We start from the raw sequence: 72,089 nt of genomic DNA, 5'->3' as shown, positions 1-72,089 counted from the left end.
GCTTATGGGCTTAGGCGGTTTCGGGCGGAGGGGCAGCGAACACCGTGGGTGGTTGACACGCGTCCATGGTACGGGCGCAATACCACCATTTCCCCGGGCGGTAAAGTTCAGCGGTGGAGGGGGTCGCGAAATGGATATCGACCATTGGATATGGGGTCGTTGATCTGATGGTTGGCGCTTTGCAGAGATGGAAGATGGTTAAGGCGCGGGACCGACACACAATAAATTAAAGTTTTATAATGCATCGGGGTTATTACAATTGGTTCGCGGGGTTGCGGGTTTGGTTATTTAATTAACCAAAGGTTAATAAATCCCAATGTTGCGTGCGGTGAAGACTATGGTTTATAGTTAAACCGAGGGGTGGGATATTAAATAATGTGAGGTTTTATATATATGTACATATTACGGGAAAGGGGCAAAATTATAGGGATTTATATAATAAAAGTTAATTTGTAAATTGTTAATATGAAATTTTGAAATACAAGCACTAAGTATAATGTTAAGAAACTTAGGCCGAAAGGAAAAGGAGTCTATAAAAGGAATATGACTGTTTTTCCTAAGTAAAGTAGGAATTCACTTAGGCAATGACGAAATGGAATGAGATGGAGTGAGTTTAAGGATATTAGGCAGATCTTAACACCATTGGGGAAGTTAGTAAATGATTTCATGGAAAAACATGAGGGGAGTTAGTCATGCCTCGCTTGAGTTGCTCCAAAATATAGAACTGCTATGGTACCTGTGATAGAGGTAAGATTAACATTATGAGAGACAAAATCAATCACAAGTCTCATTCTGCAACACCAAAACTGCCTACCCAGCCTACTGTACCTAACATTTTTTCTTCTTTTTCTTTGGGTGCACTTGGACTGGCAAACCCTCATCAACTTTATTTTCTTTTCATGATAAGCCTATCTAAGTCTGCCCTTATTTCTTCCAAGGGCTCAGATTAAATTGTTGAGCTCCTTTGCTTCTCTACCTATCTACTTATCTGCCAAGATTAAACAGTTTGGTCAGATTTTATTCTCTATCTCTAAAACAGGAAATTTAAACATGAACTAGCCAAGATTACGCTGTTTGGCTATTCATCAGTGGTGGCATAAGTCAACAAGCTGTACACAATTGCTTATTATAGAAAATGAAATAGTAGTGGCATTTGGACTTGCACACTTTCCTGGTCTATTTTGTTTGGGGTTCATTTCTTTCACTTTTGACCATCTTTTTTTTTTCGCCCTTTGATTTTTCTTTTAGGGTATACCCTCTTTACATTTTTTAAATTTTTTGATTTTTTGAAAAATATGGAAAACCTTTGCAACAAGAAAAGGTATGAACATATTACAGAGCTAATCAAGTCAATCATGAAATATGACACCTATTGGTATAGGAGCATAACACATCCTTCATTGGCAGATGAAGAAAATCTTGGGCAAGGTCCTAAAAAAGAAACATGAAGATCAGAATGATATAATCTCTTCTTCGAATGAAATCAAGTGTGTGCAACATTATCAACACTCTCTTCTTGCTAGTTTGGATGCTCAATTTGCTCACCTAAAAATCCATCTACAATGTGATTTGAAACCTCCGGCACTAGTTGGAACTAGTGCTCAAGATCTAACCCTAGTTACTTCATCTGACTCTTAATGTTATGTTAACCACTTGGAGTTTTATTTATTTATTTTTGTAGTCTAATCTATGCTAGCTATCTTAAATTTCATAGTGATAGTTGTTATTATTTTACATTATCTAAACTATTTCTCATGGTCAATAGATCGGGTTCCCCTTAAGGAAGATTATGACCTTACATAACATGAACATTGATATCTTTTATTGTTGTATGATGACATTTTAAGGAAATACAATTTAAATTACAAAAAATTAATAATAAATTGGAATTTTTTTTATAAAAATACAATATACATATGTTTAGTAACTAGAAGTCTAAATACTTAGTAGATAATATGCTGTAAATAAACATAAAGTACTTTAGATATCACTAGTAACTTTCATTTTAGGAAAGGCATAGATATAACACTAACAAATCAACTTAAAGATGATGAATCCTAGGGATATATACTTGGTTATAAAAGGAACCTAAGTTAGTCTAAGATAATGGTTATATGGAAAGATGCAACAAAATAAGATTAACTAGTTATTCAACTAGAAATGCATGTGTATTGTAGAGCCTAGTTTAGAGATGAACATTTTATTTGGTAAATCAGTTGGTTTCAATGGGTTTAGTCCCCATTAGGTCTTAGGTTCAAACCCCATGGGAAGGGATTGATGATGGAGGCCACTTTTCAGGGAATTAAACTATTCCAAGGGACAGCCAAGCTCGAATGACCTGATGATAAAATCTCATTGTGAATACATTGTCTTTCCATCCAATAAACAAGCTAGCACTAACTTAAACTCAACCTAATTACCCAAAAAATATTAATTAAATACACTCACATACTTTTTAAAAACAATGTATTGTACTACATAATCTATATTAATAATATAAATTAATAATTATAATATATCATTTAAATAATATATTTTAAAATTAAATTAATCCAAATTATAAACCAATCCTTAAATTTTATATTTTATAATTTTAAATTATATTTATAATATTTATAATAAAAAAAATAAAAAATCATGTATTTGACTTTAAAAATTGAAATGCCATCACAATCTTCAAATCCAATTACAAACACCCAACTTTCAGCAAACACACTTACTATAAACATCATATTCTACTTATTACCTTTCCACATTTTTCATCTACGAACAAATAATATATCTATCCATTAGTCACTTTGGAGCTTCATGGATGTAATGTATTTCCATAAAATGGAATACTTCATCAGTTCATTATCAAAGAGGCATCCTTATTAGTCCCTGCCATCTGGCAATGGCCAGGGACTATAGGAATCGAAAAGATGGTATTTAACATTAATTTCACCTGCTTACCATTACAAATGACAAGCGACTATTATGAATAACCAAACTTTTATTGAAAAATTAATTTGATAGTCTTATTTAGCCTCTTCCCGAGGTGGGAGGGGCTAAAACATAGGTTATATTCTTTTTTCCGTTGGCATTTGGAATTTTTGCGTAGCAGAGTAAACTAATGCTACGCATTAGTTTAAAACATTAAGTGTTATACTGAAACTGAATTGAATTAATTCTAAGCTCATAAGCTTCACGGCAAGGTCGGCAAGGTCAGAGACTTGGCATGTCCATCTTTGAAGGCTTTTGTCTAGTGTGCCTGCCGCCTGCCACGTACCATCGCTTCAATCTAGGTGACATTCCATAAACTGGAACAGTTGTCCCTTTTGCCAGATTGCATAGGAGAGTTTTCCATAAGCCAAAGTCCTTGAGTCTTCGGAGTCCCTGAGTCTTCTACATAATAATGGAGTCCAGTCCCTTGCTAATACTCTGATGAAGCACTCCACCGTTTGGCTGTACTCCTGTGGGCTGTTGGAGCAATTGAGGCCACCAGCGTGTCTACTGACCTGCATTATGAAAGCATACATGTCAAAAGTTAAACAGGTAAACCACCTATCACTTAACTTATTGATATAGAGACTTGAAGATTGATATAGAGACTTGAAGATGAAAGCATTTTGAAACAACAAATTGCTGCCGCAATTCTTCTATTGTTGTGCAAAGAGCCCTGTCACAGAGATCAATATCAAGAATTAATGGATTTTGAATATTTATTCCCATCCAACAGGCTCAAGTAATTGATTAATTTGGTATAAACCTAAAAAATGCTACATAGAATTCAATTTTCAGAAAAATCTTATTATGCAGTCTTATGTATGGTGCAGTCTTCTATTTGATCAATATGATGTGATCCTATGATTGATGCAGTCCTATCTTTTGAGTCATCGTATAAACATATCCTTTTTTTAAGTAGAGCAGGTAACAAAATGAAACAATATAAAGCAGAAAATCAACTCAAAAAGGAACGTAGTCGCTTGTCCGCATCGGGAAAGGATAACGCAGCCAAGATCAAGAAAAAGTGCAGACGGCAATATGTATGCTGTGATGACTGTATGACTATATGTACTCCAGCCGGCAATCCGTTTGTATCAGGTTCTTACACATTTTCAAACTCTTTGAATATCAAATATTTGAATTTCTGTTGGGAAAAATATATTTGTATCAAAGGACACAGCTTAATTAAAGAGAAACACATATTTTCATGGAACAATGAGCTTCAAAGATTGAAGCATTTATCTGGGAAAGGGTTAATAAAAGCATAGATATATCTATTTCATGTTTTTCAGCTTAAAAAAGCTTGTCACGGATTTTAAAGGCTTGCCTACTTAACAAATTTCACTCAATAAATTTCTTGTTCCAAATTTTCGAAAAGAAAAAAAATCAGTCTTTCATCTGTAACACACAAATAGAAGTTGATTAATATTCTTACCTTCAAGCAAAATTATCCGGCCAACTCATCTGATACTTCACAAAAATCGAGGCTTTAAATTTCACCGCAAATGCAAATTATGCTGCGATAACTTCAGGATTTCTGAGAGCATCATATGTAAAGAAATAAGTCATTGTCATTTCCATGACGGGTCCAGACAACTTCCTTGAAGAAGTTTTTGTGCTGAAAATCATCTACTTCCGCATCCTCGAAAGCGACGTCAATGGTTGCTTCAACGAACTCCACTCCGTCATCGTTGCACTCAATATGGGGCCAACCCGATTCTCCACCCTTCATATCCAACCGACCTGCAAATGGATAGAACAGGAAAATCCTTCTCAGCTATAACGTCTGGTGTTTTATGGAAAAAAGTACTGGTAGGTAACTCCCGGCTCTAAAAAGATATCGAGGGCGGACAGGAACATGCTATGCTTGGCAGCAGTGATGGCGGGTGCAACTGTGGAAACCCTGGACACCTTTACTTTCATTTGGTCATCTGCCATGGCCGCAGGATAGAAACGGCTCCCTGTGGTGGTGAATATGCGAAGTGCAGTGTGGTGGTGAAACCTTACTTGTCGCCATGATCATTAGTTTACCATTCCACTTGTTGCGGGCCCCATTTTACTTGTCGCCATGATCACCATGCATAGTGCCATTTGTGTGACCCACCTGCATGTATGACACATGTCCCATCCTCTTATTCTGCAGTGTATACAGAAATGTTTGCTTGACGTGGAAGAAGAAATGAATGAGCACCGCTAATAACCAACTAAATGCCTTGGGTTTTTTCTCGCAGCGTATTCTGGAAATTTAAATGTTTGTCGTAAGATATTAGATATTCGGGGCTTTATAAATGAATTCGAAGGTCTATTCAAGAAACATAAATAAGTTTTACATCCGACTCTAAACTTACAAGATTTTCATGTTTAAACTCGCTTCTATTTATGTTGCATCTGGAATATTATCAAAGCAAAGGCATTAAATTAAACTCAAAATATCTTTCAAGAAATTTTCTTCTCGAACAAAATCTTAAATTATCGCTTGTTGCATCTGGAGTATAGCACAAAGGCATTAAATTATAATGAAATGCTCTGTAAATGCAAATATCTTTCCAGAAATTCTGTAAATTATAACGGCATGATGTCATAAGAAATGTCCTTCCAGACAAGATCTTCTTGAACAAAATCACAAGTTGTAAGGAAATGCATTGTAAATTCAAAATGTCTTTCCGAAACGCTCTTTTTGAACAAAATATCCCTTAGTTATCACAATTTGTGAGTTCGAACAACATAAAAGTTACCATTAAATTAATGTAACCTGATAAATCAAAGTATCAGAACATAAATTCTAGACACATTAAAATGTTTTTAGTGTGCAACATCATGCAAGCGCAAAACACATTTAAAAAACCGATAATTTTTATTGCCAAAAAGAGAAAAATCGCAGTCTGGGGAAAACCGTACCAGGAGCTGTAATTGTTGCGGCCAAACAAGCACATGAATCACCAGGGCGTGATTGAGGCTGTAACGAATGACTATCCAATTGCTGAGCGAAAATTCTGTGTTGTTTACTTGAACTCTTCTTCGTCGAAATCTTAGTGGCCGGCACTGAAATTGAATTTAGCCGAGCCGCACAGCTTGTCACAGATTGTAAAGGCTTGCCTACTTAACAAATTTCACTAAATAAATTTCTTGTTCCAAATTTTTGAAAAGAAAAAAATCAGTCTTTCATCTGTAACGCACAAACAGAAGTTGATTACAATTCTTACCTTCAAGCAAAATTATCTGGCCAACTCGTCCGATACTTCACAAAATTCGAGGCTTTAAATTTCACCGCAAATGCAAATAATGTTGCGATAACTTCAGGATTTCTGAGAGCATCAGAGCTTCATATGTAAAGAAATATTAATGTACTTTTTGTTTTCTGCAATTTTACAACAGGATTAAAATTGCACAGAAACCTGCCAGAATGTTAAAGAAGCTTCGGAGAGCTGAAACTCTGGGAAGTTACTAAAATATATAGAACCAAATGTGTTCACTTGTAAATCCCTCTCAACAGATGGCCTCGAAGCAGTGTCGGCACACTGGCAAACCCGTAGATGAATTTTCTCTGTTGTCCTCCATAGCCTTCTTCATGCAGGTGCAGGTGCATTCTCAGGCTGAACTTAATGCAGGGACTTGCTGCCTCGCAGCTTCCCTTTAAATTGCTTGTTAATTTAAAGATTTAATATAAAAATATAATGAGAACTTCGTATATTGTATTTCCTTAAAATAGGATACTTCGTTAACAATGAGTAGATCGTTGTTATTTCCTTAAAATAGAATACTTCATTATCAATGAGTACATCGTTGTTAGTTTAAAGGTAAGATAAAGGTTTAATATTAAAATATAATGAGATTTCATATACTTGTGAGTTAGTTTATAATTAAAAGTTCTGGTGTAAAAAATAGAAGGGAAACCTCATGAATGTAGTGTATTTCCTTAAAATGGAAAGTTTCATTATCAATGCGTGTTAGTTTAAAGGTATGATAAAGGTTTAATATAAAAGTATAAAAAATAGAATTCAAACTTCATTGGTGCAGCGTATTTTTTTAAAATGGAATATTTCATTAAGTGCATTTTTGTTAATTGAAAGGTGGGATAAAGGTTTCATATAAAAATATTATGAAAAATTTATATATGTGAGTAAGTTTTTAATTTGTTTAGATTTATCTTAATTCTGAATTTATCAAGTTTTGAGAGGGATCAGATTTCTTTTTAATTTAAAAGAGGTTTGCATCTCAAGAAATCTGATCTCTCTTGGTGAGCTTAGATGGATCTAGGTTGATTTAATTATTAATTACAAATATAATTATTAATTTTATGTTTTTATTTTATTATTTTTATTTTTATTTTATTTTGACCAAGTCAAAATGTTAAACATTACAATATCTCTATCATACTATGATCAAATCTTTACACTGCACATGGGAGTTTACTTATGAACCTCAAATATAAAGAAATTTAAAAAAAAATAGATTGGGTGAGAGAAAATTTTGGATAAAATATAATGTTATAGTATTATATTTTACCCAATATTTATTACTACTCCCACCTAGTAAAAAGTGGCTAGGGTGGGCAATTAGTAATTAAAATATAATATTATTATTTTTTACCTAATATTTCCCATCATCCCCAACCTAAATATTACACTTTATTCAATATTTCTCCTCATTCCTACTAATTTTACAGTTGAGTTTGTTTACTTTTAAGCTTCAAATATGGATAAAAAGTACAATAAAAAGTGGACCAATTGAGGGGAAATATTGAGTAAAATATAATACTATAGTATTATATTTTACCCAATATTTTTGGCAAACTAGTAAAAAGTGGATGAAATTAGGCATAAATATTAGATAAAATGTAATAATTACATTTTACCTAATATTTCTCCCAACTCCTCCCCTCACCCCACCCCACCGCATTTTCATAGTTAAGTTTATTCATTTCTAAACTTATCATCCTAAATCTACGAGTGTTCTATTTTTATAGCACATTATTACACATAAGTTAAGAGAATATATTATATTAAAGTGATTATAAAAGAAGCCATATTATGTATTCACCAAGTCAACAATAGAAACAAAACATACAAAAAGACATAGGACCACCTAACATATCCATATAAATGGCAAGTGCGAACATATCCATAAAAAGAAATTACCTTTACAAGCTACATGGATTCACACCATCATTTTCTACACTTAATTATGTATCTAAATATAACATCAAACTAAGATAGATCTAAGCTAGTTTAATTTCCCCCTTAAATAAGTTATATTCCACATGAATACCATGGGTCAATATCTTGGATTCTTAATATGATGGGTCAATACCTAGGGTTCTTAATACCATAGGTCAATGCCATGGGTCATTTTTAATTTTTTTATTATTAATTTTTATAGGGTTACTTTTATTTTACTTTCACTGAATTAAAATGATTACATTATATTAGGTTAATTAAGTTACACATCTCTACCATATTTTTTTCTTACTCAAAATGTATACATTAACATTACACATCTTTAGCATCCTGGGTTGAATATCACCTCCCATCCCAATTAAAAATTAATAATTTTATTTAAAAAATAAAAAATATTATATTCAAAATCTAAAGTCCACCAATGTTAAATTAACTATTTTACTTTAATTATTTCACTTTTTTCTCACAAATAGAATTCTACTTCATTAGCTTTTTGTAAAACCAATGTTGAATTATATTTTCTTTATACATGACACTAGAGTAAATTTATTAAATTATAAATGTTAGCTATTTACACTTGACATCTACCCCAGACTGGATTGTAGAGCACCTCTCAACCCAATAAAAAATTTTGATAATGAAAACTTCATACTTCATTATGAATGAGATAAATTCATTTTGATTTTAGAAATTTGATTATTAATTTATCATATAAATAATTTATAATATAAATTTTCATATAAAATTGTTAAATATAATACAAAATATTATAATAATTAATAGAAAAAATAGATATATATATATAGTAACACCCTAAACCAAAAAGAAAATAACTAAGAATGTAAGATATTTATTTTTAATTGAATCGTCCATAATGACTACATGATTTAACTCTATGCTAGAGCTCCAAGCGCATATCAAATGGTTCATCTAAGGTTTATTACACATTTTTCTTGCACATTATGTTAATGTTGACATTGGATAATGCTACAATTACACTTCGACTCCTACTTGTACCTCAACATAACCCACATTAACACCACCCAAGCTGGCTTACCTCAGAATAGCGCCCCTCCATTAAGGCAGGAGAGCCATGAGACTCTTTCTGTCACCGTAGTCCTTCTCTACACTGGCCACACAATCCTGCATTAATGTCATTGAGTCTGACTGTTCGGAAGGGTCTCGAACCCTTACATTTGGCAATAACTCCACCGTTGGGTCTGAGCAAATCTGCGATCTCAGTGATTTGGGGTTGTAGATGGTACGTTAATGCCTTTCTCGGCGAAGTGAGGTTCATTTGGTTATGCTAAGGCGGGTGAGAAATGGCTCTGCAATTTCAGATGCCCGGATGGCGGAATGGCAGAAAAGCCCTCCATGAACACATAGGTAACATGTAAACGAGCCTACACTTTCAATCTCGCTCCGCCTGTTATCTATTCTTTCATTGGATACTTACATTTGTTCCCTAAAACCTTTTATTTGACTCCTGTACAAGTATATTGGTTGATAGCGGGTTCTTGGTGCCAGAGGATGTGTCATCGGTTCACTCTACAAACCCAAGGTAATGTAGGCAAACCCACGTGGTTTTCATACAAGTTTCTTTTTGGTTTCATGAGGGTTTGATATAGTGACCTGTCAATTTTAGGTGCGGCCTACCACTTACTGTTTGGCAACTTCAACTTCATCTCCAGGTAAGCTCATCTTTCAGAATTCATATTTCTTTCTTAGTGCCCTTCGATTACGCTCAGGCTTATTCAAACACAATAATCGTCTGCATGTATGCTCTATGGTGAGGTTCATGTGTATAAACTTAGAGAACATTCCTTGGAGCGAAGTTGCGCCCTGACCATGGTTTCTTGCTTCGTGTATAGGTTGGTTCCTCTCTGGTTGTTGGGCAAGTTCCCGAAGGCAATCTCAGATTTAGATGGAAGATTGATAGGTTGTTATGTTTTTCTTTATATTAATGTGTTGGTGGTTCACCGGCCGAAGTATCATGGTTTCCCAGAAGATACATAGATCTTAGGGTTATTGTAGATTAGAACGATGGGGAACGGATGTGCCCCATCTTAAGCCCGATAATTACAATGTTGTTTTGACTTTATGAAATTTATGCATATAACTTGACAAAGGGTTTGAATACTTCGCTGTAATTTATATTTTTTCAATATAATTGCTCTGTTCTTCTCTTTTTTGAACGGCTTCGCCGTCAAGGTTTTCCCAATATGGGTCTGACCACCAAGCGTTCATAAATGCATAGTTGTTCAGTTTGGATAATTCTTAAAAGATTTGGCTCTTATTTCTATTTCCACGGCCATAATTCTGGGTTATTGATCTTTACTATAATGGGTTATTTCTTTAACTTAGGCATTGAACAGTTCCTGTTCGAAATCAATAAGTACTTCAAAATGGACACTATTATATATTTCCTGATGAATGTGAACCCCACAACTCGCCATTTTCATATGTTTATTTTGATTAAAGATGGTTGAAGGAATGCATATTATAGTTCATGGATTGATTGAATTATGGTTACAGGTCAAAACAATTCTATAGGCTAATAAAATATTCAATGTAATAAATAGTAGTTAGGACATAATATGAGCTACTATTCTTCTACAGAAATTGTCCTTTTTCTTTTTCTTAAGGCTTGAAACAATTGTTATCTTTCATTTCAGTAGATGGGAATAAATTTCATTACCTTATTTTCTTGATGCAATGATATGTATAACTAACTGACTTTATTGAGATTGTAAAAGAATGACAGTCTAAAATTTATTACTGATAGAGTCATATTGTTCATTCGTTAGAAGGTCAACTTGTGCATTTCATAAAATAAAGCGACAAACCTCTTTCCACTGATATTTAATAAACACATAATTTATACTTATCTGTTTCCTGACTCTACTTGTAAGCATGCATGTATTTTCTCTGCCTGGAAAGTCTCACCACCCAACCATGGATCCAGCGATTACGTCCAGAATCCCCCCCGAGCTCTTCGAGCTCCTGATAGTGGCTAAAACAACTTGGTACTGTGGGCGTCCGGACGATGTCCATCCTCAAGTCTCGTACCTTTCAGTTGTTATCCAAGGTCTTGTTCCCACTGGCTAATTTGTCTAGCTCCAGGAAGAAACAATTCACAACAGCATCCTCTCTCTAAAAGTTTTGTTTTTCCAGCCCCCCGAGGGTTCTGTCATTCCTCTTTTTCAAGGGAAAGATGGGAAAACTGTTGGTAACTGCTTCAGGAGTTATTTTAATTGATTCTTCAGTTCTTTTAAAATTGATCGGATTGTTTAAATTAATAATTAACAACATATGTTCTGGCTTTGCAGCCTAATAGTTTTAACACTTCAGGTTAATATGAAAGTAAAAATTGACAGTAATAAGTAAAACTTTGTAAAAATAAATGTTGGTGCATCATTGGGTGTTACAGCTCCCTCCCCTTGAGAGGAACACCGTCCCTGGTGTTCTTTTAAAGCAAACAGTGTCGGGTATGCTTCCTGCATAGCTTCCTCCTCTTCCCAAGTAGCCTCATCCGGGCCAAAGTGCTTCCATTACACTTTAACCTGGGTGATGGCTCATTTCCGCAAGATGGTTTCTCTCCGATCGAGGATATGAAGAGGCTCTGCCAGAAACTCTCCCTCAGGTTCGACCTGCACAAATGTAATCTGTTGTTAGAAGTTTTTCTAAAACAACAATTCATAAATTATTGACTTTATTCTTTTAATACCTGTATATTTTCCCAGTTAATAATATGTCGAGGGTCATACACATATTTTTTTAACAAAGACACATGAAAAACATTATGGACTTGGATATGGCCTGGGAGTGCTAGCTTGTATGCCACGGGCCCAATCCATTCCAATATTTGAAAGGGTCCATAGTACCGAGGTGCCAATTTAGCACAACCCTTCCATTGTAAAGTACTTTTCCGGGGTTTAACTTTCAAATACACATGATCCCCCAACTGGAATTATTTATGAGTTCTTTTCTTATCTGCATACACCTTTTGCCTATCATGAGCGGCTTTCAAGTTCTGGAGAACTTTTTTAACGATGACCTCCATTTCAGCTAACATATCGGGACTCAATGCTAGCTTATTAACTGGACTATTCCAATCAGTGGGAACTCGGCACTTTCTTTCATACAACACCTCAAAAGGGCTCATCCCTAATGATTCGTGATTTCCATTATTGTAGGCGAACTCTACCAAGTGGAGATAGTCCTCCCACTTGTGTGGTTGTTGCATTACGAACATCCTCAACATGTCTTCCAGGACTTGATTCACTCACTCTGTCTGGCCATCTGTCTGTGGATGGTAGGCAATATTGAACTGAATCTGAGTACCTAACCCAACAAAGAGATTTTCCAAAATGTGGATGTGAATTTGACATCCCTATCAGAAAGTACTACTCGGGGTATTCCGTGTAGTCGAAAGATTTCCCTCATAAATATGTCTATGATCTCTACAGTCTTGTAGGTGGACTTTACGGGTATGAAATGAGAAGTCTTTCTTAGCTTATCCACCACAACCATGATTGAGTCACGCTGCTTCTTAGTACGAGGTAACCCGATAATAAAGTCTAGGGTGATCGTCTCCAAGTTCCACTCAGGAATGGGTAATGGTTTGTTGGGTCCCTATAATACTAGTGATTACCCCATTACTATTGTATTTGTACCCCTTATTTATATTGTTGTGCCCCTATTACCCCCATATTGTTATTTTTGTGCCCCTTAGAATCCCTCTATTGTTAATTTTGTGGCTTTATATTATTATTGTTAGGTCGGCTGGATTATATTGTGACTCCTTAGACTCCTATATATAGAAAGGAGGTTTTGTCATTTGTATCATCCAAGAATTGTTCATTTATGTAATATAAAGGAGTTTGCCCCCTCGAAGAGGCTGGATTCTAAGGCGTGGATTTATCTTTTCTATCTTTTCTTGAGCTGGTTTCATAACATTTGGTATCAGAGCTTTGGATTCTAGGGTTTCGCTGCTCCAAACAGGTCATCGTGACATTTTCACTATAAAGTTTTTTCTGTGACGTTTCAGAAGTCGCAAAAAAAAACCCATTTGAGAAGAATTGGCGCTGAACCTTGGGTCCGAATTTCAGAGCTTTTTGCGCGATATTTTCGGAGATATGATCTGAGGAAGTTGGCCTTTTTGCAGACTCCTGAATTACATTCAAAACAGGTGACCTGGGGAAAATTGTCATAACTCTCTCTCTGAGCATCGGATTGAAATTTCGTAAAAAGGTACAGAAAGAGGACGGACTGTAGTTTCTTGTATGTGTGTTTCAGATTCAAAGGTTGAAACAGTGACTCGTGGCACGTCGTACAAGTTCGCTCTATTGAAACAGTCTAAAAGCAAATCACTGTGGGAGATTTCACATAACTCTTCATTGGAGAATCCAATTTGGCTCAGACTTGTGGCATTGTAAATAGGACGCAGAAGGCTACTGCAAGTAGCAATTTCAGAACTGGATGATTCGAAATTACAGAGATACATCAGATTCAATATCAGGCTTCTATAAAGTAAAAAAAAGGTGTGTAGTTTTTTTTTAAATTTTTGTGTAAGCTTGGTTTAACGGAATTCAAAGGGAATAGTAAAGCAATATTATCGATAACTGATGCCCCGAGGAAAGAAAATGCAAACACCTAGTAAGGAACCTGAAAGCTCTAGCATGACTCATGAAGAAGAAGAAGAAATGCTACATGATATATCAAAATTACAAGAACAAGTGCAACAAATGTCACGCTCACAAAAGCTAACAGAAGCTAAGATAAGTGGCATGGAATCTAAGATAAAGGGCATGGAAGCTAAGATGGATGATTCAAAGACAGATTTGAAGAGAGACATGGCAGATTTGAAGATAGATTTGAAGACAGATATGGAAGAATTGAAGAAGTTGCTACAAGAAAGTGTCACTAATGGTGAAAAGGTAGTAAAGGAAACTCATGATGAGAACAAAAGAAATGTTAATCATGATACCATAGATGCTAATATTGGATTTAAGACTCACCATGTTCCAAAAATCGATATGAGGAAGTTTGATGGCAAGGATCCTGCCACATGGTTATTACAGATGGAGCAATTCTTCGATCTCAATAATGTGCAAAACACACAAAAGGTATGTATGGAAACTTTATATTTGGAACCAAATCAGCTTGTATGGTATCAATGGCTTTGTTCTCGTAAACAATTTATCACTTGGGAAATTTTTACGGAAGAATTGATAGCACATTATGAGGATACAAAAAGCAACACTCTTTTTAGCCAATTGATAAGTCTCAAACAAAAGAGTTCAATAATGGAGCACATTGAGGAGTTCCAAAAATTGAACATAAGGGTAAAAGATATTCCAGAGGAGCATAGGATTTATGTGTTCATAGGGTCTTTAAAGGATAATATCCAACATGATGTGCGCCTTTGGGAACCTGAGTCATTAGAGAAGGCATTCAGGTTAGCAAGAAAAATGGAAAGCAAAATTATGGCAACTAGGAAGTATACCATTCACAACTATAAAGACGGAAGTGTTGTTGCCCATAGTCTTCCACAACCTACAAGGTTGACACCGCAACAATTGGAAGAAAAAAGAACAAAAGGGCTTTGTTACAATTGTGATAGCAAATACACAAAAGGTCATAAGTGTGCTGAGAAGAAATTATTCTACATATATTGTGAAGAGGAAGAAGAAAAGGAGCAAGAAAGGTCAAAAGAAGAGGATATATTCCAGGAACAAAGCCTATATGAAGAACAAATAAATCCGACCATATCTTGTAATGCATTGGCGGGAATTACCACTCCTCAAACCATCAAGATAGAAGGACAAATCAAGAAGAAAAAGGTAATAGTGTTGATTGATTCATGAAGCACCCACAATTTATTCATTGTAGGGTAGCAAAAGAATTGAATTGCTTCCTATATCCAGCACCAGAGTGTCAAGTGATGATTGCAAATGGAGGAACAATAAATTGTTCTGGAAAGTGCCATAATATCAAGCTATCCATGGGAGAATATGTATTGACTAGCCCAATGCTTTCCATTCCAATGGGAGGTGTTGATGTTGTACTAGGAGTCCAATGGCTACAATCCTTGGGTACAATAGCTTTTAATTTTCAAGAACTTTTCATGAAATTTTCTGTGGAAGGAAAGGAAGTTGAATTAAGGGGTATTGCAGGGAAACCAGGAAAGATAATCAGCTCTAATGGCACGACAAAGCTTCTAAAAAAGGAGCAAAGAGGTGTCATTGCACAATTATGTTTGCTAGATGTTTCCACATTGGAATCATCTATTTCTCCAGATCTCCAAAAAGTCCTGGACAATCATTCCAAGGTATTTGAGACTCCCAAAGGTCTCCCACCTATGCGTGATCATGATCATGCTATTCATCTGATTCCAGGAAGTGTTCCTCCAAACATCAGGCCGTACAGATATCCATATGTCCAAAAAAGTGAAATTGAACGTATGGTTGCAGAAATGCTAGAGGCTGGTATAATTCAATCGAGTCAAAGTTCTTTCTCAGCTCCAGTAGTATTGGTGCACAAGAAGGATGGATCATGGCACATGTGTCCAGATTATAGGGAGCTCAACAAGCTCACTATTAAAGATAAGTTCCTCATTCCTGTCATTGATGAATTACTGGATGAATTGCATGGATCAATTTACTTCACCAAGTTGGATCTTCGTTCGGGATATCATCAAATCAGAATGAAGATTGAAGACATTCCGAAAACGGCATTTAGAACTCATGAGGGTCATTATGAATTTTTGGTCATGCCTTTTGGCCTTACCAATGCACCTTCAACATTTCAAGATTTGATGAATTCAATTTTCAAACCATTCCTTAGAAAATTTGTGTTAGTATTTTTTGATGATATACTAATCTACAGCAAGTCTTGGAAGGATCATGTTGAACATGTTGACAAGGTGCTACAACTATTGGAGGAGAAACAATTATATGCAAAAAGATCCAAATGTTTCTTTGGAGTCCAGGAGGTGGAATATTTGGGTCATATTGTATCTCATGAAGGAGTTAAGGTAGACCCTAGCAAAATTAAAGCCATTAAGGAATGGAAATTCCCACATCCATAAAGCATCTGCGAGGATTTCTTGGGTTGATAGGGTATTATCGCAAGTTCGTTAAGAATTATGGGAGAATAGCAACACCTCTAACAACATTATTGAAGAAAGATTCATTTTCATGGACTCCGGAAGCAACAAAGGCCTTTAAACATCTTAAAGAGGCAATGTGCCAAGCACCGGTCTTAGCTACACCGGACTTCACAAAAACATTTATTGTGGAATGTGATGCTTCAGGAAATGGAATTGGTGTTGTTTTAATGCAAGATGAAAGACCCATTGCTTTTGAAATTCGTCCAATCAAGGGAAAGTTTTTAAGCAAAGCTATTTATGAGAAGGAAATGTTGGCAATACTCCATGCACTTAAGAAATGGCGACCCTACCTAATGGGAAGACACTTCAAGGTAAAAACGGATCATGATAGCCTTAAATACTTTTTAGAACAAAGATTATCCTCTGAAGAGCAACAAAAGTGGGTCACAAAAATGTTGGGTTATGACTTTGAAATCATCTACAAAAAAGGGAAGCAAAATGTGGTGGCAATGCACTCTCAAGAAAGGATGAGGATATGGAAGCATTGTTGTGTGCCATCTCTATTATCCAACCAGATTGGATAAACGAAGAAAAGGAGGAATGAAAGAATGACGAAGAAGTGTGGGCACTTATTCGAAAGCTACAACAAGATTCCAGTACTTCTGATACATTTAGCTGGCAAAATGATTCGTTATGGTACAAAGATCGCTTATACCTCTGTAAGAATTCCCAGCTAAAACAAAAAATTCTTATGGAATTGCACACTTCTCCCTTAGGAGGGCACTCGAGATTTTTAAAAACTTACCACAGGGTTAAGAAGGAATTTTTTTGGGATGGCCTTAAATCAGATATTCAAAAGTTTGTGGCGGAATGTTTGGTTTGCCAACAAAATAAAGTTGAAACAATTAAGACACCGGGTCTATTACAACCTTTATCCATTCCAAGCCAACGTTGGGAGGAGGTTTCAATGGATTTTATCACAGTTTTACCCAAGTCTGAGGGAAAGAGTGTCATCATGGTGGTAGTTGACAGACTTACCAAGTATGCACACTTTTGTGCATTATCACATCCATTTAAAGCCAGTACAGTTTCTACTGCATTTATGGAAACAGTTCAAAAGCTACATGGAAACCCAAAGATTATTGTAAGTGACAGAGATCCCATTTTCACTGGAAATTTTTGGACAGAATTATTTTCTTGTCTTGGTACTCAGTTAGCTCATAGCTCATCTTATCATCCTCAATCTGATGGGAAAACTGAGATAGTAAACAAATGTTTGGAAGGATATCTTCGTTGCTTTGTATCTGATAAACAGACACAATGGGTCAAATGGTTGCCTCTGGCTGAATGGTGGTATAACACTTCCTTCCATACAGCAACAAAAATGACCCCATTTATGGCACTTTATGGGTACCAACCACCATCAATCACATCATATTTAAGAGAAAATTCTAAGGTTCAGGCAGTGGAACATCACATCGAACATCAACAACAAGTCCTCCAACTCTTAAAGGATTACCTCGTGTTGGCACAAAATAGAATGAAACAACAGGCAGATCAACATCGCAGTGAAAGAAGTTTTGATGTAGGTGATTGGGTATTCCTACGACTACAACCATATAAGAAAATGTCCCTAAAGCAAGCTAAGAAGGATAATAAATTATCACCAAAGTATTATGGTCCGTACAAGGTGTTGGAAAAGATTGGTACTATGGCATACAAATTGGAGCTTCCTGCAGCTTCTCGATTGCACCCAGTTTTCCATGTTTCATGTTTAAAGAAGGTTATAGGCGACAAGCTCCCAATTCAAACAATATTGCCAAAACTTGACGAGGAAGGAAAAATTATATTGGAACCGGAAGCAGTCACAGAAACAAGAACTCGACAGCTACGAAATCGATCAATTTCAGAGTATCTTATCAAGTGGAAGAACTTATCCGCTGAAGATTCCACATGGGAGGATGAGAATTTTATGCAGAAGTATCCAGAACTGCTCAAGCGTTGAGGACAACACTTTTTTGAAGGAGAGGGGCATGTTGGGTCCCTATAATACTAGTGATTACCCCATTACTATTGTAGTTATACCCCTTATTTATATTGTTGTGCCCCTATTACCCCCATATTGTTATTTTTGTGCCCCTTAGAATCCCTCTATTGTTATTTTTGTGGCTTTATATTATTATTGTTAGGTCGGCTGGATTATATTGTGACTCCTTAGACTCCTATATATAGAAAGGAGGTTTTGTCATTTGTATCATCCAAGAATTGTTCATTTATGTAATATAAAGGAGGTTGCCCCCTCGAAGAGGCTGAATTCTAAGGCGTGGATTTATCTTTTCTATCTTTTCTTGAGCTGGTTTCATAACATGGTTGTACCAGACCAGCAGGATGCTGATGTTCCGCTTTCAACAATTGGCACTCTAAGCATTTAGATAGATATTCAGCCATATCTTTCCTTAGACCTGGCCAGAAATAACTTTTTCTAATGGCAGAAAATAGTTTTTGCTATCTTGGGTGAGCGGCGTAAGGCTTCCTATGGAATTCATCCAAAAATAATTGCTTGACAGAATTCTAGTTAGGAATATATATTATGTTTCTAAATGTTATCATTTTGTCAAGATTAATACCATAATCAGATCATTTCCTCTTCGCTTGAGCTTTTGATGCTTTTTGCCAAAGGAATGCATACTCTGGGTCTTCGAGGGATGCTTCTCGGATGACCTCCGGCATGTTAGATTGTACATGGCTAAATTGCACTTCATAAATGCAATGTAATTTTCTGCTTAATGTGTTTGCTACTCAGTTTTCCCTTCTCTTGAGGTGCTTCATGTCAAAGTCAAATTCTCTCAAGCACGCGGTCCATCTAGCCTGCCGAGCATTTATACTAGAATGGTTAAAGAAGTTTGTAAGACTGCTATGATTGGTTAATAGCAGAAATTTCTTTCCTAGGAGATAGTGTTGCCACATCTTAAGCGTGTGTACTACTGCGGTCAATTCCAGATCATTGGTCAAGTATCGTTGTTCATAATCCTTCATTTTGTGCGATTCATAGGATATGACCTTTCCTTCTTGTGTTAATACACCACCAACACCTTCCTTACTCACGTCTGTGCATACCACAAATGATTTTTCCGGATCTGCTACCCTTAGCACCATTGCAGTTGTAAGTAATTGTTTCAGCTACTTAAAACTTTGCTGACATTCTGCTGTCTAGAAGAAGGCACCCCCCCCATTTTTCTGTAACGAGATTAGAGGAAAAGATATTTTTGAAAAGCCTTTAATGAATTGGCGATAATACCCTATTAGGCCTAGAAAGGATCTTATGTTAGCAACATTTTTTAGAGTGGTCCATTCCATAATAGTTTTGGTCTTTTATGGATCCACCACTATTCCCTCAGCTGATATAACATGGCCTAAGTACTGCATTTGACTTTTGTAAAAATCACACTTACCATACTTTGCGTACAACTGATTATCTCGCAAAATCTGCAATGCTATTCTTAAGTGTTTCTCATGCTCCTCCTAATTTTTTGAATAAATCAGTATATCGTCAATAAAAATTAGTACAAACTTATCTAAAAATGGCTGAAAAATGCCATGCATCGGGCTCATGAAAGTGGCTAGAGCATTGGTAAGGCCAAAAGGTAGTACCACAAACTCGTAGTGACCATAACGAGTTTGGAATGCGGCTTTGCAGATGTTTTCATCATTTATTCTGATCTGGTGGTAACTGAACCTTAATTCGATTTTTGAAAATACACTAGCCCCCTGCACTTGATCAAATAAATCGTCAATACGGGGAAAGAGTACTTATTTTTTACCGTTATTTTATTCAATTGATGATAACCAACACAGCCGTAAGATCTCATCCTTCTTTCGCACAAACAACACAGGGGCTCCCCAAGGAGATACATTAGGGCGGATGTATCCTTTATCCAAAAGTTAGTGAAGCTGCATTTTGAGTTTTTTTAACTCATGCGGTAAGGAGCTTTTGAAATAGGAGTTGCTCCAGGTATTAACTCGATGGTAAAATCAATATCACGTCTAGGTGGCAGCCCCGGGATGGATTCAGGGAACACATCCACGAAATCCTGAATCACTGGAATATTCTCCAATGAAGTCATCTTGTTTCGATCATTTGTGTATCCTACTTGGACAACATAAATATGGCAGCCCTTTCTAATGCATCTTCCGAGCTGGTTAGCCATAATAGGACGTAATTTAAGGTTTTTCTTGATTCCTTGAATTTCCTTTCGTTGTCCCGACTCTGTGAGATAGCTTACAGATTTCTCTTTACAGTCAACTAGGGACCAACACCCTTCCAACCAGTCCATCCCTATTAATACATCATACGAACCTAAGGGGAGTATATTCAAATCAACATGGATGGGTTGTCCTGAAACTGTTATAGGGCAGTTTTCTGTTTTTACCGTCACCCTTCTCTTCGTTCTGGTGGCTAGTTGAACTAGCCAATATTTCTTAAATTTACTACTTTGCAGCTGACATTTCTCTACCACTTTAGGACTAATGTAGCTTAGGCTAGCGCCTGGATCAAATAAAACAGAAACAGGTTGATCAACAATCATACCTTTGCACTCAATCATGGTGGGTTGGTATTCCGCTTGGTGATCATCCAGAGCAACGTTAATTTTGGGCATGCTCCTTGCTACGTCTCCAACTATGGAGGCCTCTTGCATATTTGAGAGTTGTTATGTTTTGGCCCTGTGCAAATAATTCTTGTAGTAATGAGATTCCCCACATCCCCAGCATTGCAGAGGTTGCTTTGGCAATTGATCAGTAACAGGTTTATTAACTCCATCCGTCTGTCTATTCTCGGTGTAAGATGGGATTTTGGGTGAGTTCCTTACAAATTTTCCAAAAGTTCTTTGTTGATTATTTCTACTATTTGCGACTTTTGGTTCTCTGTTTGGGGGTAAGTTCCTCATTTTCCTGCCAATGGTTCCTTTGTGACCCTTGTTCTTCTGTTTCATTTGCTGATAACAGATACGAGCCTTTCACACCGCATCATCCATTGTTCTAGGATAATCAAATTCTAACTTTTCCTTCATGAAGTTGGGTAAACTGTTAATAAACCGTTGAATGTTTTCTTTTTCCTCCTGCATGTATGAGACATATCGTAACAGGGAGGTAAACCGCTTCACATACCCGTCCATGGTCAAGGTTCCCAATCTTAACTCATGGAACGCCTTTGCTTTTTCATCATAATAACATTTAGTTAAATATTTGTCCTTAAAATGTTTCTGGAATTCTTGCCACGTGACTTGTTCCTCGTCGATTTTTCTTACAGTTTTAATCTCTTCCCACTAGAGAGTGGCTTTTCCCCCTAACTGATAGACTTATAGTCCTGCCTTAAGTTTGTCAATATATTCGTAAATCTGAAAATATTTACCCATGTTGATCAGCCATGCTTCAGCTGCTTCTTTTGATTCTCCTTCAAATAGTGACGGTTTTATTTTTTTGAACTCACCTTGTAATTTCACTTTCTGTCTTTTGGAAATTCTTTGGTCGGAAACATTATTCGAACGCCCTTCTTCATCCTCCTTATGTCCCTCTACTAACTCGACATTATCGTTGTCATGATGGGCTGTTGGGGTCTTCTCCCTATTCTTCGTACTAGGATCTGGTCCTCGTTGATTATGTCGATCAAATAACCTTTTAAGGATCTTTTCCTGTTCCTGTCTTATTCGATCATTGTTTGTCCTTAAATGCATCATTTCTACACGTAGTTGTTGCACTATTTCAAGTAGGGCATCGTTGGCTTGTCGGGATTCTTCTCCTAGCTTTATCCATATATCCGGATTGGTGTGGTATTCTGGGGCTTCCCTGCATTTCAGGTCTTTGGTGTTGTCCTCTGTATCTGTGTACACATTTACACTTACTTGGTTAACATTACTGATTATACATAAGAATATTTCATATATATATATATATATATATATATATATATATATATATATATATATATTCTTTTATTGTTCATATCTGCAGATGTATATATTGAGCCCATAAGTCTTAGTGTGCAAACCTCGTTCTGATAGCATTTGTAACACCCTAAACCAAAAAAAAAAATTAACGAAGAATGTAAGTTATTTATTTTTAGTTGAATTGTCTATAACCACTACGTGGTTTAACTCTATGCCACAGCTCCAAGCGCATATCAAAGGGTTCATTTAAGGTTTATTACACATTTTGCTTGCACGTTATGTTAACGCTGACATTGGATAATGTTGCGGTTACACTTCAACTCCTAGTTGTACCTCCACGTAACCTGCATTAACACCACCCAAGCTAGCTTACCTCGGAATGGCTCCCCTCCATTAAGGCAGGAGAGCCCCAAGGCTCTTTCCTGTCACTACAGTCCTTCTCCATGTTGGCCACACAGTCCTGCATTAATGTCATTGAGTCTGATTGTTAGAAAGGGTCTCAAACCCTTACATTTGGCAATCACTCGACCATTGGATCTGAGCAGATCTACGGTCTCAGCGATTTAGGGTTGCAGATGGTACGTTAATGCCTTTCTTGGCGAAGTGAGGTTCATTTGGTTGTGCTGAGGTGGGTGAGCAATGGCTCTGCAATTTTCTGTTGCCCGGATGGCAAAATGGTGGAAAATCCCTCCACAGACACACAGGTAACATGTAAACAAGCCTATTCTTTCAATCTCGCTCTGCTTGTTATCTATTCTTTCGTTCGATACTTACATTTGTTCTCTGAAACCTTTTATTCGACTCTTGTACAGGTAGATTGGTTGATAGTGGGTTCTTGGTGCTGGAGGAATGAGTCATGGGTTCGCTCTACAAACACAAGGTAATGTAGGCAGGCCCGCGTGGTTTTCATACAGGGTTCTTTCTGGTTTCATGAGGGTTTGATATAGTGACCTGTCAATTTCAGGTGCAGCCTACCACTTACTGTTTGGCAACTTCAACTTCATCTCCAGGTAAGCTTACCATTCATAATTCGTATTTCTTTCTTAGTGCAGTTTGATTACGCTCATGCTTATTCTAACACAATAACCATCTACATGTATACTCTATGGCGAGGTTCATGTCAAAGAACGTTCCTTAGAGCGAATCTGCACCCTAACCACGGTTTCTTCCTTCGCGTACAAGTTGGTTACTCTCTGGTTGTCGAGCGAGTTCCTGAAGACAATCTTAGATTTAAATGTAGGATTGATAGGTTGTTAGGTTTTTCTTTATATTAATGTGTTGGTGGTTCACCGGCCGAAGCATCATGGCTTCCTAGAAGATACATAGACCTTAGGGTTATTGTAGATTATAACGATGGGGAACGGATGCACCCCATCTTGAGCCCGATAATTACACTGTTGTTTTGACTTTATGAAATTTAAACATATAGCTTAATAAAGGGTTTGAATACTTCGCTGTAATTTATACTTTTTCAATATAATTACTCTGTTCTTCTCTTTTCTAAACGGCTTTGCCGTCAGGGTTTTCCCAATATGGGTCTGACCACCAAACATTCATAAATGCATAGCTGTTCAATTTTGGTAACTCTTAAAAGATTTGCCTCTTATTTCTGTTTTCGCGGCCATAATTTTGGGTTATTGATCTTTATTGTAATGGGTTATTTCTTTAACGTAGGTATTGAATAGTTCTTGTCAGAAATCAATAAGTACTTCAAAATGGACACTGTTATATATTGTCTGATGAATGTGAACCCCACAACTCGCCATTTTCATATGTTTCTTTTGATTAAAGATGGTTGAAAGAATGCATATTATTGTTCATGTATTGACCGAATTATGGTTACAAATCGAAACAATTCTATAGGCTAATAAAATCTTCAGTGTAATAAATAGTAGTTAGGACATAATATGAGTTACTATTCTTCTCAGGAAATTGTTCTTGTTCTTTTGCTTAAGGCTTGAAACAGCTGTTATCTTTTATGTCAGTTGATGGGAATAAATTTCATTACCTTATTTTCTTGATGCAATGATATGTATAACTAACTAATTGTATTGAGATTGTAAAAGAATGACAGTCTCAAATTTATTATTGATAGAGTCATATTGTTCATTCATTAGCAGGTCAACCTGTGCATTTCATAAAATAAAGCGATAAACCTCTTTCCTACTGATATTTAATAAACACAAAATTGCTACTTATCTGTTTCACAGCTTTACTTGTAAGCATGCATGTATTTTCTCTACTTGGAAAGTCTCACCACCCAACCATGGATCTGGCGATTACGTCGAGAATCCCCCCCTAAGCTCTTCCAACTCCTGACAGTGGCTAAAACAGCTTGGTACCTTGGGTGTCCGTACTATGTCTAGCCTCAAGTCTCGTACCTTTCAGATGTTATCCAAGGTCTTGTTCCCACTAGCTAATTTGTCCAACTCCGGGAAGAAACCATTCGCAACAACATCCTCTCTCTAACATTTTTGTTTTTCCAACCCCCCAAGGTTTTGGCATTCCTCTTTTTTAAGGGAAAGAGGGGAAAACTATTGGTAATTGTTTAAGGAGTTATTTTAACTGATTCTTCAGTTCTTTTAAAACTGACCAAATTCTTTAAATTAATAATTAACAACATATGTTATGGATTTGCAGCTTAATAATTTTAAGACTTCAAGTTAATATGAAAGTAAAAATTTACAGTAATAAGTAAAACTTTGTAAAAATAAATATTGATATATCATTAAGTGTTTTATATATATATATATATATATATATATATATATATATAAATGTTAAAAATAAAAAATGTAAACCAATGATATATCCATTCATTCGTCATTATGCACCTTTATACATCTAATGTATTTCTTTAAAATGGAATACTTCATTATTGACAATAAATTTATGGCAAAGTTTAATATAGAAATATAACGGAAAAATCATATTTGTGAATTAGAAAATTTTGATATAAATAATAAAAATAAAATGGAAATTTAAAAAATAGAATGGAAACTTCATATTTTTATTAGGAATGAGTTAATGTATTTTTATTTTATTAATTTTATAAGTAATTTTTTAATAAAATATAATATTGATAAATGTAATGTAAAAATAGTATAACAATTAATAGAAAGATGAATAATTAAATGAATATATCTGCACTAAATCACTTCAAAAAGTAATTTAAATAATAAACTCATTCAAATTAAAGTAAATTAAATAAGTCATATCATATGAAAAATAAATAAATGATAAATAATAGATTGCAAATAGAGATAATGCACTTTAGATCTTATCCATGTTTTGACATTGAGAAAGCATGTTCGGAAAGCATGTATGTAACACTAACAAAGGAAGTCAAAGATGATCAATCCACAAGGGACCTCAGTTAGTCCAAGACAATGTTTACAGAAAAAAAACCTACTAAATAAGTTTGGCTGGTTAGTTAATTACAAATCGATAATTGTAATGCTTTTTAACCTAAAATATTTTAAAATTAAATTAATCTAAGTTATATATAAATTTATAAAATTCATATTTCATGGTTTTGGATGACATTGATAACATTTGTCAAAAAGTCCAAAACTATGTATTTGGTTTGCGAAGTTGGTCATGCTAGCCCAACCTCCAAACCCAAATCCAACCACAAACACCCAAGCTCCAACCAATGCACTCACTACAAACATTATCTTCCACTTTGGTCGTATCTCCTCATTTTTCATCTACACACAAATGATATATCCATCCATTAGTCAATACGCACGTTCATGGATGCACTGTATTTCCTTAAAATGAAATGCTAAATTTATGACAAAGTTATAAAAGTCACTTGTTGGTCTAAATTTATGACAAATTTAAAAGTCACTATGCACATTCATGTATGTAATGTATTTCCTTAAAATGGTATATTTCATTATTGATGACTGCATATAAAAAATGGAATATTTTCATTATTGATGACTGCATACTTGTTCGTCTGAATTTATAACAAGATTTAATATAAAAATACAATGATAGCTTCATACTGGTCACTTAATTTATAATCAAAAGTTTTGATATAATATAAAAGATAGAATGGAAATTTCATACTATATGAACTAAGATATGGTCACCTAATTTATAATCAAAAGTTTTGATATAATATAAAAGATGGAATTTATAATCAAAAGTTTCATGAGATATGGTCACCTAATTTATAATCAAAAGTTTTGATATAATATAAAATATAGAATGGAAATTTCATACTATATGAACTAAGATATAGTATTTTTAGATGTAGTGTAAAAAGCCTATGAAAACGAATAAAAAGATAAAAACTAAATAAAAAATATAATAAATAAACACTAAAATAAAAAATTTTAAAGTAGTATTAATTTAGATAATAAACTAATTTAAATTAAAATGAGCTAAATAAGAATCTTATAAAAAATCAATACACATGTTTGATAGCCAAAAATCTAAATTTTTTGATAAGTAGTATGTTGCAAAAAGATATAATGTACTCTAAATCCCATCTATCTATGTATGGGAAAAGCATGTAATAGTGACAAATCAAATCAACGATAATCGATTATGGGATATCTACTTATCTTCACAAGGGACCTAAGTTATTCCAAGATAGTGGTTACATAAAACAATATAATAAGATAAGAATGGCTAGTTCGTTGACTACAAATGCATGTACACTATTGAGCCTAGTTTAGAGATAAACATACTATTTGGTTAGTTTAGAGATTGGTTAGATGCACATGTTTTTTCAAAGGAGCCATGTATTGTGCTCCATAGTCTTTTGGAAAATATAGTTTAGTGATTAACATGCTATTTGATTGGATGCATCTATATGGTTTTTTTAAGAAGTGATTTATGGTGTTCTATCATTTTTTGGATAATGTGTTTTGGAACTCATAGTGTTTATAATGATGTAATATAATTTTATATATTGCATTATAGATTACTAGTGTCGCTTTGGGTCAGTTTATGGACCCAAGTCACATTGGTTTAGGAGGAGATGGTTATTTAGATTTGGATATATAATCATATTTGATTAGCCTAAATTGAAAGGAAACTTTATGAGAGCTATGCATTTTTTTCCTTTATTGGATTATGATGAGTATATTAGATTAATGTTTTTTCCTCATAATTATATTATAATGAGTGTATATTATAATGAGTGTATGATATTTATTTATTAGCTAGTTCTAATAAATCATATCTATATTTTTATGGGTAATGGATTTTGAGTTTTAACTTGTGTATTGTTTATCATTTTTCATTGAAGGTTGAATTCATGTGCAATTTGATTAGATATGCTTCATCATTATTTTATTTTGTGATTTAGATTTGGTTGTTTATTGATTCACTAGCATTGTTTAGCTTGTTAAGTAGCTTTGTAGCAATATTCTAAATTTTTATTATATAGTTTACTTTTGTGTTTGAATTGAAGCATCCAATAGTCAACATTGATTCCATTACCAAAATAACATTGTTTCGTGCAATAACATCATTTTATGGGGGGACCTCAATTTCTCTATTGGCCATGCCGAATCATGGGGTCGGACTGCACAGGTTGATCCTTTCTCTGACTCCATCAACAACCTCCTGAATGACCACCATTTCATCGATATTCCTATTGCTCGTCCTCAACCTACCTGGTGCAACAGAAGAACTAGGGATGTTATTCTTGCCCGTAGACTGGATCATTTTCTCATCAAAGAAGCATTACTTGTCCATTTTTCCCTGTATCGTCAATGGGTGGGATCCAAGGGACTATCAGATCATTCTCCCATATGTCTTGAATTTACAACCACTGATCGAAAGCCTAAATCCCCCTTCAATTTTAACTCTACTTGGCTCAAGGACGCAGTCTACACCAACATGGTCTCGGATTACTATAAATCCCATCCCCCTCTTTATGGCCAATCCCATACTGAATGTTTTACAAAGAAGCTCCTCTACCTCAAGCACAAAACTATTTAATGGGCAAAGGAGAAAAGAATTAGGGATGAGCAGCATCTTAATGATATTGAACTCAAACTTACAAACCTGTCTAGAGTAAATGGGAGGGGTTTTGAATCTGTTGAGTCTAAAGAGCACCTTATTCATCTTGAAGCGGAGAGAGCCAGAATACTGAAGGACAGAGAGGAGACTTGGAGACTAAGGATTCATTCCATTTGGCTACAATATGGGGATGACAATACTAAATTTTACCATCAATTTTCTAATGGGCGTCATGTTATCAAAACGATTTGGCACCTAGAGGACGAGACCAGTCAATCATTTCATTCATTTAATCATCTTTCTACCCTTGGCTCCTCTCATTTCAGTAGAATTTTCAAAGCACCCCAAGAAGCTACACTTGCTGAAATTCTTAAGTGGCAGGTTTTTTTCCTAGGCTTGTTGATCAAGAAATAGTTGAGGACATCACCAAACCTGTCACTATGGGAGAACTAGAAAGCACACCCAAATGGTTCAAGAAAGATAAGAGTCCTGGCCCGGATGGTTGGCCAGTTGATTCTATCTAATATTTTTTGAACTATTGGGAAACGACTTGCTACAGGTTATTGAAGAATGTTGAACTTTTGGATGCATGTATGATGCTTTCAACTCTACTTTCATTGCCTTGATTCCCAAATCCGACTCCCCTTTTCCCTTTAATGATTTCAGGCCCATCTCCCATATACAAGATCATTGCCAAAGTCATGTCAACCGCCTTAAGCCTATATTATCCGAACATATCTCTCCGGAACAATTTTCTTTCCTCAATCATCATTAAATTCATGAAGCAATTGGTGTTGCCAAGAGGTTCTTCATTCCATTAAGATCAAGAGGATCAAGGGTATGCTACTTAAGATTGACCTTGCAAAGGCATTTGATGTTGAAAATAAGACTGAGAGGGGGGGTGAATCAGTATTATCAGATTCTTTTTCAATTTATACAAAGATACTAATGAAACTTGCGTATACTTTCCAGACTTATAATTTCAATTTATTCTTCAAATGTTGATCATTAATCTGTGTGTCAGAACCATATAACAGTAAGCAGGAACAGAAAAGTAGAGCAGACAGTCACACAAAAGAACACCAGATATAAGGTGGAAACCCAATGTGGGTGAAAACCACCTGCTGCAATATGTTTCTATCTTCTTTCAATTAGAAACTTCTTTTTACAATGATTATGTACTAGTGCAGTCTTATACCAGCACACAGGCTTCAACCTACAGAAGGCTACAACCTTCTCTCGTTCTCCGGACTCTTCTAGAAGGGAGCTACAACCCCCTTAGCTCTTGTACTAGCTAAGGTACTAGTACGTAGGTGCTGACCTACATAAGACTTCTCTTTTCTTCCAGGGACCACGTTTCATAAATTTTCAAACTGGATCCATGAATATCAATCAAACATCAAAAGATCCGCAATCAACCAACTTCCTTGTACAAATATTGAATCAATAACTTCTCAGAACACAGTACCAGTAACCAGACACCAATTCAGTACCCTGAACACTGCAGTAATAGACAAAAGCAGCTAAAACATATTTCAAGAAAATTTCGCAACCTCACCAATAGAAACCTGCGTACGTACGCAGTATTCACTTCCTTAACCTGTGGGTATCCGCGCCTCCGCTGTGTCAAGCCTGCGGATATCCATGCCTGCGCTGTGTCAAACCTGTGTATATCCGCGCCTGCGTTGTATCGAGCCTAAGGGTATCCGCACCTGCGCTGTGTCAAACCTGCAGGTATAGATAATTTATCAGACTTCAATTATACCCTAAATTATCAAATTTACAAATCTGATCATGCGCCAAAGAGATCTCGACCCATCAGTAGATCCGTCTTGTAATGCTCAGGTTTCTCCTTGATTCAGGTCCAGCTATAACTCACCAACCGATCACCAGTATTTCAGATCTTGCTCTTCTCAAGATATTCAACACCTTAGTCACTTCAAGCCAAATGATCTCCTTTCCTTTTTATAGTCTAGGCCTTACTCAAACCATGGTCCAAAACCATAGAGATCCAATACTAGGGACCCAAAACCTGGGTTCAATACTTTAGATGCAAAACCACGGACCAAAACCATAGGATCAAAAATGTCGGACTAAATACCATGGACCAACCATAAGATTTCCCATGTGCGCGCTTTTCTCTACATGAAAGTGCGTGTACTTTACGTACACACTTTTTGTTCGGTACACCTGCGTATATGTACACACCTTTTGTTCAGCATACCTGTGTATGTCCGCGGCTTTTTGAAAGGGAACCTGCGGGTATCTCATTTTCTTCCATTCTAAGAGCCTGAACTATGATCTGCCATTTGAGTTAATTGCCATCAAGGACAACACTTATGTCACCGAGCCAAATCTGTGCCAAACCTGTGTCATAATGCCAACAATCTCCCCCTTTGGACTTGATGGCAACCCAAAGTCACTCAAAGTCTTTTCTCCCCCTTTGACATCAAGGGCAAAGGGTTATGCTCCATCTAAGTACATGCTGAAATCTCTGCTCTGTTGTGTTGTCCAAGCTCCCCCTGACATATAGGCAAGATCTGCAAGAAGATGTTCTACAAAATAAATATGACTTTATACATCATAACTAACCTTCCTATCACCAAAGACTCATACATACGACTCTCAACCAAGTGGGGATATATGATATAATAAGCATATTACATTATCTGTCCCAGGCATAGTGGGGCAACCAAGATAGGTCGTTACATGACCTTGACAAAAGAAATATAGAGACAAAATATCAACAGCATCTGTCAATCATTATTCAAATCAGTATCCATGTTCTCCTTCTGCACTTGCTCCTCCTGAAATCAAAACAACTAAATAATTGAACCAAGATCTTCTATGATAATGCCAACAATGCATTATTAAAAGAATATATGCTCCCCCTAAACTTGTTCCAGATGGTCTCTGACAAACCCATATCAGACTCTTCTCATCCTTTCTTTTTTTCAAGTCGACTGTACCCACATAAACCAGTGTATGTACGCGTATACCCCATATGGAACTCGCGTACAACCAACAATCTCTAAAACAGACAAGATTCAACAGCAAGATGATGCATCAACTACCCCCAGCTTTTGTCTGAGGTATTCAAAGGTCTCCCTGGGCAGTGGTTTGTGAGAATATCAGCAGCTTGTTCCTTAGAGGGAACATACTCCAATTTTTGTTCTCGGAGAAAATGATACTTGATCGGTATGTGCTTAGTCTTTGAATGCATGATAGGATTCTTTGAAATACTGATTGCACTTGTATTATCACATAAAATGGAGATAGGTGGAGTACAAGTGATTTGAAGATCTTGCAATGTTTGCATCATCTAAAGGAGTTGTGTGCAGCAAGATGCAACAGCTACATATTCTGCTTCAGCTGTAGATAATGCAATAGAGCTTTGTTTCTTGCTGAACCAAGATACTAATCTAGGACCCATGAAGAATGCACCACCACTAGTGCTTTTCCTGTCATCCACGCTTCCTACCCAATCCGCATCAGTGTATGCATGAAGTGTGAGATCTGTACCTCTAGGATACCATAAGCCATAGTTTTGAGTTCCTTGAAGATACTTGAAAATTCTCTTAACTGCCTGAAGATGAGTTTCCTTTGGATTTGCATGAAACCTTCCAACTTTTCCAACTGCATGCATAATGTCTGGTCGGGTACCTGTTAGATAGAGCAGACTACCAATCATGGATCTATAGGTTGGTTGATGTACAGCTACCGATTCATCATTTGCGCTGAGGCTGCATCCTGTCACCATAGGGGTACATATTGGTTTTGAATCCTTCATCCCATATTTCTTCAAGATCTGTTTGAGATATTTGGTTTGTGATAGAAAAATGTCGTCTTTGTTTTATTGGACTTGTAAACCAAGAATATATGTGAGCTCACCAAGCATGGACATTTCAAACTCTTTCTGCATCACCAAGGCAAAATTTTGACTCATGTCTTCTTCATTGCTACCAAAGATGATATCATCAACATACACAACAAGTATTAGCAACTTATCATTGTCAATTTTTATATATAGATTGCTATCAGTTGATCCTTTTATGAAACCTTGTTGATGGAGGTACTTATCCAACCGATAATACCACGCCCTTGGAGCCTGTTTAAGGCCATAGAGAGCCTTTTTGAGTCTGCATACAATTTTTGGATCATTTCCAAGAATAAACCCATCTGGTTGTTCAATATATACTTCTTCATTTAAGTCTCCATTCAGAAAGGCAGATTTTACGTCCATTTGAAATACTTTGAACTTCTGAAAGCTAGAGAGAGCAAGGAACATTCTTATAGCCTCAAGTCTGGCAATTGGAGCAAAAGTTTCTTAAAAGTATATGTCTTCTTGTTGCGCATATCCTTTACAAACAAGTCTTGCCTTGTTTCTAACCACATCCCCATTTTCATTCAGCGTATTTTTGAAAATCCATTTTGTCCCTATGACATTCTTATCTTTTGGTCTAGGAACCAACTCCCAAGTGTTATTCTTTTCAATCTGCTCGAGTTCTTCCTCCATGGCCTTGACCCAGCATTCATCTTTGCAAGCCTCTCTTACATTCTGCGGTTTAGTGGAGGAGAGCAATGCTAGATAGCTTGAAGCTTTTGAAATGGTTCTTCTTGTTTGTACACCTGCCTCTTTCTGCCCCAAAATTTGAGATTCTGGATGATTCTTCTGAACGTATCTGGATGAAGTCTTTTCTTCTATCCTTATCTGTTCTTCTGGTGCCTCATGGGTTTCTTCTTCGTTATGAATCTGATTTGATGCTGACAGATAGTCTTTGCCATCTTCGAAATCTTCAGATTTTACCTGCCTAGGAGTGTTTCCTTCTTCATCAACCACTACATCAATACTTTCAACAATTTTACCAAGTCTTTTATTGTAACATTTGTAAGCTTTGCTGTGGGGAGAGTAGCCAAGTAAAATGCCTTCATCTGCTCTAGGTTCAAACTTGCCAAGATTTTTATCAGTCCTTTTAATGTAGCATTTGCTTCCAAAAATTTTGAAGTATTTTACCGTGGGAGTCTTACCATACCAAGGTTCATGAGGAGTCTAAGTGCTGTTTACCCGGATGTTTGTCTTGTTGAGAATAGTAACAGCGGGAAATGCAGCTTCACCCCAGAAGGTTGTGGGAGTTCCAGACTCATCAAGCATAGCACAAGCCATTTGTTGAACTGTTCTGTTCATCCTTTCCACTACTCCATTTTGCTGAGGAGTCCTTGCAACAGAGAATTCCCTTCTTATTCCATGTTCTTCACAAAAATCGAAAAATTCATCTGAGGTAAATTCCCTTCCTCGATCAGATCTGAGGCATTTGATTCTGCGATCTGATTCGTTTTCAAACAAAGATTTGAATGACTTGAACTTTTCGAAAGCTTCATCTTTATACTTCATGAGTCCTATCCAACAAATCCTTGAAAAGTTGTCAATGAACAATATGAAATACTCTTCTCCTCGAAGGTGACCTCTTCCTAGTTGGACCACATATATCGATGTGGACAAGTTCAAGTGGCCTGCTAGCTGATCATTCCTTCTCAGGGAAATTAGTTCTGGTTTGCTTACCAAATTGACATGATTCGCATATTGTATTGTCTGGAATTCTGATGTCAGGAAGATCACGAATTGCCTGATATTTGCATGTTTTTCTTATCTAAGAGAAGCTAAGATGCCCCAGTCTTCTGTGCCATAGCCAGTGTTCATCATTCTTGCTTAAATAGCATTGTTGTTGTCCTCCCTTGAGTACGTATAAGTTATTTGGAGTTCTTATGCCTCTAATCACTATTTTTCCTATATCAAGCTCACGAACAATACATCCATTTGATCGAAATATTACCTCAGTTCCTTGATCACACATCTGACTGACACTCAATAGATTATGCTTTAAGCCATCAACATACATAAAATTTCCAGCCTTGACCTTTTCTTTCAAACGAACAGAGCCTTTACCTTTTATGAATGCAGGGGTGTCATTTCCAAATGAGACCTTCTTTTCCTTTTCTAAGGCACTATATGACTGAAGTTTTTCTTTATCACCTGTCATATGTTTCGAGCATCCACTGTCGATGTACCATTGATTTTCCTGTCCTTCCGCATATAAGGCTATCCCACATCTTTCCAGTTGTGTTTCTTTCTTTTTCCATGTTTTGGAACTCAATGAAGCTTGCTCCTTCTGAGTTGTTTGCTGAAACCTGCTCCTGCATTCAGAATCTTCACGACCGAAGTTGTTACAGATAGAACATTCTATTTCATTTTCAACAGCAGAGAAGTTATTGTAGGTTCTTTTCATGATTCCTGTCATACTCCTTTGTTTTTGAGCTTCCCTAGTCATGATGGTTTTGTAGGCAACACATTGAGCAGCTTTATGACCAAAGTTATGACAAGAGAAACATTGGCCATTGAAGAAATTCCTGCGATTATCAAATCTACCAACCATATGATTGTAGTTTCCATCCATTCTTGAGCCAAATTGAGAATGATTTACCTGTGGTCGTTGAGGTTTCTGTTCATCCTTGAAGTAGATTGCCCCCTATTTACTTGATAATCTTTGATCATTCTTGAAGCAAATTGTCCCTGATTTACCTGGTGATCTACATTATGCTTTTGTTGTTGATTGTAAACTTGTTCACTTCTCCTTGTTGCATCAAGATAACTTTTGGAGGTGGATGGCTTCTGCGCTTGCTTCTGAGCTTGAGATGCTTCTTCGAAATATCCGAGACCTGTCTTGATTAGAGGAGAACGTTGCATTTTGATAATCTCATTTAGAGTTTCAGATCCTTTAGCAAATCCGAGATTAAGGGCTTTTGTTTTCCCAATTTCTTTTCTAAGTCCCACAATTTCACATTCTAACTCTTCATTGTGTTTATCTTTTTCACCAAGTTGGAATGTTAGAGTATCTATAATCATATTCTTTTCCTCTAAACAAACTTTAAGTTTAGAAATTTCTTCATAAAGACCTTCTTCATTTATAGCATCCAAGAATTCATCATCTTCAAAAGCCATCAAAATTCTATCATCATTACCTTGTTCATCTTCATCACTATTTGACAATCCATCATTGTCTTCATGTGTGTAATAGCTCTTCTTATTTACATTCTGTTTTCTGTTCCATCTAACAGGTTCCTTACCTTTGTCTAGTTTATCTTTATGAGGACATTTTGCAGCATAATGACCGACTCTTCCACAAGCAAAGCATTTGAAAGGTAGCTTACCTCTGAATCTTCCAGTTCCCCGTGAAAGGTTCTTGACAAAATTTGATTCTTCCTCTTCTTCTAACATATGTCCTGACTCATAGTAATCTCCTTTTCTGAAGCCTTAAATGCAGCTTCTCTCTTGTCTGATGGTCCTCCTTTTCTCATCTCATAAGCAGTTAGAATTCTGTGCAGTTGTGACATGGTAAGCCTCTGTAGATTCTGTTTTTCTTCTATGGCAAAAACTTTTGAATCAAATTTAGGGGACAAAGATATTAGAACCTTTTCAACCAAAACAACTCCTTTTATTTCTTCACCCAAGTTTTTCATACAATTTACGATCTCATCTATACGTAGGAAATAGCTAGCCACACTTTCATCATTATGCATTCTAAGAATTTCATATTGAATTCTAAGAGTTTGTAATTTTGCTCGTTTTACCTGTTCATCTCCTTCATAGCTCAGAACGATCTTGTCCCATATTTATTTTGCGCTTTTGAGCTACATAACCTTGAGGAATTCTAATTGAGATAGACTTCCTAATAAAGTATTGACAGATTTTGCATTTGTTTCATACTGCTTCTTACCAGCTGCATTTGTAGGAGTTGCTTATGGAAATGTGTGTCCTGTTTCCACAATATCCCAAACTTCTGTACCAAGGGATTGAAGATAAGCAGTGATTCTTACCTTCCAATAGAAGAAGTTGCTCCCATCAAAAATCGATGGCCTGATAGATGCTTCTTTTTCGTAGTTGCTCATGATGATAGATTTTCCTTCAAGCGATCAAGCTTTTCCTGAAGGACCTGCTCTGATACCAATTGTTGAAAATAATACTGAGAGGGGGGGGGTGAATCAGTATTATCAAATTCTTTTTCAATTTATACAAAGATACTAATGAAACTTGCGTATACCTTCCAGACTTATAATTTTAATTTATTCTTCAGATGTTGATCATTAATCTGTGTGTCAGAACCATATAACAGTAAGCAGGAACAGAAAAGTAGAGCAGACAGTCACACAAAAGAACACCAGATATAAGGTGGAAACCCAATGTGGGTGAAAACCACCTGCTACAATATGTCTCTATCTTCTTTCAATTAGAAACTTCTTTTTACAATGATTCTGTACTGGTGCAGTCTTATACCAGCACGCAGGCTTCAACCTACAGAAGGCTACAACCTTCTCTCGTTCTCCAGACTCTTCTGGAAGGGAGCTACAACCCCCTTAGCTCTTGTACTAGCTGAGGTACTAGTACGTAGGTGCTGGCCTACAGAAGACTTCTCTTTTCTTCCAGGGACCACGTTTCATAAATTTTCAAATTGGATCCATGAATATCAATCAAACATCAAAAGATCTGCAATAAACCAACTTCCTTGTACAAATACTGAATCAATAACTTCTCAGAACACAGTATCATTAACCAGACACCAATTCAGAACCCTGAACACTGCAGTAATAGACAAAAGCAGCTAAAACATATTTCAAGAAAAGTCCGCAACTTCACCAATAGAAACCTGTGTACGTACGCAATATTCACTTCCTTAACCTGCGGGTATCCGTGCCTCCGCTATCTCGAGCCTGCGGGTATTCGTGCCTCCGCTGTGTCGAGCCTGCGGGTATCCGCGCCTCCCCTGTGTCGAGCCTGCTGGTATCCGCGCATGCGCTGTGTCGAGCGTGCGGGTATCCGCGCCTGTGCTGTGTCAAACCTGCGGGTATAGATAATTTATCAGACTTCAATTATACCCCAAATTATCATATTTACATATCTAATCATGCACTAAAGAGATCTCGACCCATCAGTAGATCCGTCTTGTAATGCTCAGGTTTCTCCTTAATTTAGGTCCAGCTATAACTCACCAACCGATCACCAGTATTTCAGATCTTACTCTTCTCAAGATATTCAACACCTTAGTCACTTCAAGCCAAATGATCTCCTTTCCTTTTCATAGTCTAGGCCTTACTCAAACCATGGTCCAAAACCATAGAGATCCAATATTAGGGACCCAAAACCTGGGTTCAATACTTTAGATGCAAAACCACGGACCAAAACCATAGGATCAAAAATGTCGGACTAAATACCATGGACCAACCATAAGATTTCCCACGTGCGCGCTTTTCTCTACATGAAAGTGCGTGTACTTTACGTACACACTTTTTTTTCGGTACACCTGCGTATATGTACACACCTTTTGTTTAGCATACCTGTGTATGTCCGCGGCTTTTTGAAAGGGAACCTGCGGGTATCTCATTTTCTTCCATTCTGAGAGCCTGAACTATGATCTGCCATTTGAGTTAGTTGCCATCAAGGACAACATTTATGTCATCGAGCCAAACTTGTGCCAAACCTGAGTCATAATGCCAACATTTGATTGTACAAATTGGCTTTACCTGAGAATGCTCTTGACACATTTGGGGTTCCCATTGGTTTCATATAATGGATCATGTGTTGCATATCTTTTGTTTCTTATAGGATTCTTATTAATGGTTTAGCATCACCCTTCTTCCATGCCGAGTGAGGACTTAGACAAGGATGTAATCTCTCCCCACTTCTTTTCTTGTTGATCATGGAAGGTCTAAGTCGCCTTATATCTGAGGAGAAAAGGATGGGTAGAATACAGGGTATCAAAATTACCAATGGATGCATACTCACTCATTTACTTTTTGTTGATGATGTACTAATATTCCTAAATGGTTCTATTGGTGATAGTACAACCCTTTCATTGATTTTCAGGACTTTCTTCTTGGCAACTCATATGTAATGGAATAGTCAGAAATCAACTGTGATTCTCGTTGGTTGTTCACCTGATGAAGTTCATTATGTCAACCAGTGATTTCCTTTACTGTTCTCCCTTTTAAAGAAGGGCTCAAATACCTTGGATTTCGGCTCAAGCCTATACAATATAATATCACAAATTGGATCTATCTAGTGGCCAAAATTGAAAGGCGACTGAATATTTGGCACCACAGATGGTTGTCCCGGGCTGGATGACTCATTCTCATCAAATCGGTTCTTGAAGCCACTCCGGTGTACTGAATGTCTTTGGCTTGGATTCCAAGGGGCATCTTGAATAGAATACAACAATTATGTTGCAGATTCTTTTAGAAGGGGCAACAAGAACGAAAGCTATATGCTTGGGTCAGATGGTAACACATTTCCCTTCCTAAGAAATGGGGCGGTTGGGGCATGAAAAATATTGTTTCATTTTCCAAAGAATTAGTTGCCAAAATGGGATGGCATGTCATGATGACCAAGAATCTATGGACTGAGGTGGTCATACAGAAATACATAAGTCCCCTACACCCTCTGGACTGGATCAGGTTACCCTCTTGGAACAGGGGTCATCTCTCAACCATTTGGAGAGTTGTTCTAAACTCTCTCTCATATATCCAGGATGGGCTTACTTGGAGGATTAAATCTGGATCCCTGGTATGATTGGGAATGGATCCTTGGTCTGGCTGAGGGAATTCTTATCATCTCCTACCTGAGCTCTTACATATCCTCTCGAAATCTAGTCACACTCGTCTTGCACACATTGCTGATCCAGAAAATACCTCCATATTTCGACAAGCCTGGAAATCTACTAAACAATTGAATATCCAACACAACTGGCATAATGAGTGGCAATCCTACATAAATTCTCTCTCTGAATCACATGTCAGGATCACTGAGGGTGAATATGTACTTATTTGGGCACATTCTCAACATGGACAATACTCTCATAAGGATGGATATCCCCTTATCTTTGTAGCACAAAAGCCCCAAATCACAAATTGGTGGTGGACATCTCTTTGGAAGTTGAATGCTCCTTCTAGAGCCACACTATTCATGTGGTGTATCCTTCACAACATTGCTCCTACAGTGGATAATCTTCAGAAGCGAACCTTTCATGGCCCCACCTGGTGTATCCTCTGTAGGTTAGCATCTGAATCCATAGACCACATCTTTTTGCAATGTCCATGCACCATTTCCATTTGGCACAATGTTCTTACATCCCTCCAACTCCCCTTGCGTTGGCAAGGTAACAATCTCTTGGAAGCTTGGCAATTGTGGTGGTCTGCCGCACAACCCATCAAGGTTAGGAATATCCCTCTTCTGATTTTTTGGTGCATTTGTTTACTAAGAAACAAATATATTTTCTCCAATCATACCCTGCATTGGCCTCATGCGACTGCACATATCATTTTCATATACAGCAACGCACCTAATGACGATTGCCCCCAAAATGCTTGTATCATTACTGCAAAGAACATTGACAGGAACACCCCTTTGGGCTTACTTTGATGGTTCATCACAACAACAAGGCTATTGGGGGGGGGGGGGTTATCCTATTGCATTTACCAGACATTCACTATTACAAAATACATATGGGTCTGGGAGCAGGTACAAATAACTTTGCAGAGCTCATCACACTCAAACACATACTTTATTTTGCACTTGAGAAGGGTTGTATTAGCATCCAGATTTTTGGAGATTCTAAACTCATCAAAAACTGGTTTAATCATCAAATTGCATGTCACGTGCACACACTCCGACATATATTGGATGAGATTTATCTTCTGAAGTCTCATTTTGACTATATCTCTTGGCATCACATATACAGGGAGCACAACCAGATTTCCAACAAATTATCGAAGGACGATGTGTTCTAGCCATGGGGGCACTGGTTGATTCAGGAGCTAACTGACCAGGATTTCTACCAATATTTCCACTCACTGTATGAGGACCAACCACTTGATGGGGCCAACAGACCCTGATTTGATGATATTTTCTAATATATCTGTGTATATATTTATATTAGCTCTTTCATGTATATATTTTTGACTATCAGTGTTGTTTATATTCCCAATTTGGGAAATTTTTTATGAGTTACTATATGAGAGTGACACAACCACCTATACAACATATTCTCTTTAGCATCTACAACATGTAATTTTCAACATCTTAATGAAAATTGTGATTTTTCCTTGGGAAAAAAAACAAGTGCTACATAGTAGTTAGTGCTTGCTGCTTATTTTAAATATAGCGATACTAAAATAAAATAAGGAATTCAAGTTAGTTTTAAGGTTTAGAATCTAGTCAATTTTGGTTTGACTTAACTGTAATTTTGCACTATGGCCGTGGAGAATCTAATCCTACCCAACTACAATAATAATGTCTTATTGTAGTAATAATGCTTTTGTTGAGAAGGTTTTCTAGAAAGTTTTACATTTTCTTAGGTACATTTTAAAGGGTACTTGTTCTTGCCATATATCTCAAAAAGAATGGAAAAATATATTCCTTAAAAAAATATAAATATTAAAAATGAAGTTACTGTATTTACTTAGTTATTTTTGTTTAACCATTTTAATTTATTATTAATAAAAAAATTGTTGAATTGAGGCTTCTGTGATCCATATCAAGTTTATGAGAGATTTTTCTGCGTAAATCACATGATATTTCATTTGTCGACGCATTTCGAACCAACTAGTGTGGTTCATCATATATTTCATTTGTCGATGCATTTTGAACCAACCAGTGTGGTTCATCATATATTTCATTTTTCGACGCATTTCGAACCAACCAGTGTGATTCATCATCAGGACAAGTCATGTGATTTACGCCCAAAAATCTCTAATAAAAAAATTACTAATTTTTTATTACTATTAAGTAAAACTATATATGTTTACTATAATTTAATTTATTTGTTAAATTTCATTTCATTTACTTAAACCTAATTATAATAAACAATAAAAAAAATAACTAGATAATATAATTATTTAATATAATATAAATGTAAATTATTTAATTTTTATATTATATATATATGTTTTTCCAATAAATGTTCATATATATATATATATATACATTTCGAATTTAAATTTGGCATAAATGTGGTTATATTTATAAGTTGTCAATCAATTATTTAAATATTTAAATAAAATATTAGTTAATTCATTTGCTGACATTTTTTTAGAATTGAATAACTTAAGCACATTTAGATATCTGGAATATTTAAACAATACTTGTCCTAAGCAATGACCGAGATAAGATCTGATAGATGGGAGCAAGCATAATAAAGAAGAGCATTTCTTTAATATGAAACAAGATTCAAATATATTTAAAATATATAATGTATTTCAAAAAGCAAGCCTAATAAAGAAGAGCATTTCTTTAATATGAACCAAGATTCAAACATATTTAAAATATTCAATGTATTTCAAAAAAAAATCTTTACACATACTATGCAGATGTAAACCACGATTAAAATTATTTGCATTAGTCAATGCATTGAATTGAATGAAGCCTTCCTAGGCTAATGCATATATCGAGGGAAAGGATGAAATTCATATAAAACGACCCATTCAAGAAAAAAATTCAAATAAACTGACAAAAATCCTTCATTAATATATTACATTATAATCCTGCATAGTTTAAACTATTACACTCACTCGAGAGCTTTATACAACATAGTTTGCATGATTAAAATCATTCAAGGTTTCTATAATACATTGCTTCCATAGTAACAATTGTTCACCGACTTTTCTCTTCGCTGCTTTTTTTATTTATTAAATTCATTTGTCCATGATTCGTTGTTTGTTTTCTAGCCTAATTCACTGAACATGACTCCACGTGTCGCGAATCTTATGGCCAACATGATACGAGTTTGACTCGTGCCTTATTAAATATGACTTTTATTCGTGTAGGACGAGTCTTACTAGTGTTTTGAAATTTGGACACATGTTATTAAAAAAATATCTCGAAATTAATTGATTTCCTCATTGATCTCTCAGAGTTTTAAGTGTAACTAAAGGAAATTAAACAAATGTTAGAAGATATTCCAAATGTTGAGAAGTGGGTTTCTTACTCATGTTATTACCATGGTAATGTTAATAATAATAAGTGAAAAATAAACAATCAAGGTTTTCCACCATTGCGAATGATTAGGGACATAGTTGTTCCTCGCAGGAATACAATTTTGAGTGGGTATAGAAAAAGTTTTTAAAAGTTTTTTAGTGTGTTTTTCTGGTTTAATTTTTTTAAAGTTTGATGGGTAATTACAGCACAATCCAAGTACCCTAAGTATTGAATCCATATATACAGTCAAAAAACCAATTTAAATAAAGCAAATCAAAATTTCATAAACATAGAATAGGAAAAAATTAAATGCATAATATTTTAACCAGTTTAAAGCCTTAATAAATTCCATGTTAAAAGCTGATGACATTAACTGATAGAAAGATGATGGACTCACCTCTTCCAGTTCCTTCTTCCAATAAACCCGCATGTAAGTTACGCTCGGAATGATATAAACAGAGAATGAAATGAGGAAAGCCCCCATGACGGAGTTGATGGGTCCAAAGAAAGGAATAGCCAGTGCCAAGAACCAGATCACCAAAACCACCGGAATCCTACACAGCGCTTTCACTGCAAATCTCCCAGAGGTGTGTTTTCCCAATAATTTCTCCCATGCCAGAAATAAGGGATTCACATTCAACATGAATGCCACATACTGTCCAATAGTAAAACCACCATTTAGCCAAAAGAGATGCTTTAAAATCAACTCTAAGGCCTTTGGAAAATGGCGAGGATTCGTACCTGGTGCAGAATCATAGCAATGATAGCAACATTTTTCATTTTGGACTTTGGCAGAACCGCAAATGCATTAGAATTATGCAGAAGAATGTCCCCATAAGCCCAATACACAGAAACTGAATCAGGAACGGTGAGAAAATAGGTATACAACACTGCAGCCACGTAGGCATATTTGTAGTTCTTGGGTTTCCACATTGCCTCCATCAGTTCTCTGCAAAAGCATGACCATTGGCATTTGAGTAGAAATTTTCACAATTCATGATAAATTGAAGAAGAGACAGAAAGATGAGGAGTGAACTCAGTACAGTACTGCGGTGCACAATGCATTGAACACTGAAAGTCACTGACTCAGCCAAGGATGACATTCATCTTAATTTAAGCAAGCCTGTTACTTATGGATATGGGCTAAAATCTCAGACCTGGGGTTGTATCAGGAAAAACATTATTATTAGTTTAAGAAATTTAAATCATAAAGTTATATTACCGGGTCATAAAAGAGATTTGATTTATCATGATGTTTTGTATATCAGAAATATAAATAGAATTATTAATTTTATGTTTTTTAAATTTTATCGAATAAAATGTTTTATTAATAATTATAATTTTTTTTTTTAATGGTTAAGACCATGTGTTTTTTCTTAAAAGATCACAGGTTCAAAATTAGAGGGGTAGAGTAGGTATGTTTTCGTAGATTTAGCGATCAAATAGCTGCTTAGAGATGGATCTCTTGTCCCACAAACAAAGAGGTCTCATACACCAATTTGGTGTCTGACTTAGCTGTGACCTTAAAATTGCATAATAATAATAATAATAATATACACTACCTTACAATATTTCTATCGTACTAAATTATTACACCTATTTCTATCATAATAAACAATAAAAAAATCTCTAAACTCAATAAATTCAAAACATAAAACTATATATGATGCTTGATAATAATGTTCAAGGCCTACATATTAAACTATAAAAAGTCTCTAAACTCAATAAATTCAAAACATAAAACTATATATGATGCCTTGATAATAATGTTCAAGGCCTATATCATGTGCAAGAACCATGAAGAAGATTCTAGGAAAAACTGAAGCAGAATAAGGTGATAGGGATTCACATGCACAATCCGTGACTGCCGAACGAAAATAGAATATTTGTAGCCCCGGAGAAAAACTGCACCATGCTCTTTGGCCCTTGATGTGTCACCTTATCAATCTAATGTTTCCAGCCACGCTCCTGGTTATCAGGGAAATTCCTGGAAAAAGTAAATAGGCATGCATGACATCAAAAGATGTTTACCTGGCCATGTTGAACAGCAGCCACTGTCATGTAAATAGATGTCAATGTGGTTGTGGCGATCCCTAGTAATGATACAACTCGGAAGTTGTGAATTGATGGCAGCAGGACTGATGGTATTGCCAGAGATCCAAACAAATAAAGCCATTCTCTCTTGTTCCACTTGGAGTTCATGTAATACACGTCACTGCACCAATCACATATTTTATATTTCAAATTCCATTCAATTTTTCACCCCCAAAACATAAATAATCCACAGATGCATATAAAATTTCTTGCTATGTAAATTGAATTGAATAAAATAAATGATGTTATTCTTTTCATCAAATATATATATATATATATAACTAACTTAAATATCAGAGCAATAAAATATTTAATAAATACTATTGCTGATAAATAAATATGAATTCTTACCCCCCAAAATGCAACGAAATAAAGAGCTTCCAACATATTAACCAGTGTATCAGTAGAAGAAAATATTAACCAGTGTATCAGTAGAAGAAATTGGAATACTTGTATAGATTAACCTTACATTGAATATGAAATTGGGTATATACCATTTTGAGATTTTATGTCTGCTTTATTAGGTTATATTACCAGTAATATTTGGAAAAATTATTACGTAGAGGAAAACTCTGGAAATTTTATTTTTGATAAGTAAAAGATCACTTGTAAATACTGATATTACTATGTAAAAGAATTTGAAATACCTTAAGCACTGTGAAAAGACCGAATTTAGGCAACATAGAAATGTGACAAGAGAAGGATGTATTAAATAGAATTTAAATGGTGACTTCAAAGAAAATCCAGATCTAGCAGGGGCAGCGAGCGATATTTTGAAAGCACAAGGGATAGATTATGATATAAATTTATAGATAACCATATAAATAATCATAGAGAATGACATGTTTTGATTATAGATAACAATATAAATAATGAAAGAGAATGGGATGTTTTGTGGTAAAAATATATAAATAATATTATAAATAATTAATGAAATAGAATTAATGTTATGTGAAATTGATTTCAAATATTATTAATCATTTTATGAGAAAAATGAATGTCACAGCCATATAAAAACAAAATTATTTATGTGAGTTGAGCTTTATTAAGCTTACACAATTCATTTTATAAGAAAAACTGAATGTCCAAACAGCCAGACTAACAAAAACAATCCTATAATAACATGTCCAATATAAACTTACCGCATATAAACTTACCACATATAAACTTACCTTCAATATTAAAATTAGTCTCAAACGAACATCCTAATAATAACATCCCACATATAAACTTACCTTCAATATTAAAATTAGTCTCAAACGTTAGCTCAGCACAGTTCAAAAACACAATAATAATAATAATCCAGCAGAATCAATTACCTTGATATGAGAGATCGCATAGACTTTGAAAAGGGCTTTGGAGGAAAATTATTTTTTTCACACAATTCAGTTTGCAAGTTAAAACATGTCAAAAGGGCCAAACTCAAGAAAATTGAAGAAATTCATGTTGATAAATTGGAAAAGAACCTTGGCAAAATGGTGAATCGGAATGATAGCCTGAGTGAAACTCAACCGATCCTTAACCCCCCTAAATTGGGTACTTCCCTCAAATGATCCCCATCCCAGAACAATTTCAGAATGGAATGATGGTGCAGTCTCGCTGACAATTCTCCCAGTTACAAGAGTAAATGCTGACTAGCTTAATCACAGGGAGGCTCATCGCCCATTACCTTTGTTTCTATTGCTTCTAATTCATTTTTTTCCTTTATCTAGACCATGGCATGGCAGAATTCTCAGGACAGGGAGAGACAGGACACTCAAGGAACCGGGCCTTTTGCTGCTACAAGGGGTAGCGAACTTGAGAATCCCTTTCAGAAATGGTTTAACAATTTTATGGCCCAAACAGCGAAGAGTTCAGAATCCTAATTTGGAATCCCGCCCCCATGGGCATAGAAATATATCCAAGGAGAGGATTTTAGGAAAGTATCCAAGGAGGGTATTTTAGCAGAGCCCACCATCAACATGAAGGCATCCTTTTCACATCGAATTGAGGCAGAATCAGGAGAATTAATTTCCCAAGCCTATATTATGGTCATGAACTTGTGACCAGCAGAAGGTAATGAGTTCAGAAGATGAAGAGAGTAGAAGGTAATGAGTTCAGAAAGTAGAAGGTAATGAATTTCCTAGAACTATCCTCTCAAGCATCACAAGTCTGAGCAGAAACTAATGATGGCAGAAAGACAAAGAGTTCAAAAGAATGGCACTCAATTGTCTGGACACTGTGGTCTACAATCTCTACGACCGGCAACCATCAGTGATTATAGAGGAGGAACCCCCAACTGAAACGGACAAGTCCAACAGAGGAAACTGACGATGATTCTTGAACCTGCGACCCAACTGTAAGCCAGTTTGGAGCAGAAGTTAATGAGTTCAGAAGATGAAGAGAGTAGAAGGTAATGAATTTCCTAGAACTATCCTCTCAAGCATCATAAGTCTGAGCACAAACTAATGATGGCAGACAGACAAAGAGTTCAAAAGAATAGCACTCAATTGTCTGGACACTGTGGTCTACAATCTCTACGACCGCCAACCATCAGTGATTATAGAGGAGGAACCCCCAACTGAAACGGGGAAGTCCAACAGAGGAAACTGACGATGATTCTTGACTTAGCTTTCCACTGTATCAGCCTTCTGCTCCTAGGATTCTAGGTTATAGCCAGCAGCTTTAAACATGAATTGAAAGTATATGTATCGTGTTTCAGATGCTCTGTTCTCTGTTTTGTACAGGAAGCATGAGTTCTTGTAGGATTTCTGAATTTTGTAATGAAAATAAAATAGATTCTACAAATCTCTGTGACAGCAATGATAGGAATGTTTTATCCCAGAGAACTTCTGCTATAGTGGATGGATGTACTCGGTACTCTTGTAGGAAAGCCTGTAAGTGCTAAAAAATAAAAATAAAAATTGTGAGTTCATATTTTCAAGATAAATTGCACAGAGGATTAAGGTCATTTATATATATATGATTCATGTTCAATGAGTGTGTTGTATGGAATGACTAAATTGTTCATGATTTTGAATAGTTTATTTTCACATTTATTACAGTCGATGATGTTCGGAATAAAGTCATTTGGATATGATCTATATTATATGAATGCTGTATAGGAATGACTAAATTGTTCATGAAATTGAATAATTTATCTTAACATTTATTACAGAGATCAACTTCCAAAACTTGCAGACAGTGTCCAAGACTTTCCAGTAAGATTATCCATTCAAAAAGCCCTCGCCCTAACAGGAACAATGGATAAACGCCCCTGACCCGTAAAATGCACATTTAGTTGGAATTTCAAGCGATTTAAGGCATAATTACCTGGAACATGCAATCAACTGCAGCACACAGGCGAAAGTAAGAGCGACCATGTTGAATCCCAACGTGATGCGCCCAAACCATTTTCCAGCAACTATACCTATCACTTCATGATACTGTGAGCATAACAGCACCAGGAGTAACAGCTTCAGTCCAGCACTAACAGACCCAAAGAATGGAATCTAGAATAATTCTACATTAATTACCTACCTGAAGTATATGCCTTTTGTGAAGATTTCCAGTGGCTTTAGTTCTACTTGAGGCCTCCGCATAAAGAACACTCAAAAGATAAACAGTCCAACATCCAAAAGCGCCATACAGAATCTGAAATCCGATCCCTAAGCCGTAGCCCATTTGAGATAATGTGTACGGCAGAGTCAAAATTACGGATCCAACCTGATCAAGCATTGACAAGAGTTAGAAGCCCTGAAGCAAAATGGGGAGTTTCTGTTCAAAAACGCCGCCATAACTGACCTGAGCAGCTACAGCATTGAACCAGGCATCAAAAATTGAGCCTCCGTGCCATATGCAGGCATTCCAGGTCTCTCTCAGATCCCATTTTTTACATGACAGCCCCGTAGTATCGCCTGAATTCCCATTGGTATTGTTCTTTTCTGTTTCCATTGTCTGAATATTTTTCGGTGCCATGGCTCTTAGAGCAACCTGCAAAGCCCAAGCCCAACTGTTGCTACCCAGATTTACTCAGTGGGTGACTCCTGCGGTACTCATATCGAATCCACTAATAGTACTAAAGAATAATGAAAAGGTAGGTTCACACAGACCTTGAGTAGTTCTTATGAAGAAGAGTCTCAGAAAAAGCCTTGAATCCAGAAAAGGCCCTTAAAACCCCTTCACTAGTAACAAAATACTTAATTCACTCAGGTGCTTGTCCAACCCAAGACAGACTGTTGTACTTATGGATCCAATTTGAAGCTGGAATGCTTACGGATTCCATCGTGGGGCCTGTTTGGGTTCCAATTGGTTGAAGTATGCTCAACGGTCAGTGTTGGTGAGGTAAGCGTTTTGTGGATGATTAATTTTATTATCTCTTTAAACCTATCAAAAACATTTTAAAGTTACCGGTTCTTTGTTTAGAATTCTGCATCTTTAAAGTCTCAAGCATGCATATATTGTTTTCACTCTTTTCAACAAAATTTTGTATTTATGTAAAGTTTCAAACAAAAGGGCTTTTCTAATTCCAAACAAATTGTTTTTCAACATATCTATATATTTTCAATATTCTAAATAATTTTTAAATTTTCAAACCACATTTACTTCACTTTCTGAAATTAAAAAAAAATTGTCATTTTGTAATTTTCAAATTAAATAAAATTTTGTTATTTTTTGTTTTCAAGTTATATATATATGTATGTCGTAAATTATATATTAATGATGATAATGATTATTTTTCACTAATAATTTAAGAGAAAATACTTTTTATTTTCAACTTTTGTAGAATCTAATAAGTGACAAACTCTTTTATCCCATTGCATTTTGGGAATTGACCAATACCTAGTTTCACTATGAAACTTGTGAGAATTAGTTCTAATCTTGGCAATGTTCATTTTCTACTTAACACTAGTCTAGATTGAGAGATAAATTTTAGTTTACGAGATTAGGGTTAACCACCTCTTTATAATATGGGAGTTTCATTTTTCCCTCCAACTCTTTATTTCCCCACATTTTCTCTTAAATTTGGAAGTAATAATATTTTTAATATTATCTGTAAGATGATGTTCTCCTTTATTCCCCAACGGTCAGTTGATTCAGACTTATGCATGGAACTAAACAAAATGCAAATATAAATATAAACACAAAGATGCAGCAGAAATAAATCTTCATTTCATTAATATCAAAAAACTGAAAAATGCTTACATACAAAATGAAAATAAACTAGCTCGAGCGATGGAAGAGATGTGTCGGCTACATGCCTTTGAACTGTGTTCAGTGGCTTTTTTATTATTGCACAACAAAGGGAAATCCTAAACAACCAAAACCGTAACCCTAAGAGATTTAACGTCAAGAGTTTGCGGGCCTCGTTGAGGTTAGTTGAACATCCAACTTCTCGGGGTCGTAACTTGGTCATATGATCATCGTTTGGCACGTACGATACATTGTTAGAAGGGTCTCTCTAAGTACTAAAATATTTGTGGTAGGCCCTTGCCTATGGTTATGAGTCTGTTATGGACCTCAAAAAAGTGTCGTTTAGAGGGTCAAAACGACTATGGAAGTTTAGGACCCGAAAAACTGCTAAAAATAGTAAATTGTGTTATAATCAAGGAAACTGATGAAACCAGTTGGAGGCCCAAGTGGAATAGAGATGTGGCCACCAATATCCACCTCGATTAGTCCTCCCTCCTTAGGAAGCAATGGTACCATTGCGTGCAGAGCCTCCATGAGGTGAAGAAATTTTTGTTGAACCTAGTCTGTGGTGACCCACTTGCCCTAGTGAAGGAGTTGGCTTGATTTGACAACTTGATATAGTTGGATCCTCTGTCAGCAAGTGTTCTTGAACTGTATGTCCATGATCATATCGTTTGTGGCTTCTTCGATACAGCTTGGGTTGAAATCTGTTGGTGTCAACTGCTCAGCAATGTCTGTTGTGTCCAACAATGGAGGAAAGTAAGGCCGCAGTCGGTCCATATTGAATACTAGGTGCACGCCAAGGAATGGTGGATCATTGAGCTTGAAATCATTGTCTCCTATAGCCTTAGTGACTCTGTAAAGCCCATATCAAAGCAGGTGAAGCTTGCGGTGGGCCCCGGCGAGGCGTTCCTTCTACAAATGTAACCAAACTTTGTCATCCACTGGAACTTGTGTGGCACCCGCTTTTGATCATGACGTTGTTTGTACGTAACATTCACTCTGTCTAATATGTCATGGACAAGTTCGCAAATGTGTTGAATGAATTCAATGAAGTTGGTATCTCTGTCAAGTTTGGACTGGAAATGGGTTGAATCTGCCTAAGTAGCTGCAAGTGGTATGCCGACATTAATGGGACATAATGGTTGGAATCCCAACCCCAACTTAAAGGGGTTGTGGCTAGTTGAGTTGTGGAGAGTTATGTTGTAGTTGTGTTGGACATAGGGGAAGCTTTCATCCCATGTGTGTTGATGCTTTGAGTTGTACATGTGCAGGATGTACACAATCATCTTTTTGATGACCTCTGTTTCGCCATCAATTTGGGGGTGGAAGGTTGTGGACTTAGTGAGCTTGGTATCCAACAACGACTAGATGCTTGACTAAAATGTACTTAGGAACCTTTTGTCTTGATCTAAGATAATGGATTGTGGGATCCCAAAGTGTACCTGTACTCATTCAAAGAAGGGTTTGGTAGTGTCTTTTGCTGTGATACTCTTCTTGCAAGCCGCCAAAATGGTCATCTTAGAGAATTTGTGGACGAACATGAAAACACAGTCATTTCCATGCTTGGTAGAAGGAAGGAGCGACATGTAATGTGACATGGATTCCCATGGCCGGATAGGAGTATACATGCCTTGCTTCTTGATTTTAGGTTTGGAAATAGCATAGGAAATGTAGGATCTAATGTACTTCCCAACATCCTATCAAAGGTTCAACCAATAAAAATACTTCTGCAGAAATGCCATTATTTTTTCTACCCCAAAATGCCTAGTGACTTGACTGTAGTGCGCCTCCCAAATCATCTTAGCACACTCACTTGAAGGAACACATAGGTGTCCTAGTGACATAACAATGTGTCCTGGAGGTGAAAGTTTAGAATTTTCTTGCCTTCCAAGAGCATCTGGTATGTGGTGCCAAATTCTAGATCACTCTTATAAAGATGTGGCCATCCCGAGTCTCGTGTCCACAGGAGTCAAGAATAATGGTTAGTGCCATAACCAACGGTCGGCTAAGGTAGTATGCAACATTACTGGAGATGCCCTTCTTATACTTAATGTTCAAATGGAATTGTTCCAGATATGTAAGCCATTTCTGATGGTGATTGTTCTGCAACTTTCCTTGCGTTTGTATCAATTATAGGGGTCTGTGGTATGTGTGATGACCATTTCCTTCCCCATAATATAATGCTTCCATTGTTGGCAGGCCTGCACAATGGAATACATTTTTTTGTCATAAGTGGGATACTTTCAGACTGTATCTGAAAGTGTCTCATTGTGATATGCCATGGGATGCCCCTGTTGGGTAAGAAATGCACTAATAGCATAATCGAAGGCATTTGTCTCAATTTCAAATGGTTGTTGCAGGTCTGGTAATGTGAGCGCTGGTGCAGAGCATAGGTGATGCTTCAACTCGGCAAACACTTCTGTTGGGATTCAAACCAAAAGAACTTTGCTTTCGCTCTACCCTTGGTGACTTGACTCAAAGGCCAAGTGATATGAGAGAATCCTAACACGAACCTACGATAGAAATTGGCAAGACCCAGAAAGATGTGGAGCTCTATTAGAGTGGTTAGGGCTAGCCAATCCTGAATAACTTGTATCTTGGTTGGGTCCACATGCACACCCCGCTCATCAATGATGTACCCCATATATTGAACTTGGGTCATACCAAAAGTGCATTTCTCTAAATTGGCACACAATTTGTGTTGTCGTAGGGTTTGGAGGACCTGTCGAATATGGTGTAGGTGCTCTTCCCAACTCTGGTTGAATATCAGGATGTCATCCATATACACTACCACGAACGAGTAGGTGAAGGGATGTAAGATGTCGTCCATCAGCCTCATGAAGGTTGTGAGAGCATTCGTCAACCCGAAAGGCATAACCAGCCATTCGAAAAGTCTCTCCTTGGATTTGAAGGCAGTATTCCACACATTGAAGGGTTCAATTAGTACTTGGTGATAATCGGACTTCAAGTAAATCTTGTTGAAATATTTGGCTTCCTTGCGCTGGTCCAGAAGGTCATCAATCCATGGGATTGTATATCTATTCTAGACAGTGATCTTATTCAACACTCGATAGTCAATAGAGATCCTTCAGGCTTTGTCCTTCTTCTCTATCAATATGATCAGGCTCCCATAAGGTGATGAACTTGGCCTGATGTGTGCTTTCTGCAACAACTCCTAAAGTTTCCTCTTGATTTTATTGTTATCCAAAACAGAGTATCGGTAAATCAATCCATTCGATAGTGGCATGCCTAGGATTAGATTGATGGTGTGCTTGACTTGATAGTGTAGGGGTACCCTTGTGGGTGAGTTGAATATGTCATTGTACTCCTCCACAACCTTGTCCATCTGCTGTTGTCGTGCGCAGTACCCTTGTCTGGAGGCTGTGGATGTGGCCAAAACCTCCCTCTTACTCTGAGGGCGAATGATAAGGAAGACAAATTTCTCGGTCTCGGAAATGATCTTACTGCATTTTATAACACAGATCAAAGGAAAGGCGATAGGTGGCACTACCTTTGGTATCTTGTACAATTTCTAACCCAAAGTAATAATAACATAACAAGGTATGGATTCATATACAACATGATGCTTCCATATGTATGGTTGACCTAATAAAACATCATAGACTTCTAGAGGGGCAACATTGAACAATACCTCATTTGCAAAGGGCTTGATGCTATAAGATATGCAACATTGCTAGCTGACACAAAGATCTCACCCTTGGTGGAGCCGCCTAATAGTGTGCAGTTGTGGGTGCAACATTGTTGGTAGCTTCAAACTCTTAATGACCTCGATTGAGATCAGGTTCTTTTGGCTCCCACTATCAACAATGTACTGCACCAATGAACACTTTACCCACATTTGTGAGTGGAAGAGGCACTCCCCCTTCTCTGGATCCTCAAGTTCTGCCTTTTGGAGCTTGGTGGTAGCTACTATCGCAGTGGGTTCTACATCAATGATTTTCTTTCCCTTTTTGTTTCCCTTATCAAGTTTTGTCTCATAATTAGAGCATACATCCATCTCTAAGTCTTTTAGCTCGGCCACCAATGCCTAATTTACGCGACATTCATTTGTGTTGTGGGTGGGAGTTTTATGGAACTCACACCACTTGTTAGTGTCCTTCTTTGTCTTCTAGTTATTCTTGGCTTGCGGCTTCAAGGAGTTGTCCTGGGGGGTCGCGTCCTGGCTCTGCCCTTTGCTCTGTGGTTTAGGGGTGCCTTTTCTATGCTTTGGGTTTGTAGATCCAAAGTCTTACTTCTTCTGCTTGAATTTCTACTCAATATCGACAACATAATAGCACACTACACCAAGTGAGGAGATTCTACGAACTCCATTCCCTCCTGAATGTATTTGTGAAAATAACCGCGATACTTGGGCACTAGATGTTTCTTGGAAGTCCAACGACCCTGGGAAGTTGTTGTACCAATTTACCCAAACGGGGTCCACAATTTGGCGTTTCATCTTCTAGGGTTAGGTTTTGGGATGTTAAGGGTTTTCCATTGTTTCTCAACAATATATAGGCCTTCTTGCCTTATTATAACATAGTTCAAAGGCATGTATCTGCCACATCTCTTCTCAGAGATAAGCTACCATCGCCCTATCTGGTTTATTTCCATTGTTGTTTGTAAGCATATTTCAGTATTTTACATTAATGAAATGAAGTATTATTTCCACTACATCTTTGTGTATATGGTTATCTCTATATTTTGTTTCGTTGCTATTTAAATCTGGATCAGCAGTATCAGAGCGGTCTGCTTCTTCTTTTTTTTTCTTTGCATGTCCCCAACGAGGTCGGGATATAAGGAGTTAGGGCTTGAACTGGTCGAACCTTTGCAAGACTAGCCTCGCAAATCCTGATGGCCTCCCATGGCGGATGAAAAGAAAGACAACGGGCCAGGAGATCCTATCAAAATCTTGCTCGAAGAAGCCCTCGAGCGATAAAGGAACGCGATGATGGATAGCTTTGCGCAGATCCTTCAGTGGCTACCCAGAGGCGACGCATCGGCTTCCAACAGCTCCTCTAGAAACGCCACACTGTTTAAGGTAGAAGTTAATTTTGAAATCCCTATCTTCAAGGGTAAAATAGACGCAAATGTCGTAGATAAATGGTTAAATCTACTAGATGGGTATTTTTCTGTTCATGAATTTTCGAGTCGGGAAAATATTGTTTTAGGTCTTCTCAAAGCAGCCCCCCACGTCAAGGACTGGTGGGAAACCTTCTGCGAGCAAAAGAATGAAAGTACGAGCTCACTATTTTCAGCCGCACCCACTTGGGATTCATTCCGGGATGCCGTCAAGGAGCAGTACTACCCTGTCAAAAGCTATGAGGACAAATACATCAAATGGGCCACACTACAGCAGGGAAGGGACCAAGATGTGCTGGAGTTCACAAACATTTTTCATACCCTTCGCACACAGTTGGGTATCAAATACCCAATACCGCAGCTGCCTACACAAATACATCCAGGAAGAGATAGAGTTCCTGAACATCTCCTCGCTCGGCATGGCATACCAATGCGCTGTCAAAATCGAACAAAAGTTGAAACAGAAGAAGCGAGACTTTGGATCTGCAAATCTGAAGACCAAAGGACAAAGATAAGGCGGGGTGACCCAAGACAACCCGTCAAAGCCGCAAGAAAAGAACAACACCACAAAGTCGAAGGACACAGGAAAGTGGTGTGAGTTCCACAAGAGCCCACTCATAACACAAGTGAGTATTGGACCAAGTAGTCACTGGTGGCTGAGTTAAAGGCTTCAGAATCAGATGCATGTTCCGACCCTGAGTCAGAACTCGACAATGGGAATGGCAAAGGGAAGCAGATCATTGATGCGGAGCTCACCGTCACTGTTGTCACCGCCAAGATCCAAGAGAATGAGCCCGAAGATCCAGAGGAGGGGGAATGTCTTTTCCACTCACAGGTGTGGGTGAAGGGTTCATCACTGCAATTCATTGTTGACAGTGGGAGCTAGAAGAACCTCATTTCAGCAGAGGTTGTGAAGCAGTTTGGACTACCAACTACACCACACTTGCAGCCGTACAGTATTGGGTGGCTTCATGAAGGACAATATCTCAAAGTTCGCCAGTAGTGCCGCCTTCCCTATAGCATCAAGCCCTTCATAGACGAGGTATTGCGTGATGTTACACCTCTGGATGTTTGTGATGTATTATTAGGCTAGCCATACTTGTGGAGGCGACATGTTGTGTATGAGTCAAGGCCTCACGCTGCCATTATTTCTTTGGATAATTCATTATACAGGATACCGAAGGTAGCCCCACCTATCGCCACCTCTTTGATCTCTACTAAGAAAGGCAACAAGCTCATCTCCCAGACTAGGAAATTCATTTTCTGTCTGATTCGCTCCCAAAGTAAGGGGAAGATCGTCACCACATCCATGACCCCCGCAAAGGGTTCCTCCATGCAGTAGCAGCAACAAAGGAATACGGTCATGACAGAACACAAGAACAACTTCTCCTCACCGACAGGGGTACCACACAAGCTTAAGGTGGGCAACAAAGTCTAGTTGCATCTGCAGAAAGAATGTCTTACAAGAGCCCATCAGAAGCTCCGACCACGTTGACATAGTCCTTACACCATTACTAAGGCTATGGGAAATAATGCTTTGGAGGAAAACATTCCTCCATTCCTTCACCTGCACCAAGTGTTCAATGTGTACCGCCCTCGACCATGCTTCCCACCATTACTGGACACATCCGAGATTGCAAAACAACTCACCAGGGACCAAGTTCAGCAGATGGAGGAACTCAACGCAATGGGGACCATTGCTTCCTAAGGGGGGAGGAATGATCCAGGTGGATGTTGGTGGCCACCCACCTATCCCATTTTGACCCCCCACGATTGTCTCTTTCAGTTTTTCAGTTTCCGTAATTATAACACAATTTACTATTTTTAGCAGTTTTTTGGGTCCTGAACTTCTAGAGCCATTTTGAGGCCCCAAACTAGGAGCAACATGGGTCATTGGATTGATGTTTGTCTTCCCAAAGTTATAGTTCTCGGATAGATATTTCTAACGAGCTATTGTACGTGTCAAATGGAGATCGGGTGCCAAAGTTACGACCCCGGGAAATTGATGTACCAATTTACCCAAACGGGGCCCACAATTTGGCGTTTCATCTTCTAGGGTTAGGTTTTGGGATGTTAAGGGGTTTCCATTGTTTCTAAAAAAAAATAGGCCTTTGAGCCTCATTGTAACATAGTTCAGAGGCATGTAGCCGCCGCATCTCTTCTCAGAGATAAGCTACCATTGCCCTAGCTGGTTTATTTCCATTGTTGTTTGTAAGCATATTTTAGTATTTTACATTAATGAAATGAAGTATTATTTCCGCTGCATCTTTGTGTATATGGTTATCTCTGTATTTTGTTGCGTTCTTGTTTAAATCCGGATCAATGAAGGTTGTGGGGGCATTCGTTAACACGAAAGGCATGACCAACCATTTGAAAAGACCCTCCATGGATTTGAAGGAAGTCTTCCACACATCGGAGGGTTCGATTGGTACCTAACTAGACTTCAAGTCAATCTTGCTTAAATATTTCCCCCCTTGAGTTGGCCCAAAAGGTCATCAATCTATGGGATTGGATATCTATTTTGAAAAATAATCTTATTTAGCGCCTGATATTCAATACAGGTCCTCCAAGTTTTGTTCTTATTTTGTACCAACATGATCAGACTCCCACATGATGATGAACTTGGCTTGATGTGTTGTTTCTGCAACAGGTCCTAAATCTTCCTCTTGATTTCATTATTCTCCAGAATAGAGCATCGGTATATCAGTCCATTGGGTAGCAGTGTGGTCAGGGTTAGATCAATGGAGTGCTTGACCTGACAGTATAGCGGTACCCCTATGGGTTAGGTGAAGATCTATCTGTAATTTTCCATGACCTTGTCCATACATTGCTACCATGCGGAGGATCCATATCTGGAGGCTATGGATGTGGCCACAATCTTCCTCTTTTTCTGAGGGTGAATCATAAGGAAGAAAAACTTCCCAGTCTAGGAAATGATATTATTGCATTGTTTAGTAGAGATCAAAGAAAAGGTGGTAGGTGGTGCTACCTCTAGTATCTTGTACAATTTCTAACCCAAAGTAATAATAACATAACGAGGTTTGGATTCATATACAACATGATGCTTCCATAGGTATGACTGACCTAATAAAACATCACATACTTCCAGAGGGGAAACATCACACAATACCTCATCTGCAAAGGGCTTGATTCTATAAGGCAGGTGACACTGCTGGCTGGCACAAATATCTTGCCCTTGGTGTAGCCACACGATGGTGTATGATTGTGGGTGCAACATTGTTGGCATCTTCAATATTTTAATGACCTCAGCTGAGATCAAGGTCTTCTATCTCCCATTGTCAATGACGAATTGCACTAGTGAACACTTTACCCACATCTGCGAGTGGAAGACGTGCTCCCCTTCCTTTGTATTGTCAGGTTTCACCTATTGGAGCTTGATGGTGGCTACCGTCACAATGGGTTCTGCGTCAATGATCTTCTTTCTCTTGTCGGTTTCCTTGTTAAGTTATGGCTCAGAATCAGAGCATACACTATCTCTAAGTCTTTTAGCTCAACCACCAGTGCCTGTTATGTGCGACATTCATTCATGTTGTGAGTGGGAGTTTAATGGAACTCACATCACTTGCTGGTGACTTTCTTAATTTTCCCATTATTCTTGGCTTGCAACTTCATGGAGTTGTCCTAGGGGGTTGTGGCCTAGCTCTACCCTTTGATCTATGGATTGGGGGTGCCTTTCCTCTTCTTTGGGTTTGCATATCCAAAGTCTCGCTTCTTCTGCTTGAATTTCTTCTCAATCTTGGCAGAATTAGTATGTTGCACAATATCCAGGGACTCCATTTCCTCCTGGATGTATTTTTGAAAGCAACCAGAGTACTTGAGAACCAGATGTTTCTTAGAATAGTTTATACATAACTTTGTGTGCAAGGTATCGAAACGATTCATTAGAATGTGCACATCTTGATCCCTTTGTTGCTGCGATGTAGTCCATTGTATGTACTTGTTGTCATAGCTCCCAACAGGGTAATATTGTTCCTTGACAAAATCTCAAAAAGAGTTCCAAGAGGGTGCGGTTGAAAATGGAGAGGGTTCCCTAGCCTATCTTTCACAATAAGTTTCACACCAGTCCTTGACATAGGGGGCGACTTTAAGTAGTGCAAAAGTATTTTTCTCCTTGTCGGAGAAATTATGGACCGAAAAATAACCTTCCAGTAGATTTATGAATTTATCTACAACATCTACATCTATTTGAACTTTGAATATAGGGATATCAAAGTTAACTTGTATCTTGAAGGGGGTGATGCCTTTGAAGTGACTTCTGGATGAAGATGTGTTGTCGGTTGGCATCCACCGAAGGATGTGGGAAACGTTTTCCATCATTTTGTTCCTTTGCCACTCGAGAGCTTATTCGAGCAATAGTTTGATAGGATCTCTTGCTCCCTCGTCTTTATTTTCTTCCACCATGCGAGGTCGTCAGTGTTGGCGGGGCCGGTCTTGCAAGGGCTCAACCAGTTCAAGTCCCAACTCCTTATACCCTGACCTTGTTGGGGACATCCACAGAACAACAGAGAAAGAGAAGACTACTCCGATACCACTATTCCAGACTTATGCAAGAATGAAACATAATACAAATATAAACATAAACACAGATATGAAGTAGAAATAAATATTCATTTCATTAATATCAAAGAACTAAAGATTCTTACATACAAAATAGAAATAAACTAACTCGGTTGATGGTAGCCTATCTCTAAGAAAATATCTGTCAACTACATGCCTCTAAGTTGTGTTACAATGAGGCTCAAGGGCCTTTTTATTATTGAACAATAAAGGGAAACCCTAAACAACCAAAACCCTAACCCTAGGAGATGAAACACTAAGAGTTTGTGGGCCCTGTTGGGGTTAGTTGAACGACAAACTTTCCAGGGTTGTAACTTGGTCATATGATCTCTGTTTGGCACGTATGATACCTTGTTAGAAAGGTCTCTCTCAGTACTACAATATTTCTGGAGGTACCTCAAAAAAATTCGTTTAGGGGGTCAAAACAACTTTGAAATTTCAGGACCTGAAAAACTACTAAAAATAGTAAATTATGCTATAATAAAGGAAATTTATGAAATTGTTTGGAGGTCCAGGTGGAATATGCAGGTGGTCATCAATATCCACCTGGATCACTAGTCAAGATTGGGCATCCTTACGCCCCCTTCGCTTGAGCTAAAGGTGGTGATTTTAGCTAGTGTTAGAAGAAATTTTGGGAAACCTCTTAGCTTCTCTATTGTATAACTTCTTCTTATACATAAGATACCTATTCATAGTCATGCTTCCAATGTGGTAAAGGCTTGCTTCAATAAGGAGGATAGGGTAGGGAGTATTTTCTTTAATCTTGAAGTTGTAGGTTATAAACTACTTTTGGATCTATTCAATCATGCTCCATGACTCTCTGGATATACTACAACCTCAAACCTCACATCTATATAAAATAATAGAAATGACAAGAGTCTCAAAGAGGAACTTTTTGTAATCCCAAATCCAAAGATATTTCAACTTACAATTGTTTTCAAGCCCATATTAAGCTTTCCAACCTCCATCTATCCTTTTCTCAATGTTATAATTCCAATTGAGCTCATGATATTGATTCTCAAATATTTGTTGAAGGAACTTCCTCCAAGGAGTTATTGTCACAAATGAATGAATCATAGGTAGTTTTTTGGATTTAATTATCATGAATTTAGTTTTTTCAATATTTATAGTCGTATCCATCATAGAGCATATGTATTGGAGGATTATGAGTCTCTTACCAAGATCATAATGGCTCTTTGCCAAAATAACAATATTGTTAGCATAAAGGAGAAGAGTTATGATCATACTAGTGAGCATGGGGCCAACAAAACCTACATTTTCCAGACACTCTTCTAGATTATCAATGTATATGCCAAAAAGGGTAGGGGATGAGGGACACCCTTGCTTAACCTCAATATTGCATTTAATTTCTTTTGACCAACCCTCAGTGATACTAAGATTGGAAATAACATTTCCGTACAACTTTGTCACATCAACCCTCAACTCCACATGAACCATTATGTCTTCTAGCCTCTTCCATAGCTTTGTTATAAGAATGGTGTCATAATCTTTTCTAAAGTCAACAAAACAATAGAAGAGATCAATTTTATTATTGCAACATTTCTTTCCAATTATCCTAATAGCAACAAGATGGTCCATGGTTGAATGGTATCTCCTAAACCTAGCTTGGCCTTTAGCTCTTTTACTATGGCTTCCAAGCCAAAGGCTAATCTTGTTTTCCAAAACAAGCCCATACAACTTGGCTAAAATGTGGCTAATCATAATTGTTAATTAGAGGAAATTATTTTAACCTCACTCTTTAATATAGGCATAATAAAACTCTATGTCTAAGGAAAAAAATCTTGTTCTAAGGCTTAGGGAAACCTTGATTCACTACTAAATTAAAGAGCTTGTGTATGTCCAGGATGAGGGTAGATTCTCCCATTTTCAAAATTTCAACATGGTAGCCTTCAGTGTCCTTAACATACCCATTAGGAAGTTCCTTAACCCTGAACTCAATGTCTTCCAAAGAAAATATATCATCCTCTATAGGAGATTCAAAATGGTGTCCATGGTGTTAGGAGATTCACATAGGTTTTTAAGATAAGCATTCCAGTTGTTCAAGGGAATCAAATCATTTTATTTACTCTTACGAATCAAAATTTTCCCCCAAAAAATTCTAGGATTATACTTAGGGAGGAGTAATGACTGCTCTTGATTTCTATGTATATAGTATATTTTATTTCTTTTCATAATATTTTTATAAGTATTTATCTTATCTGGCTTTAAGGTTTCATTAGGAGCATCCATAATTGATTTTCTAGTGATTTCACATTCATTATCATACCAAGAGTTGGTAGTTCTATTATTCTTTTTATATGACACCATGGTAGAGAACATGCCAAAGGTAGTGAAGAGATTTGTATTAAAATTATCCTATAGGATTTCAATGTTATCCTTATAAGTTAAGAGGTGTAAATCCCTATTTATACTTTAAGAATAGATTCATTTTACTCTTGCCAAAACGTAGGTGCCTTTAACTATCACAATTATCATCCATGTGCTTGTTTGCATGGAAAAGTTAGAGTTAAGTTTAAAGGTCTATGATCATAGTCAAGCTCGTGGTCATTAAATAGGTCAAAGTTTACAATTTCGCTGGAAACATGGATATCAGATATCACATAATCCATGACAATTTTTCCAAACCCATGAATACAAGTCTTCTATTTGGAGTTGGGCCACTTGATTATGCCATTATATATTATAAGGTCTTGAGAACTACAAAGTTTGACTAACTTCGTACCAAATAAATTATTGGATAGGTCTTTAGAGTTTCTTTTGAATCTACTAGCTAAATCAAGGTTTTCATCTAGCCAAAGAGAATTGGGGTTTGAATCATTACTTAGAAGAATAACTCGGTTAGATGTGTTTCTAGTATTAAAATATCCAAAAAAGAGAATATTACCTCCATTCATTAGAAAATTAATATCTTTCTCTAAGGTATTATAAGGGAAATTCTTATCTAGATTGTTATTCTTATAAAAGGTAGAGTTGATAGGTGTGAAATAACAAATAACAATATGAATCCTCTTAATATTAATGTCATAGATTTTAATCCAAATGTATAGATTAGGGGGGTCTATCTTATAAAGTAGAGTGTGAGGAGAGACACTCTTTTTTATATAACAGGTTATTCCTCAATTCTACAAGCGGATTTCTTGTTCCAAGTTGACCACAAAATGAATCCATCTATGTGAGGGACCTTAGAATCATCATGCTCCCAAGTTTCAACTAAAAAAATAATATCAATTTCACTTGGGATCCAACTTAACATATGACCTTTACACCATGGAAAGTCACAAGAATTAAAAAGTAGGATCCAAAATGTTCCAAATTCCTATTTATTACTCTCCTTTTGGTCTCTATCCCTAATAATAACTTTCCTATTTCTAATTATTGCCAATTTTCCTTATTTTTTGGCTTCCTTTTCCTTTTAAACCTCCTTCCTTAGTTCAACTTGGTCTTCTGTAATGAGCTCCTCATTTATAAATATTATTGTCCCTTTTAGGCTTGAATATTTACTAAGTATGGAAAATTTATGGTCATTACAGCTTACGCCAACACATAACAGTCTATCTTTATGCTCTTTTATCTTTCCCAACCTTCTTGCTTCTATGAGATAAGTTCCTTCAATTTGTGACTTACTTTTTAGTTCTTCTTTTACTATTTTTAACATGTCCTTGTCTTTCTACTCTTTTATATTGGAAATTATAAGATTCAAGGCCCTATATATATTTAATGGGTGTGGTGTAACTTATAGACGAAATAACCATTTTCATCAAAATCTGGTGATGCAATTTCAAGAAAGATTATGATGTTTTGTTGTTTAAAATACATTTTTGAATGCATAAATGGATTCACACCCTAAAAAAGCCTTGAGGACCTCAAATTCTATTGATTAAACAACTTAAACTCAAGTTTTAAAAAATATTTATCGTATTTTGATTAAAATTGACCTGCTTTGGGTATGGGAACACTCTCCAATACTTTAGAAGAAACATATGCCTTATTGTAAGGTATAACCCTAACACAAGGCCAACATATTTCTTCCCTAATAGTGACTAATAATCCATATAGGTGTTGAGATTGACATGCATCGAGAGCATCAATTAATTTTGAAGCCGAATGAAGGGTAGAGAGAAGACAATCCTTAGTTATTTCCCTTTTGGTAAGCTTTAAATTATTTGAATTAGTATTTGGGAGGATTTGTATTGTGACCAAGAAGTTTAAATCGAGGAAATTATTAGGGTCAATTGACAAGATGACGAGAAGTAGATTTTATAAATTCTTGCTTTGTATGGGTTATGTATGGTAGCTATTTTTCGGGTCAAAATTAAATAGTGGCATGCGTGGCGAGAGAGTGTCAAGTCCATAATAGAAACAACTTTGTTTGAGAATCACTTATTGACCTATTGTTTGTACTTATACTCGACACTCAAATTGGTTCAGCTTGGGAGGCTGATGGAATTTCCTATAATGATCGCAAGCAAGTTGTGCATTTTTTCCCATATAATGATTCATAAGAAGTTATATTCTATTCTAGCTCGTTATTGATGGACCTTGGAGGTCGCAAGGAGGCCCGAAATACAATGTTTTTGGTGACATTTTTTAGGTTTGAATCACTCAACGCTACTTTGTGTTATTTCAATTTCGATCTATTTGGGTTTTGAGATATGGAAATTCGGCATTTGAATTGCATCGAGGTTCTGAGTTATAGAATTCTAGCTATAGTCGTTCGGCCTTCAGGCTTTGCTTGGGAGTAACTGATGTTTTTCTCAGGTTTTATATTCTATGCACTCCTTTATCTATGGTTGAAGTTTTCATGGTTGGATGGCATGACATATGTGTTTTCGACATTTGGATGTTGTATCGAGTTTGGCTGATGGGATATGGTAAATTTGGTGTTATTTGAGTCAAACCTCATTTGGTGGTGTCTCGGTTTAAGTGGAATCTCTCCCAGGATTTTTATTCATAATATTTCTCAGGAAATGTGCCTATCATTGAATCATGGAGAAGGGCTGGAGAAGGGCTTATCCGGATAGATTACAATGCATATGATGTTGGGGTTGGAGGTTGTACAATTGGAAAATTGCACAATCAATAGATTATTGATTATTGAGTATCTCATTCGGGAAGCAAAGTTCTTGATATGTGATGGTCATTTTAATCACATTTCTAATTGCTTCAAAAAGATAACTAAAAGACTATGCATTTATTTGTCAACTCGGAGGTTATATGGAACTTTCAAGTTACCATGCACTGTGTATGCAAATCACACTTTCTACCTCCACTAGTTTTTTTCTATGGTTTTACTATAAATGAATAGTTTTACAAAGGGATTATAGATAGTTGATGAGCTTGGAAAGGTTCTACAAATTCAAAAGTAAAGAGGCTACAACTATTGTAGGAAAGTAAACACACACATAGGAAATTAAAGACACTTGTAGGAAATGAAATTTAATCATGATGAAAGGGAACATGCATGTTGGAAATAAAAGAAATGCACTTATGAAAAGGAATGGGTGGCTTGTGCCAACTCCCAATCTCAACCACCCATGAAGATCCTCACCTAATATTTGCCAATATGTTTACTAGTTTCACTTGAACTAACAAATGCAATCATTTTGTTGAAGATCACTACTATTGAAAAATGTAAATGAATGCAAAACAATCTAAAATGAAAGTGTTCTAAATAAATAAATAAAATTCAATATGAATATTCAACTGCATAAATAAATAAAGACAATCTCACATGAGTAATCTAATTGCATGAACAAATTGAATCATATAACAAAAAGATAGTTACATAAATAAATAAAAGTAATCCTATGTGAATAAACATTTACATAATTAAATTGTGCAATGAGAAAAGAGAACCACCCAAATTGCATAGCACTCTATTTGTCATAATCTACTTGTTATACTTTTTAGATATTTCCAAGCATATTTTCTTACCAAATTAAATTGAATCATATAACAAAAAAATAGTTACATAAATAAATAAAAGTAATCCTATGTGAATAAACAATTACATAATTAAATTATGCAATGAGAAAGGAGAACCACCGAAATTGCATAGCACTCTATTTGTCATAGTCTAATTGTTATACTTTTTAGATATTTTCGAAGCATATTTTCTGACCAAAATTGTTCAATCCTAGGGAGATTTGTTGGTATCACTAGTTTGAATTGTGAGCTCTCGATAATATGAGTTCCTTGGGGTTTTGTTAGGGTGCTAAATACACATATGCAATCAAAATTATATTTTAAACAACAAAAAATCATGATTTGATCAAAAATAGTTTAACCATATTTTAGACAAAATCTCAAAAAATGTAGAATAGTTAGGCAAAGCCATTCTATTCTATTGCAACGGGTCTTGTCTGCATAACACATAGTACAAATATTATTATATATCAACACTTGTTACATTGACAACAAAAATTAATTAAATTAAATAAGGTAATTAAAAGAAATCAATATTATATAAATATGCAAAAGAAATAAATTAAATAAATTAATTAAATCACAAGCCATGGAATTATAAACTATAATTAAAATAAAAGCTCAATAATTATGAATTATTCTATTATCATTTGAATATTGTTCTAAGAGTTCTCCCTAAGCAATAGAGAGAGTTTTCTATTTTCTACATAAATTTAAGGCAAACTAGAAATAACAAATATCTAAATAAACTCACTTATAGCTTTAATAAATTTAGAACGATTACAATAATTTCCTAAATAGAAAATGGTTTCTATAATCCTTATTAAAAATTAGCAATTAATGAATAATTCTTGGATCTTTTGCTAACAATTAGCAATTAATAAATAACACCAAGATCTTTTGCTCACGAATTCCAAGATTCTTGGCTGACACTCAAACTAATATTTTCTCTTAGATTCACAAAATTATTTTTAGTATTTGATTTTCTTGGATTAACATTATTTTTGTATGGATACATATTTGTTATAGAGTAGTGAAAAATATATAACAACATGGCTCATGGATCCAATGGCTCAAGGTTTCTATAGCTCATGATTCTAGTGTTGGCTCACAATTTTGATAACTCAAGGTTCTGGTGTTAGCTCATAGTTTTAGTGTTGCAACTTCTACATCGATGTTGCAGATTTGGTGATGCAACTATGTGACTATGTTGCAATAGTTGTGTTGCAGAAAGTGTACAAAGGTGTTGCATCAACTATACAAGAGTGTTGCGGCAAATACAAATGAACGTTGCAACAATTATACAGGGGTGTTGCAGAAATTGTATAGGAGTGTTGCAACAATTGTAAACTAATGTTACAATAATTGTGATACAACAATTATGCTGCAATGACTATGTGATTGTTGCAACAACTGTATAGGAATGTTGCTGTCAACCATTGGAAGAATTTGAAGTCTAAAATGAGCTTCCTATGAGATATAATAAGATATTATGAATAATCCATTTTGTGAAGGAACTATATGTACTATTCACTTTCTGCATTACAATTCATAATATATTTAAATTAAATTGAAAGCTATCTAAAAGTAAAATTAATTAGAAAAAAAATCATTTTTATGTGACTAAAACGACGACTAATTAGAAAATATCATTTTTATGCCACTAAAAAGACACTATAGACAAGATGTGACTATTAATAGAAGTGATTTAAAAAAAAAGAGAGGCTATTACCCTTAAATAATTAATGCCTTGGTCCTTTATCTTTAAAGGATGAAAAATTGAAATAAAATATAAATACAACTACACAACTTTTTAATTAATTAAAATATAAATGACTTTCTAGGGGTCCTTTTCACCATTCCTTAATCCAAATTCTATGTGTTATATCGAAATGATGTATCGTTATGGTCGCTCCTTGATTCGCAGGAGCAAACGTTGAATACGAAGGAATGGTTTCAAGGATTGCATGGAGTAAAGCATATAATTGAAATGGTATAACCAGGAAGTGGCTCCTTATACGTGCAGAGGAAGTGTACTCTCTGTCTCTTACCCTGCTCTTCATTTATTACATATCCAACAGATGGTGTGGTGCAAGGAATCATTTTAATTGGGAACTGATGGGCTCATTCATGTCGTTTATCCGATCAAAATTCCCCATGGCATCATTCTTTATTGCTCTGTGTCATTCCTCTGTGTAAGGCATATCCCTCTCATATTGTAGGCTTCTAAATCCAAGGAGATCCATGCCTCCTCTTGGGAATCGTCTCGATAGGTGTGAAGAGGAAATGTTAAATTTGCAAGGGTTCTTTGGATTATCCTCGCTTCTCCCTTATGCTTCTTAGTTTGTCCATCGCCTTCGAAGATTGAGTTGGGAAACTGTGAACATGGCTGTTGATTGGGGTCAAGCTCTTGATTCTGAGTTGGAATGATGGAAACAATCAATTGAGAATTTGTTCAAAGTGTTGATGAGCATAGTCAAACTCTCAACCAGAAGGTTGTGGCTTGTGGAAGCTGAGAACGAAGCGAGATTCAATCTGCTGGAGAAAAAATATGAGTGGTTGCAGACATAAATGGACAAGAAAGCTTGCAATTTTAGAGTCAGAGTTGTTCATGTGGAAAATGAATGCAAGTGGAAATGAGTCGTTTGTTGGTGTCACGGGCTCCAAGCGTGACAACGTGGATAATGGTAGAGAAGTCCAGACGGAGGAGGTTGGTTGTGCTGCATGTGGAGATGGTTTTTCACACAGCAAAGAGGTGATCTAGGAACGCATTGCAAAAGTTTGGCCCTCCCGGCCTATTTAAATTTTATGTTTTCCTATGTATTGCAAGTATGTTAAACTTTTGGGAAAATTTGCAGAGAAGAGGGGAGGTTTCAACGTAAAATCGTAGTCTAAAAAACCTGCAGAGGCAAACAAATATTGTTATGGATATACTAGGACATTAAGGTAGCAGAAATCACTAAAGCATGTAAATGGTTATGACCATGCAATCAGATATTTTAATGGAAAAACTACTTATTCTACTTTAAGAAAATAAAAATAAAAAAATCTAAACATTCGTAGATTGCTCTAAGACTCCATGCAAAACAATGGAGAGAATTCTCTCTTTTATACTTAAATTTAATGGAAACTAGAAATAGAAAATATCTAAATAAACTCACTTATGGATTTAATAAATCCATAGTGGTTACAACAATTTTCCTGAATAATGAGTGGTTTCTGTAATCCTTGCTAACAATTAGCAATTAATGAATAATTCCAGGATCTTTGGCTAATTATTAACAATTAATAAATAACTCTAAAACCTTTGACCAACAATTTCAAGATTCTTGGTTAACTACTCAAACTAATATTTTGTCTTGGATTTTCCAAAATATTTCTATATTTTTGATTTCCTTGAATTAATATTATTGTTGTAAGTATCCATAATTGTTATGTAGAGCAATGAAAAATACGTAACATCATGGATCATGTTTCTAACAGTTCAAGGTTTTCATGTCTCAGAATCTTGGCATTGGTTCATAATTCCTATGGCCCGTGGTTGCAGTGTTAGCTCATTATTCTGAATTATGGCTCAAGGTTTCGGTGTTGGCTTGCGATTCTAGTGTTGCAGTTTTTGCATGGGTGTTGTAGCTTCTGTGATGTAGCAACTACGTGACTATATTGCAACAACTATAAAGGGGTGTTGCAACAACTGTAAATGAGTCTTGTAAAAACTAGCAATGAATGATGCAACAACTATGTGACTATGTTGCAGCAATAGTGTTCCAACAACTATGTGACTATGTTGTAGCAAAGGTGTTCCAAAAACTGTGTGATTGTGTCGCAATAATGATGTTGTGTCAACTGCACAAGGGTGTTGCAGCAGCTTCAAGTGAGTGTTACAACAACTAAAAATGAATATTGTAGCAACTAGAATCAAAATAAACCATGTGGCGACGTCACAAGCTACACAACAACATTTTAAACACAAATTGTCTTTGCAGATTAACTCAAAGATAAATGAAAATATGATATTTTTTTAATGTTTAATTATGCATTCATGTAAAATGCCAAACAAAACGTAATAGAAACACATTAATTCTAAATTTCACACATTAATGGATTAATACAAAGTCTAGGGAAGCAGAGAAGAGTTAGAAGGAAAATATGGTATAAAAATATGTCATTTTTGGAGTTCGTCAACATGCAGTGCGAATTATTCTTGGTACACTGGTAATCTCTTTAATTTGAGTTATACAGAAGATGTGCTAAGATCCTTCAATATCTTTGCAATTTTGGATAATTCCCAATAAGTTCAGATGAAAAAACTATAAGAACATTTCTTGCATCATAATTAAACCATAATCAGATGGTGTCTAGTTTGAAAACTATAATGGAACATTGCACTCTATTTCAAAAATCAGATGATGAAATTAACGACATCCGACATAAAGTGGAGGATCTCCAAACAACTTTTGGACAACAAAGCTCAGCACACTTTTCAAACAACATTTTAGTAAATTATCCTCAACCTCTTGTCCCCAATCTAGATGATCTAGTGGACATTGAATTGTGTTTAGGCCAAGGTGTGTCGTCTCTTCATAGAAAATAATCCATGTGGAATTTAAAGTTTGTAAGTTCGTTGGGGTGTTTTTGAAAGTATATATTTTCTGATGATTTAGTATAGGCAATAAATATAGCTAGCATTATGCAATTACAATTTTGATAGAAGTCTCTTTTTGTATAAGCTACCCAATAGGCCATTCATTATCATGATGTTCTTGATATACCTATTGTGCCTAGAATGTAGTTTTTTATCAATATATTTATCATTTTGGTTATATATATAGTGTGTGTTGCTCAAAATGGAGATGTGTAATTTTTTCCATGCTCAACATGGAGTTGATACATGGTGTGTGTGCGTAACTAACATAGGTCCATGTTAACTGTAAATCTATCAGGTGCCAAGAGAGATTAAATCTCTTGAGGTGCAAACATTTTTTCAAATTTTGCATTCTAAAAGAGGTTTGCACCTTAAGAGATTTGATTCCTCTAGACACTTAATATATTTGAGGTTAACATAGATAATTTTCAACCCACGTTGAATTTTTTTTTGTTATTAATATCTTTGAAATGTCACATATCAAATTGATATTAAGAATTGAATAAATTAGACATCTCCCTTGTAATGGAAAGAGAAAATATAGATTTCTTTTTTTAGTTTCAATCACTTTGTCTTTATTTGTATAATGTTGATATAAAAATATGTTAATATAAACATTAAAAGATTTTTTTGTTATCACTATTTTTTAATTTGTTCATATAACTATTATTTCATTAATTTTAAATATAACTTTGTCGGACAATCTCTCCCCTTATTTTTAACTATAACTTTATGAGACAAGATCTTCTAGTACCTTTAAGTATAATCATTAAATTATCAACGAGTAAGGATAACTATTACTTACTGTTATCTCTTAATGCAACTTGAGTCACCTCCCATTTATGAATGCTAGTGGACTCAAATTACATAATTTAAAATAACTCATTAATTATCTATAAAGAAAAAAGCTTTCACTCATGTAATATTTATAAATTTTAAACTATTTTTTTTTGTTAAGCTTGGTAGATCCTTCTTTTTCATTAATCATAAAGCAAATTTACACCACATAGATTGGCTAGGTGGCCTCAACTTGCCCAGTGGGAAACCAAGTCTGTTGGCCACCTATCCGCATTGTATGCCATCCAGTAACAAAAGATTTTCAGTCTTTCTATCCAAGCTATATAAGTCTCATATTCTTGTCCATACTCTAGAGATCTACATACATATATATTTGCATAAGGAAATGTAAAAGCTATCCACATAGTAGGCTTGCTAGTCATGTTGTTCAACAGAAGCTGATTCCAAAGGCATTGGATCTTTGGCATTCGTCCCCGACATCTCGGTCTCGACCAAGATACAAGGCAAGTGCCTCCCAATTCGGCCAAGTGAACATCTTGTTTGTGTAGTTGAAACTCTACCCCCAAAGCCCATCTCCCTAGCTTTACCATCACGACTCCTATGAATTGCAAAACTAGGCCCTTTGTTCAGTACCAACAGAATTCCCATACGGGAAAGGAGAACTTCAAAGCAAAGAGAAATGGAGAGTATGCCAAACAGGTGCAAGAGACAGACACAGAACCAAGCACATGCCACCAGCTTGCGCCCCTAGTGCTTCTTAATTTTGCAATTCTCCCCCATAATTCCTCCCCTCCCTCAAATGAAAACCATAGTAGGTCAACATTACGAGAGTGGAGAGATATCTGAGCACATCCCCGTCAAACTTCGCGCATAGTCGGTACGCTCGTTGTTGTTGGTGACGCCCCAGAACCGGCCCGTTGCACTAGTTTCCTCGTCCGCAGTCGTTCCGATAAACACCAACCTTCCCTCGTTCACTGTTACTAAAACCAACGTTGTCTTTACTCCCACTGCCACCTTTCCCATATACACTGCATGCCATCATGCAAGGGGCCACCGCACCCATCATGTAAGGTCCTCGAGTTCTACCCGAGCGCGGGCGCGGTTGGGCGCCGGGCGGGTCGACGGGCGCGCGGGCGGTCGACGGGCACGCGGGCGCACGGGCGGGCGCGGGCGCATGGGCGGGCGTGGGTGCACGAAGTGGGCGCGGGCTGCACGACGGGCGGGCGAGGGCTGCACGACGGGCGGGCGTGGCGACACGGGCGTGCGACGGGGCTGCGGAAGAAATGCGACGATACCGTGGAAGAAATGCGACGAAAGGCATGACACTTAGAAATATGGCTAAGTGTGGAGCGAACTTATACAGTGGTTACAAGAGCGTACAAGCCGACTTGGTTAAGAGTCTTGTGGGCGCTTGTGGTGGCTTTGGGGGTCGGCCAAGGGGCTGCACACCCCATGTAAACCCACATATGAAACTAAGTAAGAAGCATATAAATGTAAGAGCATGGAAGCTCATAAAACATCATCTCATTCACTCTTCACATCTTCG

The 72,089-nt window shown here is 36.5% G+C and overlaps 2 protein-coding genes across 2 annotated transcripts; both read right to left on the bottom strand.

Annotated features, from left to right (window-relative positions):
* Nucleotides 1-20,243: 20,243 nt before the first annotated feature.
* Nucleotides 20,244-20,972, bottom strand: LOC149175205 (uncharacterized). Its single transcript, XM_089421075.1, has one exon. It carries the CDS (start codon nucleotides 20,970-20,972, stop codon nucleotides 20,244-20,246), a length of 729 nt encoding a protein of 242 aa, XP_089277201.1.
* Nucleotides 20,973-25,528: 4,556 nt separating this feature from the next.
* LOC149175204 (auxin transporter-like protein 2) lies at nucleotides 25,529-48,534 on the bottom strand. The gene is made up of 8 exons (XM_089422786.1): nucleotides 48,103-48,534; nucleotides 47,839-48,024; nucleotides 47,632-47,744; nucleotides 44,257-44,440; nucleotides 44,075-44,172; nucleotides 42,967-43,174; nucleotides 42,623-42,880; nucleotides 25,529-25,930 (listed from the first exon to the last, which is right to left on the bottom strand). Exons 1-8 carry the CDS (start codon nucleotides 48,274-48,276, stop codon nucleotides 25,748-25,750), a joined length of 1,404 nt encoding a protein of 467 aa, XP_089278912.1. The 5' UTR covers nucleotides 48,277-48,534; the 3' UTR covers nucleotides 25,529-25,747.
* Between the last annotated feature and the right edge of the window lie 23,555 nt (nucleotides 48,535-72,089).

This window comes from Pinus tabuliformis, chromosome 4_1 (assembly GCF_031772625.1).
Source record: "Pinus tabuliformis cultivar Carrire ecotype Pingquan chromosome 4_1, CPIR1, whole genome shotgun sequence".
NCBI classification, from domain to species: Eukaryota; Viridiplantae; Streptophyta; class Pinopsida; order Pinales; family Pinaceae; genus Pinus; species Pinus tabuliformis.
Note: the sequence above shows the minus strand (reverse complement) of the source record. Positions and strands in the feature narration are given on the sequence as shown.

Excerpts from the sequence above, each read along its gene's own strand:
- LOC149175205 (XM_089421075.1), bottom strand. The coding sequence starts at position 20,972 with ATGCAAGAGGCCTCCATAGTTGGAGACGTAGCAAGGAGCATGCCCAAA.
- LOC149175204 (XM_089422786.1), bottom strand. The coding sequence starts at position 48,276 with ATGGCACCGAAAAATATTCAGACAATGGAAACAGAAAAGAACAATACC. Across the intron at positions 48,025-48,102 it reads TCAATGCTGTAGCTGCTCAG|GTTGGATCCGTAATTTTGAC; the intron begins GTCAGTTATGGC and ends ATGCTTGATCAG. Across the intron at positions 44,173-44,256 it reads CTGCTGTTCAACATGGCCAG|ATTGATAAGGTGACACATCA; the intron begins GTAAACATCTTT and ends TGGAAACATTAG.